This window comes from Danaus plexippus, chromosome 4 (assembly GCF_018135715.1).
Source record: "Danaus plexippus chromosome 4, MEX_DaPlex, whole genome shotgun sequence".
Classification (NCBI taxonomy): Eukaryota; Metazoa; Arthropoda; class Insecta; order Lepidoptera; family Nymphalidae; genus Danaus; species Danaus plexippus.
The window spans coordinates 3,807,624-3,879,712 of record NC_083538.1 but is presented as its reverse complement, the minus strand read 5'-3'; the positions used below and the strand labels follow the sequence as shown (position 1 = coordinate 3,879,712).

The window sequence follows — 72,089 nt, the reverse complement described above, 5'->3', positions numbered from 1 at the left end:
TCGTGTTTTGAAATATTTATCGTATTTTAATGGAACCGTTTTCCCGGTTTTGTTTTGTATGTATCATTTATTTTACAGTTCCGTTATTTTGTTACATACCAATCGATCCAGCCGTAACGAAGGTGGGTCACCTGTAAATATATACCCGAACATTTCCCCTGATTATTATTTATTCTGGTTACGTAAATAAACTTTGTTACTTCTTTTTACCCGACAACTGTTAGACTAATGAATGAAATACAAAACATATATAATTTTAAAAATAAGTAAACTATACAGTTATTAAGGAAAAATTAGAAATTTTTATCTTATATCTAAATTTATGAATTGAATTAGAGAATATATAATTATATCGAAATGTAAATACTTATGTTTATAAATAATGTTTTAGGTAAAGCATCTTCGAGTTAACCCTTGAGATGTGTAATACGTTAATAAACAATAATTTTGTATGACAAGTTAAATATATATGTATGTAGGATCAATCTTAGACATTAGGGGACGCATTTTAATGAGTCAAACTTCTATGCTAATTGTGTCTGCGAATAAAAGTTTGATTATTTTAATTAAATTGAATTCATTAACATCAAATTTAAATGATATTAATTTTATTTTTATATTTAAATATTTTTTTCTGATGACTTCTTACTGAGTGCTGCTCCTGACGATACAATGAACATATGTTTATACATTTATAATTCGACGATAATTTTTTTTGTGTTCATAATAATAACGTCAATCTAAATCGAAAACTTTATAAGTTATTTCAATTTTGATAAATTTTTGAATCTAGTATCCCTTTATTTGTGAGTTAAAACTCCAATACTGTTAAAGAAATTAAAATTTATGTATTAAATTAAGTTGAATAAGTATTTGTAGAAAATACTAAGTTTACTTTTATAATGGTAAAGATGAACAGACAATATAACTTTACACAGAAACAAGAAGATGAAATAAAATTAATAATGTTAATGGCATCTAGAGGCAAAATCTTAGGAATTTAGCTGTAAATAACAGGAAAAGTAATAAGGGTATAAAATTCAGTTTTCGATATAACTTAATGTTTGGCAAGATGAAGGTCATTCTGAACAAAATATAAAATAGGTTACGATTTTAATCTACTTATTAAAGGTTGGAATTCTAAATATATTTAGAATATACAATACATAGAATCACGAAAATAAGATACCTATTTTAAGAGCTGACGATAATATTTACTTTATAAAAGTCTGTGTATAAATGCTGCAGGGGCAGCTGATGCAACTGATGCCATATTGGCTTTGGTTGCTCTGCATTTCATTTTAAGCCAAATCCGAGGTCGATTGTAATACGAAATGCTATAGAATGGGCGGATATGTTTGTGGCCATGTAATAAAATTTTCACTAAGCCCTACACCGAACGAAGTTCATAACCAAAATCGAATCCATTAAATCTACAGTTTTGTGTTTTATTCCTATAATATGTTTATAAAAACTAATTTAACTTCTCAACCGTAATTAAAGCGTGTTAATTAAAAGCCTCAAAAGATAAAATTACGTTCGAAATGATAATGACATCCACATGTAGATCCGTAATTCGATTCGCAGCGTCGGATTCTTTTAAAGCATAAATTTGCTTAATGTTTGAGAGCGGAGAGCAATTTAATAACGAGGGGTACCGAAACGTATTGCGGAGGAGTACATAAGTTAATTACACTAATGAACAAGCGAAGAAGGTGCGCTAAAAAATCCACCCCAAGATCACTCCAAAGTCTTTATAGCGATGTTCATCGCGCGGTTCATTAGCGCCTGGGCTATAGGGAAGGGTTACATGACACCGGCTGTGATCATGTACATTTACGTGCTTATGTGACATAAATATAATTTTCTATTAAATTCTATGTCCAAAATTATATTCATGTACTAACTTAAGAGCTATGTTAGTTTCGCAATTGATAACATTTTATGTAGCAGCGGAACACAAACAATTTGTCGATCTGTGAGTTGAATTCCATATCTATTGTCACCTATATTGCATACAACAAAACTCGGTTTGGAATGGTTAAATATTGCTTCTGTTTTATTAGTTTTCTATAAAAACAATTTTCATACAATACTGTTTGATACGAGACTGTTTATTTTTGATATATAGTAAGATCTAAAAAGTAATTTATGATTTAAATATCGTTTTTATGAAATTTATTTGATTTTTCGATATTTTATTTACAGAATATTTTCAAACTTATATGAGTAGTTATATTTTTTTTTATATTTAATTTTGAAATGGAAATTTACATAAATATTTATCTGATGGATCTGATGTTTTCAATCGTTGGTATAATATAGTATATCGTATCTATAAGTATTTTTAATAAGTTAAATATTTGAAAAAATCTGTGATTTGGTGTCATGTAAGACAGGTTGGATAGAGTAGCCCCTTCATTAGTACCGACGGGGGCGGCAGAGTTTTAACTATGGAACAATTTTTTGTCCTTAAACAAAAGAAATGTAGTTCATAAAGCTTTTACACCAAAAAATAATTCTTTTAAGGTCCTGACTTCAAGATAAACATAAAATAAAATGAATGAATTGTTGAACTCAAATGAAAATTTACTTAATTTTTTAAAAATTTTATTTTGAAAGTTTACCCAAATAGAGCGTTATTCAAAGAGAATGAATTTCCATGGTTTCGAACAAGATAAACTTGTTCGTATAAATTATTTTATACTTTAATATATATGTATTGGAAATAAATACGCATATATTTTAGTAAAGTACGCAGTTTTTGCAGGTGTTTCACAATTTCAGAATTGGTGGTAGAAATAATGTTATAAAAATAAACATTTGTGTCACCTCAATAAAGTTTCTTATAAAGCTGTTAATTTTTTTTATAGCTTTTTATTAGCTTCCCATGTATGTTTGTATGTTTGTTTGTAACCGACTTCTTTGGGCGCGATTTTGACCCACTTTAAACGGCCAGCTTTCGTTCAAACTTTGTAGATTTATCGAGGACCGATGACAATACACTAATTTGATAAAATTATTCCATTTTTCAATTTACATAATAATTTTTGTTAATTTATATAATTTTCATCTATAGTCGATAAGGTAAGAAACTTAATTAAAATAAAAAAAAACAAGCTATTATAAATAAATCAAACTAAAAAGTAGAAAATAAATAATAGTAAAAAAAAACTAAAAAACACGCTTTTTATAGAAAACCGAACTAAAAAATAGAAAATAAAAAGCGTGTTTTTTAGTTTTTTTAAACTATTATTGTATTGTAAACGTGTATTCAGATTACAAAAATTATAAACTGTGGCCCATATTGTTAAATTGGGATAAAGGTAATATATTTGCAAGTAATATTACATTAATATACAAACAGAAAATTACCGTAAGGCATGAACGTACTGAATAACGTAAAAGAAATATTCATTCTGAGGAATTTTGTTTCATATTATAAGGAATTAGGGAAGAATTGGTTTAATAAATGTACGAAGTGTAATTTTATTCTTTATTATATCGCAGTGATTTGTAACAATAAATATTATATAATAAAAAATTTGTGATACCTAAAAAGTGCTTCTTAATTTCGTACTCTAATTTTCATGATAGTTAGATATAATTTTTCATGCCTACTTTTCATTACAGACGTATTTATGGTTTCACGAAGAAATCGTAATTTTTTTCAAGTAACAAAAAATTTTGATGGCCCCAATAATTACTAACACTAATTAAAAATATGCATGCATGCAATCTTATACAGTAGCTGTCTGAGAAAACTATATACATTGGACATAATGAATCGATGACAACTATGAAGGAGTGGGTATTAAGTTCATGTATGTTTATTATTCATCACGCAATAGTACTGAACTGACATTGATGTAACTCTTTACGATACAGTGATAACATATAAGACATTTTTGCTCGTAGCATACCGCGGGGTATCAGACAAAACCCGGATAACTTAATGCATATATAAAAGCAAGTACTTTTACAAAATTAAAGTTCCAGACAAGATCCGTTCCATTTTCTGTTCCTGTCACAAAAGATAAAGTCGTGTGCCAAGTCGATAAATAAGTGAAACAAATCCGAGCGGCTCCACATTTATTTTTCACTTTAAAGTAGGTTATCCAAAGAAATCATAAAGGCATTTCAAAAAGATCTTAAGAAGGCCTTTATGGGAGCTAAATTATAGTCATTCGCATTCTATAGTCTCTTAAATTTATACGTTAATGTGTCATAAACGGTGATTATATAATTACTGAAACAATTTCAAACATAATGTTCATTATACGGTAAAGTATAATGCTACTGCAATTTTCCTACTTTGTTTCATTTATCTAGATATGCGGGTAGTCTTAAACTACTCACTACTTTACTCTGCTTTATATGAACTAACTGTAAATCAAAACCGTAAACTGTAAACGCAAATGCGAATGTTTTGGTGCTTTTTACTGTGATGACTATAAAATTTGAATCGGATACTTTGAGATGAATACCAAATCTTTTTTAAGTTTGAAAACTTTTAAACTTCAAAACACTCTTAGGGCAATGGGATAGAAAGTTTCTGATAAAAGCGAGACAGCGATCAAAAGATTAATATGTTTGTAAAAGACGTCTCAGGGTAAGTTTGAAGTTGTTTACCTTTGTGGAGAGTTTTTAGTGAGAGGCATTACTGGCAGCTATTTGCAAGGCTTCTTCGTCTTCTACTCGTTTATATCAGCGAGTAATCCTTCCATCACGTCATGCAAATTGAATCACGTCTCTCATTTGCTCACATGAGTAACTCACATACCTTGAAAGCGCTGCAATTCATGCTATGGGACTCGTTTTCAAAAACCAATTACTTATACTGAAATAGGCACATTTTTAGATTTTGTAAGAGTGGTGTATAAAATAAAATATTAACGCTATACCAAATAGATGAGTAAATGTATGAGTTATTAAATATAATATGTTGGTATGATTTGTATTCTTCATTCTAATGTTGATGATTGCATAAAGCTATTAAGATCATTATAGTATCGACTTGTGTATATATATAAATATATTTATGAATATGAATTATATTTTTACAATACCTCAAAAATATTCTATACAAATGATAAAATAATATTGTAAGAACACGTAGTCGTAGAAAGTTTCATCAAGCATCAATAGTTGTTGAACAAAGACGGATAAGTTGGAAGCGAATGGCGGACCCGATCTGCGTTCAAATTCGAATCGAGAGAAACGAGATTTCGCTTTGTTCGTAAACAATGCGCGACGGACAAGGCTCGCTATGAAACTTATTTCAAAAATGGATGCCGACGACGTTCCGCGTGAAGTTTGATAATAATATCACTATATAACGTTCGATATAAAATTCGTGAATGTTTTCAATGTACGGTGTATAATAGTAAATATTGTTATTGTATTCTCCTATTCATGTTTCTCATTTATTCATAACTACTGGATGTTGAGCTTAATAGTTACGGATTTAGTGAGATTTACAAAGCCTCGTCTATCTTAATATAATTACAGGTCTAAATAATATTAAACAGAACTTTGTTTGTTAATCTGTCTGGATTTTAAGGTAATATAAAGTAATTTTACTTAGTGTATAATGCCGCAAGATTATTTGTGAAGATCTACATGTTTCATAAATCATTCCTTGAGCTTCTTTGAAGAGAATTATTAAATTATTTGAGATATAATTAAATTAAAATCAATGAAATATTAAAAGAGTGATTTAAATCACAAACATAACAATAAACGAAGCTGAAAACATGTATATTTATAAAAGGAATGCAAAATAAACAGTCGAACTGAGAACCTTATTTTTATTTTATCCGATAAAATAAAGCCTTTTATTATAACTGACATTTTTATTTTATATTTACGAAGCATTTCATTATAATAAACTAAAATATTATTTTCTTTGTAAACAACATAATCTATAACACAATCGCTACAAATTCTACTAGCGATGTAATAAAATATAAAAACTCTTTAATAAATCCTCCTTGTAGATTACTATCAAAAGGAATATTGCATGACAATGAAACAGTTATTCATATGTATTCTAATGAATTGAGTTTATCTATAAACCATGACTTGAGGTGATTATGAAAGTGACGATAAAAGGGAATTTTATGAAAAGAGAGTAATAGAATAAAATGAGTCGAACACAGCAGGTAGCTAAGTCGTGATTAAAGCTTTTATCGGTGGTCTGATTAACTGTCGAGACTGGGATGGATTTATTGTAAAAGTTGGCCGTTCGTTGAGGTTAGTGATTCAAGACCGCACACTTTACTCGAATAATTGTCTACGTGATCGGAATGGGGTGCTTGCTGCCTTTAATAAGATCAGATAGAGTAAGCTGGGGGGTTACCTCTCGTTGTACGATGCACTATGCACGTACAAGCAAAAAAACAGAAAGGAAATCTTTGATTTTATTACATAAACATGTGCTGTTTCTAATATATTATAGAGGTACAATAATGAATTTATTTTAAAAGCAATAACAGTGTTAAATTCTTCAATATATTTTCTATATTAAAATCTAGTAAGTGTACCAAAGACGCTATTAACACTACTTCTAGGGTGCATTGAAATCAATATGGAAATTATAATTAATCGCTGCTCTAAATCACTCAAGTAGTCACAATTTAATTGTGTTCCCGGCAAGTCTCGTGTCTAACGAACATATTTCAACGTGTTTAGATTAATATAGCACTAAAGACTATACACATAAGATTTTTATTTATTTGATTGATATTATTAAATTAAAAAAATTAAATAGTATATCCGTAAATTATGGATACTCTTCGTCTATTTTCATTACATCGGTTGCATATTTTAAATGCTATTCATTAAAAAATAGCTGAACGTATTACAATTTTTTTTTTTATTACTAACTATAAAACGAATAAGAGAGTTTCATTTTAATAACGCCTGGAGGGTTCATAAGACGTGTTTACATTAGTTCCAACATCTCTGAAAGTCTTTATATGGTACGAGCTCTATAGTTCACTTCTACTTATAAACATTTAATATCACGCTTGTAAAGGAAACGTCTGCGGGCGGAACCAGCCATACAGGATATTAGATCTTTGCTTCCACCAACTAAAATATTATTTACAACACAAGCGGTTATAAAAATGAGGTTATTTAATATAACTTTTATTTTGTAGATCTAAAAAATGCTTACTTTAAAATAAGTAAGTGCATGTTAGACATTCATGGTTGTTTATAAACGTAAATGTGTGTTTGTAGTGTTACAGATGTAGTTCAGAAATATTAAGTCATTTGTTGTGAATACATCCTACAGGTAAAGTAGTAGCTTTGTATTTTTATGTCAAAGGTGGCAAACGGGCTGACGGCCTATCTGATGGAAGGTAGTCACCATCGCCCAAGGACATCTGCAACGAAAGGAATGTTACAGATGCTTTGTCGACCTTGATTGTAAATGAAGAAGAGGAAATTGTGGGAAAAGAGAAATAGAGGGGAAAGGGAGAGGATGGGAATAGGGAAAGGGCAACCAACTCCCTCACTCATCAGACGAAACGCAGCCATTTAAAACTACTTCACGCTGATATTCTGTGAGCGGCTCTACCATCTTTTTAATAATGACAGCTTAATATAATACGAAATATAGTTCGTAACTTGCTTCGTAATGAATTAAAACGAGCAGTTTCGCGCTGCGGATTATGTTGTCTAAAAATATCTCTCTTGCGACTGAACTACTTTAAAATCGTGTTAAAATTTAAAACTCCAAGCCCCAAGTCTAAGTTTATTTTGAGGTAAAAAAATAAATAGAAAAATTTAATCTAATCCTGTAATAATTCTTATCTCTTTAAAATGTGTGAACTTAAGGAGCGGTTCATCATTTTAACAAAGCCTTAAATTAGTCACTTATTTTAACAAAAAATCCGTCAGCATATTAAGCCAATGATAAAGTAATAGAATCAAATAGGAATGCAAGTTAACCTCATAATGTATCGCTTATATCTATTATGTTACTATTATGGCGATTGTTAAATGCCACAGAGACGATTTCTACGATATTATAATTATCAAAATTAATAAATCTTCCAAGCATAAGCAATTCTAAACATATACGTTCAATTTCAAAACATTACTATCTTTAGTGGAATCGATTCAGTCGATGAAATGTGAAATAATATTCTAATACATTAAATCGTAGATCTGCCTCGGTTTTTAACAAGTATTAATATATATATGGACGTCGAAGGAAATAAAGTTTATTATAACTTGTACTAAGTCTCGGAAGCTGAGTGTTATAAACATGGGGCGTTATCTCGTCGTGGTCCGGCAGTGTCGTTTTTACGCCGGAACTATGTATGAGTTACGGACTACTGTGTTTCCGGTAACGCCAGCGCGCTCTTTAAGTCACTTCCAAAACCTTTTATTATGTTAAATTTTTTGTTTCTTTTATTCTTTCGTTCTTGTCGCATTATTTGTATGTGGACGATGAATTTTCTTTTTAAATGTATAATTATATTAGTGTGCTAAATTTAAGAGTTTGATTAAACCTGACGGTCGAAATTTAGAATTACAAGGTATGAAAAACATGTTGACGACATTTTACACTGTTTTGCTATGGTTAAAGTGGCTGTAAGGTGACTTTAAATAAAAGGATTAAGTGTGTAATCTAAAAAAATGTTTTAATATGTAGGACAATACATTATTTTATAAGTTTTTAATACTCAAACAGTCTTGAGCTAAAATTTTGAGTTAATAGTTTAAGTGTTGAAATGATATCACATATAGTGCAAAATTCATCTAACTATCTTGGAATTCGAGACGTTAACTTCCTATATTATATTAAAAATAATAAAATCAACTCAAAAATAACTTGCTTGCACTTAATTTATTTGATTTATCCCACTATTTAGTTTAACGAAATATGCTAAAACATATTTGATAAGCGGATTTTTCCTTTTTCCATTTACTTCTTACTTATATTATTGTTCTCGGATATAAAGGGGGTTTCAGATGTAAGTAAAGATTACTATTGACATTACTATACATTTATACATCTCTTTATAAACACATAGTGTAGGTAATTAACTATTTCAATCTCAGAAATGTAAATAATGCTAATAATAATAGCTATACTGTAAACACATACCAAGCATGATTCTCATTAAGATAAAGATATATCATGTTTACCACTGTTATAGAAATCTCCTTTATATTAATTAGTTTCATGATAACTAGTCATATATTAATAGTATATGTTTTAGGTTAAAAAAATATTAATTTTTCACCTGGAAACATACATTATCTTATCATTTGTATAGAGCAACATAATTTTCGTCTAATATCAATTGAGCTTATCTATTTAACCGTTAATTAGAGCCTTTAATAACAATAAGAACGTAATAAGAAGTCTTTCAAGATTGGCAAAGTTACGAGCGAGGAGTTTATTGGTTCCGTAAATACCACTTTCGTCACAATTAGCAGAACAAACAATCGCAAACAAAGGGACTGGTTGGTATTAAGAGACATTTAATCCCAACTTATTGCGTTGGATAAAGCCAACTTTAGAAATGCTATTGCTCTTTTGATGTTGCTGTTCAAACATAATGATTGATTGCGGTTTGATATCATTTTTATTAAGCATGTCTATCGTACGTTCTGTTTACATTCATTCAAAACATTTAAAGTTCTCTTTAAAATTCGAGATATGTGTTTTAAAAGGATATATAACTGCATCTTTTTTGAAATGAAATGTATGTTCTTCGCACAACTTGTACTCTATGTATATACATTTGATTGCAATAATGTTTGTTTTATATTTATATCTTCTGACGTGAAATTTGTGTGATAATATTTAATTGGGATTTTTATATATTACTAAAAAATAAATTAAAGACATGTACATATTATAAGTAAAAAAAAATATATGAAATTATGGGTTTTGATTTTATACATATGTTTATTCTATATTTAAATCGCTTTTAATTATAAACCTACAAATTTTATCTGGACTCTATAGTTTATACTATAGAGTCCAGATAAAATTTAAAAACGATATTGAAGCTATACAAAAAAAGTGTGTGTATGTATGTGCAAGTGACACACGGTAGAAGTGAAACTTCTGAAGAGTCCCTGGTTAAAAAAATTATACGAAAATGTTGAAAAAATGAACAGTATCTTCATGTAAACCGTATAAGTGCATAAAAAAGAATTAGAATTACTGAAAACAATTCAAATTTTATCATTATAAATACTCTTCAATAAGTATTTTTAATCAGGGGTAGGCCATGAGAGATTGAGACAGATATAGTCAATCAATATAATAAAGAACCAGGAGTATTATGATAGATGTAAGGTTTATTATTTTTCATCAAGCTTAAAAATTGTCTATCCCACTAACTACACAGGAGCATATATGTATATGGACAATGTTTAGTAGACACTAGTAGGGATGCTACGAAGAGTCGCGCAAAGAGGAGACCGAGAACGTCTAATGTGTTCTATCTCATTCTCTCGCCGGCATAATTCTATACATGTATGTGTTTGTGTCTCTGTGGACAAATTTTTTCGTTTCATCGAGTTTAAAATCACAGCGATTCTAAAGAAGTTTCACTTCAAAAAATATTTGTGCGTGGAGTTCCTCCACGCGTAAGAAGTGAAACTTTGTACTGTTGGAATGATAAGAGGGTGGGGTAGGAATTCATTTTTAAGGATTTTTTTGTGTTTCTTTAAGACAAACTTTGTTAACATTACATACAAGACGCAGTTGATTGCCCGCATGGTTCGAGGGACACTCGTTCTTTCGCTCTGTCTTCAGCCCAAGTAGCGTTGAATGTTTAATGGAACCTTATTGGAAGTCGCATAAGAAGTTACACTTCAATTATTCTTAATTAAATCAGTTAAAAAAAAAACTACTTAAGTTAGTTTATTTTATTTTTGAAATTAAAATATATAGCGGATAAACGGAAACTATTCTCCTGTTGGAGCTAACAACAAGTTATTTATTAAATTATACGGTTTATTCAAAAAATGTACAGATTATCAGTTGAATAAATAACTTATACAAGTGAGTAAACATTTGTCGCAAATAAAAAATGCGTAATAAATAATTTTAATATAATAAATTAATTATTCGTGCTAATATCAATAAACGCTTTGATGATTTAATTTTTGATTGTAAGCTTGAACATTGTATGGCCATTTCTATTTTTATTTTAGCAATTGTGACTATACTAAGTTATATTTTATGACAATGCCTCTATTTATATTCACGACCGGACCTGTGCTAGGCCGAGATGGTATTGTTCGTATCTGGATAGCATATTTCGTATTTGAGGAAAAAGAAAGCTGGGATTAGGTTGAGCATTGTATGTTATAACGAGGACATTACGTTCGGAGTGGAGTGAATTACGTTTAGCGAACTAGTATCAGAGGTATTTGTATTATAATTATATAGACGTACGTTTTAATGTATTGCAAATGAAATATAAGTTGCTTTTTTAATTATTTGTGAATCAAAAAAGGTTATATTGAAGAATGTAAGAAAATATTTGTCTGCTTTTGTATGTGAAATTAAAAATTGTATAGAATAAAAAAAAAATTTTTTCTTGCCTGTTTCATGCACAAGTATTCAAAGTCATGCCTTTTGTTCAGCTGTAAAATATATTTATATTGATTAATATTTATTACGACTGATTAATTATTTAAGGACAATTAATAAACAAATATCTATACGCTGTAAAGTATTGCATAGAAAATCTATCTGTGTATTATGACTTCGTGAGAGTTGTCAACAATAATATTCCTTTAAGTTAAATATATTTTTAAATTGTTTATACAGACGTAGGTCTTTTATATAAAAAATATATCAAACTTTTAATATGCTGATGCATAACGTTTACGGTTTACGTATATTTTCACACAACAAGACAATTTTAAAATACATATTATTGAATTAAAACAACGCAAAATGTGTGCCTCTTAATAAATCCCTTGTTTCTAATTAAAATTGTCGTCCTGGTCGCCTGGCTGCCTGGCTGCCTGGTTAGTGTAGTGTTACTTGTTCATTGTATTTGTTATGTGTGCGGTTCCTATTGTAATAAACGCGTTTTCTTGCCCTGGCAAGCGGCCAGTTTATATTTCCCCTAAACCCGCTTATAATATAGCAACACCGAATGTCTCCATTTACTTTGATCGCGATATGCAAAGATCTCCGCAACAAGGGAACAATTTGTTCTGTCTTGTTTTTGGAAGTATCATTATGGATTTATATTTCGGAGTTCTTTAATAATATCAAAGAAAGTTCTTACTACTCTGAAGATTTCAAATTAGGCATTCAATATCACTCTCTTTAGTATTTTCATTTAATAACGCTTAGATATTAACTTTTGTGAAATTAAGAAAAATATTAAAATATTTATTCTTCACAATTTACAGAATCATTTTCATAATAAAAATCTATCAAAGATCCTAATTTCTTATATATTGTTTATTTTCTCATCAAAATAACATATTTATATAAAAAAAAAATGTGATATGCTCCGTTTATATAATTTATTAAGTAGTTGTCCTAATAATTTATAGTAGATAGTGCTTGCATTGGTCGAAATAAAGTCGTTTTATTGTGAAATAAATCGGTGTTAATGTGTTGAGAGTGTCGCCGGCCGCAGTGGGCGAGTCGCCAGTTTCTACTTATAGAGTTACACACGGAATTATTAATTAAATAGCGTGTCACCAACAATATATAAAATGACTTTTAACAAATTGCACTCGTATATACAAAAAATAAACACTGAATCTAGTGCTTATTATAATATTACTTTCTTATTTTTTCATCTAGTTATTGTTATTTCAATGTCTCTATATATATTTTGAACGTTAAGAACTGGAATGATTGGAAGCAACATTCGTCGGTATAATATTTTTTTACATAAACGTCAGTAGTTTAAATTCTTGTTTTGTTTTTTTTTTAATTTGAAAAAAGTTTTTTTTGTTTTTTTTTTTTTTTTGTAAACAAATACTATACAATAGAAAAAGGTTTTTCTAGATGATGCCAATTAAAAAAAAGAATGAAATGTCTTAATTTTATTGAGATTCAAAGCAACTTCGGGTAGATAATTATCCACAATGTTGTTGTGGAGGTTTATATATAAGTATATGTCGTGACCCATTTTACCGTCGGTAAGTTTACCACAAGTTTTCACCGTTACACTTTATACATAGCGTTTCCAGTTTTCCATTCACATTTCTTCGCGTGTTATAGTATTAAAGTAGGCTATTGATTAAGAAACGATAAGCGCTTCTCAACACAAAATACGGCCAATTAAAGAATTTACCTTTTCTTGAAAATTAATTACTGTAATGACAATCTTGTAAAAATCCTCACGATTTTCATAGTTTTACACGTAATGATTATTTCTAAGGTTAATTTTTTTTTAATTTTTATCCACTACCAAGTAAGATACAGATTATAATAGTATAGTTAACATTCTATAGCTTTATATTATATTATATTTTAATTTATAATAATAAATATTTCATGACATTTTAGAACGGCTGTTGTTTAACATATTTGTTAGTGTATTTTGAAAAGACCCCTATAATATTTTTTATGTAATGTCTGTTTCCTAATTTTTCGTTCAGTGTTGTGTCAAGTGTTGCTTTGATTTGACCATAACTTCTTGTTTTATTACTCCAAACCCCAGGAGTAACTGAGGACTTCACCACTGCTGTTCGTTTTATATTCTTAAGTTATAAACGTCGTAAAACTAAAATGTTTCTTTGTTCTTAGATTTCAACTTAACAATGAAGTAGTGTCTATGATTTATACTATTTTGTCGGTTTTAAAACAAAAATTTGCAAATTTTGAATCGAAACTATAAAAAAACCTAATGTTTAATTAATTCGCATTTTTCGTATTGATATCACCATATTTAAAGTAAATGGAGTTTTCCAGCTCAATAATTAAACATTATACTTTCCTAGACACAAGTAAATCGTTCTAATAGAAATTTCTTATACAGCATGTTAATGATCTTAAACAAAAAATGTTCTTTACGACTGCGGGTAATTTTTTTTAATTGAAAATCTATTGCACATATTATAAGTAAAAAAAAAAAGTTACGTCAATATTATGACAAAAATAAATTTGTGATTATCGATTCACTCGGTTATTCTAGATTTGTTTTTACGATGTAATTGAATATTTTCATATCAGTTACATCGGAAGAAAAACATTAAAATCCTAGGTATGACAACTTGATCTTTGACGAAATTAAAACATGTGATATTCATATATGCGAATATGAACCTTAATACAACGTTTTGGAAGTGTATTTATCTTGTATGATTACATACATACATACAAATGTAGCTCACATTCGACTTAACAAAGATAACGAGAAGAATATTCTCCACAAATTTTTGTAATCTGTGTAATAAGAGCGAGAAATATGAAAATCTTTGATTTACAAGTGATGTCTACCCTAGACATGTAAAAGCATACCCAACTAAGACCGCTGAGCTCTCAGCAAAGACGTTATGTTACTTTACATTCATGAGAGACTCGAATCATGAATAATACTGACAACTGACAAAAAACTTAATTAATAAGAATTTATCGTCGTTTTATTTAATTCAAATATTTAAGGTATATCATGTAGTTAAAATTATCTGGTAACAAATTTATATTATTTAAACTGTTAGTTATTAATTATACATTAATGAATATAAGGAAAGATTCCCAAGGGAAGAAATTTGTAAAGGTAAACTTGACGGAAGATAAATGTATTTAAGTGATAAAAGTCACTCGTGCGAGGCTTATTTAAAGTCTTGTCGTATCGAAAATATGAACAAGGTCCTTAATTAACAGAAATGACAGCAAAATAATTTATAAGAATTACGTTTGAATTTTCTCGAACATTCTACTAATTAAGGTATGAAGCCTTATTAAATAATTATTAATAAAATATAAGAAAAAAATATTTTGCTTTTACTAAATGTTGGAAATTGAAGATATTAACAAACATTATTTTAAACGTTGTCCATGAGATAGAAATAGGATTCGATTTTTTGTCTCTTCTTATAACTAGGATTCTTTTTTCTGTTAAATTTTTATATGAGATGTAATTTATTTATATTTGCCTTAACGCTTATGTTAAAATTTATTATGTACTTGTATAAGAATTTTTATTACAAAAATATTTTCACCTCATTTAGAATACATATTTCATTTCTTTTTGAATCAAACTGTCAAGGACACGTAATTATTTTGTGTGCTTTCAACCTGTCTTTATGGAATATAATTTGAAATAAAACATGATATACGTAATAAGTAAGTTTTAAAATGTTTACTTCTATTACTGAGAAAAAATAGTTTTAATGCTAACTAAAGGACTATTACTACCCGAGCCATGTCTTTAATAAGGGAAGGGTTAGGTCGTACAATGATACCAGATCTTGTGGGTGTTTGCAAATAAATATCACATAGATATAAAATATATGCGATTGAGTGATATAAAAAGTTTACTTACGACCTTGGCTAAGATATTAATAATTGGTGTTGTTTGAGGTTAAATTTAAAATACACCATTCTTTATAATTCAAAATGTTTTTAATTTTTCAGGAAATATTAATATTATGTATTGTATTAGTTGAAAGTGTAATTTGTATGTTTCTATGATTGTATGATGAAATTTATATTCAACAATTCGTATTAAAAAATAAGGGACAATGGAAACATCTAATTTACTTTAAGACGTTCAGATCACTTCAGTAATGGCTCATTAAGTCTATTTTATTTTGAGACACATACATACACACATATGTCTTCTTAAATCTTGGTCAAAAATACCATTCATCATCAAAAAGATCCGTTTCAAAAGCAAAATAATCATTGTCATTAATCCATTATAACGAATTACTTAAATAAGAAGTATATTTATAAAATTATCTTCGTACGAAGAACACAGAATGTAGGTGTAAAAAACTTTTATCACATTTTACGAAATGTATTTACCGGTTCATATGTGTAGAAACACATGTTCTGAAAATACAGATATCAAACGTATGTTGCAAAATCCAGGGGGACGAATATTGCAGTATTCATTAAATTGTATAAAGATGTATCTACACACACAACATCTCATTTAATTTAGTAGTAAAATACATCACACACAGCATCACGGGAAATATAATGTTAATGACATTTAACAGTTAAAAAAATATAATTTCTAATATTTTGAAACTTATTCTTTTATGCGTATATCTTGCAATAGTTTTTTAGATTATAATTTAGGTAAATATAATTTGACGATGATAGGGACTAAAGAGTTCTGTCTTATAAAAAACTAATAAGGAAATACAATCGAATAAGAGTTCTATTATTTTGAGGCATGGTTTATACGAGTCTGAAGAGTTTCAATATTGTTTCAAACGTACACAATATTAAACATAAATATATACTTACAGAACAGTTCTTACACAACATTATTATGATCAAAAAAGATTTGAATTAATATAGAATTCCGACGATATAGATAATTATAAGTATATTGAATTAATCCATCGTTTTCTGCTCAGCTTCCTGTTTCACTAAGTAACAATATTGATTAACAAACTTTCTAAACGAAACAGTTTCAATCATATTATAAAGTGATAAGCCTACGAAGTGATTTGTCAAAATTTGTCTTCATAATAAATTTAACGGCTAGCCAATTATTTACACAGTGACGGGAAACTGAGACTCGCCTCTGGAGTGCGCTTTAATTTATGGATACTTTCCTTCTGGGAGTTGCTCTTTGCCTACTTTGTAAAAATGGATTTCTACAAGGGCAAAAAAAAACGTCAAACATTAAATTTGATAAAGCTGGGTCTAATCAAGAGGGCAAAAGGAACGCCGGTATATTTTTCCATTTACCACAGGGCCATTTCACGCGATCATTGTTTCTTTTACATAAAGCTAAGATGAGAATTGTAATAGAATTTTGTTTAATAAATGTTAAAATCATAACTTTTAGAAACGCTCGTTAAGTGGTTTTCGTTTAATTAAGTATTTTCAATTTCACAGAGGCTGAAAACAACATTCTTGGAGGTAAATGAAAAGGTGTTTCTGTGTAAGAAACAAAACAATCAAACAAAGTTTCTTCAGACTTAACAAAGTTTCAATGTTTTAATGGTACGGTCATCTATCTCGTTTTAAGCGTTGTATTATTGTGGAAAAAAATATAATAAAGTTTAGAAATCTCATGAACAATCGTAACAGTGAATCACTAGTTCAAAGGGCGCGTTTTGCTCATGCGGTACTTTATGGTGAAATTATGAGTTTGGCGCGTGCCCGATGTTTGCAATGAGATAAGGATACCATTTTATGTTTATTATTGTACCAAAAATTAGAATGACTAAATATGTTATAAGTTGTGATGATAGCTTATATGCTATTGCTTTGATGTTTTACTAGATATTATAAATGTACCTTTAGTTGTTTGTAATAAAATTCCATTATCAGCTCACAAATAAATCAGCGTCATATTATGGGCTCATAATATTCTGCAATTGCGGTACTGAACGTTATTTCCTATTGAAGTAGTCAACTCTAGAAAAGATTTAAATGTTACACATGTTTCCTTTGGTTTTCATGTGCGTATATAACAGTAGCAAACATTGGCCATTGTTTGCGACAACATAAGAACATCAATAATGTTTTATATATTTTTTTGATTTAGAACAGTTTTAAAACAGTACCTTATTTTGAATTTTTAAATTTTAACACAGAATATTCAAAATTATTTAAATCAACTATAAAATTCTAGAATACGTTTAGCAAAATTTCTTTCATAATTTTAAAACTAATATAAAAATAGGCTGGATGGTTGAAAAATGTGTCTTATATGTTAAAATTAAAGCATCATAAAATAAGCTGTTATACAGTTTGTAAAATTCTCACGTTATAACGTCACCACAGTAAACACTCCTCTTCCTCACATACGTTATGAAATATAAAAAATATTGGTATAAGTTTTGGCGTATATTTTTTTTTCCTAGGAACAAATTACTCATTTTACATCACTAACATTATATGATGATAGTAAGTTGGTTCATTTCTGGTATGATTTAAACCGTGTTTGAATGTTAAGATTGTGCCGTGAATAAGTTAGGAAATGGAAGGGGATTGGTGGCTTGGAGCAAACAGTAAACAAGAGGGTTTAATGGTTATGATGCAGTCGCTGGTCCTAAGTGAAAATGAGAATGGTACCCTCGAGACCGTTAACTCTCCAGATTGCAGTGAAAATTCTTAAGTGTTCCCAGAATATTTATTGTTTGTCAGCATTCATCCTATATTTTATGTATCAAGGTTTGTCTTTCATCTCCATGGGAATCTAAGTTTGAATTAAAACTATTATTATCTGCATACTAGTTCACTGAAAAAAGAATTTAAATTATAAATACCTACATCTAAAGTTCACTTCGAGTTCACTAGCGCCAAACGCTGTTTTCTCTCTTCAATGTACAGTTATTCGAGCGTGGAAAAAATTGTGATCATAATTTTCCCTATTCCGTCGGATAATTTGCATGAAACTTACAAAATATCCTCATAATATGAGTTCCCGGGTGCTCGGAAAGCAGCTATGGTAATCGTATTTGTGAACAGAGATTGCTACAAATAAGTCTCTTGGGTTTTCTGAACGGAATCTGGACTATATACAAGTTAGAAGATAACAAAATTAAATAATATTTGTGAAATATATATTTATATTTGATATATAAATAACTTAAAGTAAAAATATTTTAACTTTTATTTTTTATATAGTGTAAATCTGTTTTGCTAAAACAGAGATTCTGTCGCAAAGTACTTCTTAAATGCTTGATTCTTTATAAGAGTTAGCGTTATTGCTTTTAGCACAAATTCCTGCAGTTTCGGCTCTCGCTCGACGAAGTAATGGATTAAAAGTACGAAACCAAAATGCCAACTACGGAGGAATTGTGGGGTGAATATTATCAAGTTTTCTTTTAGTACGAAAGACGTTAAATGTGCTGTCTTCTGTTAACTTTAATTCGTAATGGCTATAAGGTACAATGAATTGTCTCGTTATGAGACGGAGTAGGCTAAAAAGTGATCAAATAAAATAAGCTGATTCTGTTTTGCTTCTTTGTCTATATAAATATAATTTTATGCTGAGGCGTTTTCTATATTTAAAAAGCTTATTTTTTAAGGTTCTCCGCACGTTGGTAAGAGTACATATATAGCATAAGTTTGCTACAAAAATCTTCGAAAATAAAAAGTTCTTGTTGGACTGTTTTGTTGTTTGTTGTCAGGTAAAATTTTTATAGTCATATTGTTGCAATTTTATATCTCTATACAAAGATGTCCGTTAATTTAAAGTTTTAATAATATAAATGATGTTCTACGTAAGTGACGTTAGTGAACTTTCAAAGTCCCATTCAACCTTAGTTCATTTACTTTTAAGCACTTGAACTCAGACCAGTATCATTAAAAGATAGATTAGATTGATAAATCGTACTTGACTGGCTCCCGGAAAACTCGAAGAAAAAGTATTTTCATTGGAAATCTATGAATATTTATTTTACACCGTCAGCAGAATCTTGATAATGTCCTTTCAAGTCTTTAACAAAAAATACCTACTTTATATTCTCTTTAAAATAAATTAACCCTAAAATATTCAGAAATCAATGTATTTTTAGATAAGGTTGGATAAGTTATCGATGATCAAGTTAATATAAATTTGCATAACGATTAAGCAGTACTTGTAACTCTAAAAACAGGATGTAATGTATTTTAGTGGACAGCGAAAAAGCTAAATATCCTGACGAACATAAAATAAGATTTAAAAAATTACAAAAACAAATTAAAAAACATATGTACATCAAAAACAAAACAATTGTCTGTTACGACTGGTCCTCGTATTTAAATGAACGAGCAAAAATCTAATATTGCAATTTCCTTTGACGCCCTGGATGTCAATATAAGGACCCTGTTATTTACCTCTTTTATCCCCGAGCGTGCTTTACACGTCAAAGGCACAATCGAGATATTTGCGGTTGAGCGAAAACGCGTTGAACTTTGTCTCGCCAAATAAAGCTTTAAATATTAAATGATTTATATATGTATATTTAACTTCAACCTCCCATCGTCGGCATGATTAAATAATGTAAGTTGCCAATATATATATTGATAAATTTATACTTTAAATGGCTGCTACATAATAATAATTGGACACTTTTTATTAATACGTATCTGTTTCGTTCTTAAGAACGTTGTAATAAGCTGATAACAACGAAAACTGTATGAAAAAACACATTAAAGTAGAAATCGAGGTAGACTATTGTAATATATACGACAAAAAATAAAAAGAATAGAAAATAATTGCAAGTTTTCTTGTTTCGGCAAAGGTTACTAAATGCAAATTTATGTATTCCAGCGGCGTGCAAACTGGGATTTGTCGTAGCAGCTTAAATTTTTGTATCCGTGAGACTTAAAAAGTATCTACTGAATAACATCGTATGTTAAAGTGGTTTAACTGTAGTGTGGCTCATTAAACGATATAAACTTTTGTTATATAAATTCGCTGTTAAAAGTATGTAAATCAACTGCTAAGCAGTACTACTTCTTTTGTTCTGAATCTCCCTTCAATATAAATATTCATGGAATTTTATAAGTGCTCCCGAGAACTGTTTTTGGCTTATAATAATTGCCTGTCTTACCAACGAAAAAACTTAACTGGTTTTTTTTTCTTTTCTTACACACGGTTTTAAATTCTTTGTCGATAAATCTATCAACGTGAATAAATTCCTAAACGTTTTATATTAAAATCTCGGAACAAAGTTGACGAATTAACTTTAGCGATCTCCGCTATATTATTAAATTAAAAAAGATGGACTACAGATTAATAAAATGGGAATATTTTAAACCAAAAAGGATTATTAAAACTACAGAAAGCGATGTTTGACTAAAGAAAAAGCTGGTTAGATGAAACATTACTTTGACTAGTAATTTGTATGACAGTTACTATTTCGTTTTATGTATGCTCACAACTAGTTTTCATCTTTCCGTTAACTACGGAGTTAATTCAGTTTTCCAATTATAAATCTTCGCACATTACAGCGTTAAAGCGCCTTATTGAATGACAAACGTGAAACGATTCGTACGTAATGTGACGATGCAAACTAGTATTACGCACATTGAAGTCCTTTGCAGGCATCTATTTACATTAATTTGCTTTGAAGCAGCTAGCTTTATCCAAAAATTTTTTACTGAGTTAATACAATATGTACTACTATATATTATATAATAGATGCATATTATCTTTTTTTATTTCAGATTTTGTTTGTTAGAAACTGCTTAGAGTATCGTTGATTATTATAATACTGAGAACGTCATCCTGCTTTGCTTCCGCCTACATAATATGCCTAAAATTTGCCAACATATTTACACTTTAGTCCGTATGTGTACGGATCTTATAAGAATTGCAAAAATGTTATGTAAATGCGTATAGTTTTTTCATGAATGAGTGAAACCAATCTTAAAAATTCTAAGCAAGTTTGTCCGTTATATTCTTGACTGTGGTTTTGAAAATATTTAAAATCTTTCTGAATACTAAAGCTTACTAAAGGGAAAAAAATAAAAATTGATTTTGTAATTAGTAATAATATAATATTGCCACTGATATTGAAATGCATTTTAGATATTCCTATATTATATACGCTGCAAAGCCGGAACGTAGGCATTTTTATGGATGAGTTCTGTTCGTACTTCAAAGGTTTTTTTCTAATATAAAAATACGAATAAATTCGGACGAGGACGACGATAGCTAATGGTACACGTTTCATCGTGTTTCGTTTCTTTAACCGGAGATATATCATTGCGATGAACAGAAAAGCATTATATAAATTGTTATTATTACTAGAATAACATGTATTATTAAAAGACCAGAACGTCTTTTACTTTCTTAAATTAAATAAATATGAGAGTATTTTTTTAACCCTCTTTTTATTCACTAGGTACATTTATTAGTCGGTATTAACATCGAACTGACCGCAATTTTTCACTGAAAATTTTATTGGATTGCCTCAATAAGTACGAACTCCCAGCACGGTCGTCAGCCTTAATAATAAAATGTTTAGCGATAATATTGACAGCTTTGATAGCATAGCTCTGGGATTCCAATCTAGCATAAAACGGGTGGATGGAACCTCCCCAGCCTCCCCGGTCCCCCCGCCAGGTTCATTATGCAGCCGCCCACTCCACGCGCCAATCACATACCATCGCGATATTGCTCACCCGCTAGGGATTTCTGTTTTCGGTCGATATTTAAGTGTTTTTTAATTCATACTCAATGTGAATAATGTGTTTAAACAACAATGTTATTAGCTACTCTACCTAAGTATATTAATCTAGATATAACACGAGAAGTTGTCATAAATATATAATATAAGAATGTAAGAAGCGAAAATGTTACCTGTTCAACTGTTTTTGTTGTAAATCAAATTTTCTTTATGTATTATTTATTTCCTGCCGTAAATATTGTGTAACACCAAATTAATTGGGTACAAAATTCCTTTTACAAATTTTTAACTTAATTGTCCATTTATTCTTATAATCCTTATTTAATTAATGGAACCTTTTACTTTTTATCAATTCTAAATAACCGAAAATTCAAACACAATACTTAAATATAAAATAAATTTCAATAAAACACATTCAATATTTGTAAAATTATCGATCGAATATGCGTTCGTCACTATTAATATTACCTGTTCGAGGCATAAAGAATAATTCGGGGTCCGCTTTGTACCGCGTGGATGACAAAGTTTCCTGTCTCTATATCGTGGCCGGACGAGTCAGCTGTAAGTGTTTTTTATTGAAAAAGACAGGCAAGAATGACTCGACTGAATAACATAATACCTTGTGCGCCGCGCCGTGTCTGATATGTTGTTTCCGTTATTACGACGTGACAAACTGTTGCCAAGGTACCATATTGAATATAATGATGATTATACACGGACTTTTATCATAAGCTCTGTGAGATTCTAAGAAGTTTGGTGGTCTTAAAATTTTATGAAACTGATATGAATCACTATCACAATGTTGCGTAATAATTTGTCATGCGTTAAGAAATGTTTCTTTGTTGTCTATGATGTAATTCCAGATCATTTTGGACATTTGAATCCATAGCATGATACCGTTTCATTTTCGCTAATTAAAAAAAAAATTTTGCCAGCCAGCTCCGTGTTTCAATGAATGACTGCATTACAACTGCTATATTTTGTATGCGACTTTTCGTCAAACACCAGTTACTGTCAATACACGCCCCGGTTTCCTGCTGGCGATGAGTCTTTGAATAGTTCCCGGCGTCACGAGTGACATTCCAACACAATTTCCCTTTTAACTTGTAGCTCATGGGGCTTTCATTTATCAATGGAATGATCTCAGTATTTATCGATATAAGTGTATTTGGTCGTCAACGTTCTCTAATTAAATTTTATTGATAAATACCGTCTGGATTCTGTCGAGTGGTACATTGTATTTGGTATTTATTAAGGGCGAAGGCTTTGTATACGACATAAGGTGTTCGGTGTGTCGTTGACCTAAATAACAACTGTTTGGTGGTTTCTTATTCATTGATTTAGGGACACCATCGCATCATTGAGGTTTCGATGAAGGTCATAGAAGTCTTCGAATTTTAAATTATTAATTTTTATTCTGTAACATATTTAACATTTATTTTATTCCATTCTTTACAAATAAATTACTGCTATTACTTTATAGTGTGACTTTACATCTGATACATAAATAAGATACGTCGTATATTTACGACGTGGATTGAATGCATTCATAATAAGATCATAAAATCGAAATGGTGCTTTACGGTCCAACGGGGATAAGTGAGCAATCAATTCTGATGAATAATTTCTACACGAGTATTGAGACGTCCTGCCGTAAATATAGCTTCGTGTCTATGAGTCAACATGAATTGAAGCGTCACATTCAGTCTTGTTTGAACTTGTATTAACCTGTCGATTCGCAGTTCCTTTGTCGTGAGGTTTATCACAGAAACCTTTGTCATCGTATCAGCTACTAACGTAAATAAAATATGTGTGAATAAAGATGATACGTGTATATTAACATAACCTGTATAATTAGGTCATTAATATGTTAATATGAATAATTAATTTATGTGATATTGATTGTAATTCAATACTTTAAATTATAAAACAATTAATAATTTGCAATTTATGGTATGGCACAGTTTTTTTATTTAACACTTTAATATGTCTTCATAAAAATCATAAGTTTCGCAAGTAGTTTTCTATTTAGAAGGCCTGAGTAATTTTGAATTGTAATAATATATATAGTTGAAAATAGATAAAAAATAAAATTAGTATATTTTTCTATGCAGTATAATACAGTATGTAATTAATAAAAATTATTATAAGAGTTACTGTTTCATTGCTTACGTTCTAACTAAGCATTTGAATGCTTTAAGTTTCCATAAACATTATTCTAGTTAAAAAAAAAAAATTAACGAACAGTAAAATCACAAACAAATATACTTAATTCATTATTAGTATACTCTATTGCAACAATGTCAAAACAATGTAATTTAGTAAATTTATTATATATTAATTTGTTTGTATCAATAAAAATGTAATTGATATTCATTTTGTGTAATGTTATTCCAAATTTCCGCTGCCGAAACAGATTATAACACAGCTGTTGGCAGTAAAAAGATACCAGTATACCATATATGTCAACGAAACGAGCCTGTCATGACATGTCTGGCTTTACATCCTTGAAGTTACAATAACCTCGGCGTTTTGGTTACAGCATAGATATTAATTATTTATTAAAAAGTTAAATATTTCATATTCCTTTGTTACTCTCAACTGTTATTTAATCTTCTATCTGGCTAATTATAATAATTGTATTACATATTAATATTACGTAATTGAAAATAATGAAGTCGGAATTGGAGCTGCAACAAAATTAGCATACTTACAGTTAAAATATTTTCCGTACCTTGTTGGAACTTAACCAAAAGCAAATAATAAAATTGCTCCACCAGTGCCTTATATACTTTGATAGTTAAGTGTAGTTAAATTTAAAGTGAATTTATATCTTCCACTATGTACAAAGTAAATGGAACAAGCCTGCACACGTTGGTATTCGAGTAAAAAATCAGTTCAATCGCATAAAAAAAAAACGGGCATAATATATTTGCGACAACAAATGCCTTAGCTATACAATGGGTTCTTTTAAAATTGCTTAATTTCTTTTATTAACCCCAAGCGAAAAGCAACAAAAAGCAGGAAGCGAATGCGGGATTATAAATACGTGACGTGATGCGAAGGATGTTGATTTTGTTCCTTGCAGTGGTTGGGCTTAGCGTTCTTTTGTTTGCACTGAGAATTGCAAACATCCCCAAAACGGTCGTCGAATTCAATATAATTTGCTCTTGCCTTTACCTAATTTCATTTCAATGTCAACGTTTCCTTTACCTTGTATCTTTGTATCCTGGCGCCGTTCCCGGGAGATGAAGCCATATATAATGTGTAAACATTGGCTTATCCGTGCATAATATTCGTCTTCTTCATAACATTTTGTTTCGTGTAATCAGACGTAATGTTGTTAATCCATGTACAACATAATATATCTGTATTTTATAAGTAAAACAATAATAATAAATCATACATAAAGACTATAAATTTACATTTGTAATTAGATTTACGTTTATAATTAGATTTTACATTTATAATTAGATTTACATTTATTTTCAAATTGAATGAATTGTGATATATAAATAACAGCTGTTGTATTTGTACATCAGAGAATGAAAGCATAAGGAAGGAGGTTTAGTACTATTTTTTTGGCCATATTTACCTACCCTTTACCTTTGAATACTTGAGATTGTCAGAGTTAGATGTGAGTACTGTGTATTGTCTCGCGTTTCTGAAGCCTCAAATAAAAGGTGCTGTAGAATATAATTTTAGTGTCATAATCAATATTCTAACTACTCTCATTTTTTTAATAAAACAAATACAATTGTAATTATTTTAAGGACAAGATGAAAGGTCACGTGAAAAGGACTTCCGCTTGCATAGAATTCCGACTACCCGCTTATCGCGTTTGTCATACCTTATCTGTCACCTCGGAAAGTCAGTAGCTTACAGAAAATATCCTTAATGATTGATCAGCGATTGTGTCCGTAACAATAACGTTTTAGTTAAAAAACCAATAGCAAAATAAAAACCATTTTTTAAAACTTTAATGTATGCAATGGGATAAAGAAATAAAGTGCGTTATTTCTTAAATAATAACGCAGACATAATTTAACAAATTCCACTTTTACGAAGTCGCAAATTAGAACCTATATTAATATAGCTACTCAAGCAAATATAAAAAATTATATCATAAATAAGCGAGAATTTAGTTATCTGCGATTTAATAAGACACCAACAAGCTGTCATCAACCAACAATTCGGACCCAATAGACGGTAAATTAAAAAAATCCTCCAGAAAACTCTCCCATTGTGTGAACAATTCTGAAAAGGGTCTTATTTTCCACATAATTATACTCTTTTGACAAGAGTTTTCATAGCTTTAATATATAAATAAAACAATACGGCTGAAAAGGTTTAATCCATAATATATTTTATAAGGCATAAAATGAGATAAGTCGTTTTGTCCCGTCGCGTCGTCGCGTCGTTTTAAAATATAAGAATTTTTTTTATCGTTGTAAAAATCATACTCTAAATTAATTAGTATTTTGAAAAGTAAAACGTATATTTCACTAATATTCTTGTATAACTTTTCACTAGGTATACTAATTAAGGTTTAACTAAAATCATAGTACAAGACATTTATATATTCGCTTGGAAAGAGTCAAGGGATTTTTAAAATTTCTATACATATTACGATAGCACATTAGAAAATGTCATCAAAATAAAGAATTCAGTATTAAATTGTAATAGTTTTTCATAACAATAATAATTCTCCGTCGTATCGTTAAGTTTTGACAGCATTTATATTAATTACTTCTCTACACCAGTGTCCGTATCTGTTTGAATAACTTTTTAATTAATTATAAATAGGGCAAAACAAATTGTTTTCGTCTGTGTGTAATCAAAATAATTTAATTTCGAATTTCCGTCTAGTAATCTAAATGTTAGAAGTGCCCGACAGACTGATGTACTATTAAAGCAGTATGCCATGTATGCGTCCGTACTAACATTCATCATTGCTAGTGCCACGTTTTGGACTTACTGTTTTAGTCCAAGGACTTGGTTTACTTAAATTATTATTCGTTTTTTGTTTGTTTTTGTTTTCGGTAATTTTGAGCTTGATGGTATATATTTCAATCTTGTTAATTCTTCATCAGCACGTTGATGGATCTGCATGTGTCACAACATAAATTTTTTGGTGTCAACTTGCGCACATGATCGGGCTTACTCATTCATTAAACGGAATATCCGCTTTATTAAAATGTATGACGTAATCCGCTTAAATGCAAATATTGATCCGCATTCTTTTGATGTCTTTTTGTTGAAAAAAAAAGCCTCTTAACAATGAATACCATAATTACCTAATAGGCGGTAGAAGATTAAAAATGTTTTGTAAGTCTGTTATTTTGCATATCATAAAAACAGCAATAATGGAAGTATAATGTTTTTATTTCAACGATTTTATTCATACATATTTTTAATAGTAATTAAGTATTTCGTAAAAAAAATTATATATGAATATACATAAATAGATGATCGTAAAATTGCTGTACAAGTTAATATAAAAACTACTATTAGAAAGTTAATTAATTTAAATATTTATCTAACGTCTATTATAGTTTATATAATAATATAGTGAACTAGATAGTATCGTTGTAACTACATAATGATTAATATGGGTTAGACATAATAATAGTGTAATCACTAAAAACATTTAAAGTACTCGTCTTGATTTAATAATTTTGGATCTTTTTACTGAAAACGATGATTATATGAAACGTACACGAATATGAAATGCTGACACTTTTTTAATTCACCAAGTGGCGCCAAGAGCGGTTTTAATCATGACAGCCTTCATTAAAAATAGGGGAGGAGGTTTTCAAATAACTTTATTCAAATTATGTTCCAGCGATCGGCTCCAGCTCTAGTGTCGAATAGTCATTATTAAGCTTTAATGGGCTCCGGATTTCGTCTATCGCTAGATCCTTATCGTGGTCGTCCGTCGTTAAAAACAAAGAAATTAATTTGGGCGTCATTGTGTCCACGTTATTTATTACGGTCGATTGGCGACTGTTCTCAAAAGGATTCTAAAATAACACGTTTTATTGATGGAGGTAAATTAAACTGTTAGCGCCTTTTATGTTTAGTAGAAAGAGATTTTATAAATATTCCATTAAGCTGCCATTCAAATATTATATTTTAATAACAAAAGAAATTAATGATTACATAACTAACACTTTTGTTTTTAAATCTATGTTACAAAAGCGGGAATCCCTGATTATTTGATGGTATTAATATTTTGAGTCGATGTGATTATTTACTTATAAGCATATTATAAACTAGATCTACCAACAACAAACGGGAAATTTTAAGTTAAAACGACAAGATTTGGTTTCAATATCCATAAAAATAATATAATATTCGATATCTCATTTTAGCATTTCATTGCCTAAGCAAAAAGATTAATGATAGTAATCACTTTCTATGTGAAATATATATTCAAATAAAAATATCATAATATGATAATATTCGGTCCCCACCGCGTAAAGCCGTTTTATGAGGGGTCTTTAAGAAAAGTCGCAATAAACGTTAACTTATATTAACTTAAATAATATTTATTTCGAACTTTGAGGTCACTTTATCATTTACATTCAGTTGAATAACAGAAAAATATATGACTTATTTTATGTTGCGTCATTAGTGCGTCGAAGTTTTAATTTAGTTTTAGTTATAGCCAACAGTCGACCGGAACTAGCTTATAAACTAGAAATTGGGGCGACTAAAGTCTGCGACCGAGTGTTAATTATTGCTGACATTAGTTGTGACGTTTAAGAAAAATAAATGTGTGAAGTGTCATCACGAAGCGTTACGCTCTCAATGTACGCTTATAACATTTAAAAAAGTAATAAATTTATACGATAAAATATAGATGTAATGTTAAATTTATGTTTTGGAGTGTCGTTCAGTTTATACTTTCGTTTCCGTAATTTCAATGGCTGTTAACATTACATTCGTAAAACAATTTGAGAACATCCAACTGTTACGTGGTTTGAGTTATAAAAATAAACTGCCTTGTCCATCTCGGCATGTGTTTGTTTTTAAAAAAAATATTTATGTTATTTAGAAGGAAAACATTATCGTATATTTGAGTTCAATGTATGATATATAGGATATTTTTTATAAAAGAAGAGTGTTTCATGAAATCTAATAAAAGAATGTTATTTCCCTAAAGCTGCTTCATCTCACTGTTATAAAGCAATATACAGCGATACTAAACCCACACACACACCTCGTCACGCATTCTCCTGTCAAATTTAATAATCATAAAATACTATATAGGTGGCACTGTCATAAACAAACTAACAATACACTATGCTTTAATAACACCTAATAATTCGGGTTGATTAGTGAATTGTCCGTTTTGATATAACAATACAAAGCTTTTGTTATAAATGGTAGGTATGTTAGTTTTATATAGAATCTGTTATGCATTATTAATGTATAATAGATAATCGAAATATTTGTGGCGTGAGTTATTCAGTTATATCTATGTATGTTAATATTGAGTTATACATGAAATAGCCAGTGCCTCAAGACATATCTAGCGCGTTACTCATATCAGGGAGATTGGATTATATCGGATTGGGTAATATATTAGGTGAGGCTAAAAGCGGGTGATTTATTTTAAAATCTTTTGCAATTTGTAACTCAATAACTTTGATGTGAAGTATAAAATCAAGTGGTATTAAAGAATTAAAATTAAATAAAAATAATTTTTATGTTAATAAAAACTTGTTTATATTTCGAGCAATATGACGCTAATAAAACTGGCAAAGTACCTGAAGCCGTGCAGTAACGAATGTGGACATGTGGATACTAGCTCCAGGTGTAGAGACAGCTGATGAACAGGGAGCGTGCCAGCCGCGTGCCGACATATGTCGTTATATCTGGCTATAATAAGAACTTACATACACATTTATGTCAACTATTTTAATCATATCTGTCTGATGATATGAATATTTGTATAACTTTCATATAAAGACACTATTCAAATTCATTTCCCAAAATGAACATAGTTTCAAACATTATATCATAGTTATTTAAGATATTAAAAATAAATATATATTTTGACTGGAAAGTGTGCTAATATTAATATATTTAGAGAGCATATTGCGGTACAATAGAAATAATGTAAACATTAATCATTTGTTAAAAGTTCGTAACGGATTCACTTCCCATTATTTTTAATGGATTCAAAACAAACAATGAAAGTAAGTTAGAACAAGACGTAAGGAATGAATGAATCTGAATGAATGTTATCACGCTACGAGTAACAATCTTTTACAGTACTCAGTTGTAACAATTACATATCTAGGTAATAACAATGTTTAAAATTGGACTTACGGTAAAAAGTTCTGGGAAAGTATGAATGAAAATGAAGCTTACTTAACGCTTTACTTTGTCATACATCCTGTGCCGTAGCTTTTACCTGCCGCCAACTACGATATTTCATTGTTAAATTATCCTATACCTTAACTTGTCCCAACTTGAGCACTACAAAAAATGTTAGGGAACAATCGAAGCGGCCTGTGTGATAGTGGCTCGCATTGTTACATTTTCGACCCGCATTTAGTATATTGCCCCAACTGCCACACGGACTCAGGTATTTATGAATGAACGTGAGCCGCTGGTGAGCGGGACTGTCGACGGCGGTCACAGCCAGGTAGAAAATTACACTTTTGGAATTCTTTTAACACGCTGAGTAGGGCTACTCAACTCCGTGGCCGAGGATAAGCCGCAGAGCGGGGCGAGGGGTTCCGCCAACGCGCATGCGTCGAGCTCTTTTCACACTGAGGATCCCTCCCTCTCAGTTGACTTATAGCCGTCGCGAGTGAGCGCTGTGTCGTCATGTGTCGTTCACCAACTTTCTCGAGTAGTGATGTGATACGGTATCACGATATACACAAAATATTTATGTAGATACTAGTAAGTTTTTTGACAGTGTGAATTAAAGTGAATAAAATAACTTTTAAGGAAATGTTATGGTGATTAATATTTAAAGAATAAAAACTTTGTCAAAATGAAGTGGTTCGTAGTAGCAGTGACTGTGATGGTGACGAAAACTATCTTAGCTGGGATTGCGCCTCCTGGATCATGTCCAGCTGTTTGTGGGTGCAAATGGAAAGGTGGAAAACAGACCGTGGAATGTGTAGATCGAGCTCTAATAACTATACCGGAGCCCGTCGATCCTGCTACGCAAGTACTTGACCTTTCAGGGAATAACTTACAGATTCTTCCTCAAGAAGCTTTTGCAAAAACGGGCCTCGTTAACCTTCAGCGAGTATATCTCCGAAACTGTAATATAGGGCAAATAAACGACCGGGCATTTAAAGGTCTAACTAACTTAGTGGAATTGGATCTCTCTTATAATTTACTCACTCAGATACCTTCAAATAGCTTCAAGGATGCGCCTTTTCTTAGAGATCTTATGCTCTCTAATAACCCTATATTGAAGATACATTCGGAATCTCTCCATAATTTGGGAAGTATCGTTAAGCTGGATTTGTCAAGATGTGATATTAGAGATATTGCAGCAGATGCATTTAAAAACTTACATTCATTAGAATCTTTAAAGCTGAATGGTAATAGTTTGCGTGACTTACCTTTAACCTCCTTAGAAAAGCTAGAAAAACTACGAGTTATTGATTTATCTGAAAATCCTTGGACATGTACTTGCCGGCTACGTGACTTAAAAATGTGGCTTTCAAAACATAAGCTATTCTCATCTCCCAGTTGTTCGTCACCGAGTCGTCTTGCAAATAAACCATTTTCGGAACTATCTCTTGAGGAATTTGCTTGTAAACCAGAAATATTACCCATTAATAGATATGTGGAAGCAACTGTAGGAGAAAATGCTACAATTGTTTGCAGAACAGAAGCTATTCCAAGTCCTAATATAAATTGGTATTGGAATGGACGCCTTCTACAAAATGGAAGTAGTTTCAATTCACATCAAAGAATCTTTATTTATGAAGCTGGTGACCGGAAAAAAAGATCCACTCTCGTTATAACGAATACACAAGACACAGACTTTTCTGAATTTTATTGTGTTGCCGAGAACAAAGCAGGGAATGCTGAAGCTAACTTCACAATACATGTCACTCAAATGACTGCTGGAATGGCGTCTTTAGGAAGCGCCCAAATTGCGAGCCTGGGAGCTGCATTGTTCTTAGTTATAATTGTGATTTCATTAGGACTGCTTATTACTTTCGTGCGATTCCGGCCGGCTCCGGCTTGTGAAAGTAAAACGCCAAATACGTTAGACAGAGTTGTATCTGGCAATGAAGTTCATCCTACCGTAACAGACAGGCCCCATGTAGCTGTGTTGGCTAACAGACAAGAATCTCCAAATTATGATGAAACAAAATGCAACCCAGTACTTAAGCCTCCAAGAACGAATGATATACCTTATACAACTAATCATTATGAAGGTCGGGGTAGCTTAGTCCAGGCAATGGGACCGCCTGTTGTATCTCCCACCGTCTCCGGAGGTATCGATCCCGACCTCATTAACGATACGAGACCCGATAGCGTCAATCGACCAGGTAGCGGAGAATATGCGCGTGAAGCTTCCGATTCATTATATCCATCCGGTCTGTGGGATCAAATAAAAATGAATCAGGCTAACAACTTGGCACGAGCGATCAGTTCCGCAATTCCAGCATATTATAACGATCGCACACCCATATTGAAAACAGTAGTGTTAACGGCTCTCAAGAAGAGCTTGGCTATATGAGTCGTACCTTCCCACGATCCCATGCAATGGCGGCAGCTAGTACAGCACCAGGTGATGCTCCTTATCCTGCTGATTATGGATTGCCAGTTGGCGGTGCGCGCACACTACGTGTGTGGCAGCGTGCTCCGCCAGTGCTACCCCCAGTCTCGGCATTGAAACGTGTGCTAACTATCACGAGGCCATCGGAGGATGGTTTTCAGGATGGCTGTGCTACAGATGTTTAAAATGATGTATTATACCAAATGTATATTGTAAATAATAAATTAAACGCAGTATATGTAAACAGGTCATGTAATAGATTTTGTATTATATAATTTATTTAGTTATAATTAGTGGAAGGTTACATTGGATCCAATGTAAAGGATCTACGACTGATTAGTTGAAGAAAGTAAGTTATACAGAACGGTATTTATAAGATCGCCAAATGATTAATTAAAATTACTGTATGTAATATATCATGGATGTTGAAATTCTGAATAGATGTTACATAATAATAAATGTCGTAATAAGAACTATTGAAGCGATATATCCAAAGAAATTTCCCTTAAAAAATACAATAATGTTTATAGCTAGGTATTATTGTTGTAATGCACGGTGAATGTTATTTGATGTAAGATAAATAATTTAATGTAAATGAGTATTTTATGTTGAAAAATATGATGGGAAATAAACAAGGCGATTATAAAACTAACACTGAGTATATATTTTTGTACGTGACTTCACAACCTAGTTATTTATAAAATGTTAAAAAATTCCACCAAACACCAACATAATCTATACACGTCCCTATAAAATCCGAATAATATTATTTTATGAATATTTTACTTTAAAACAATCGAACATTAAATTTGAATTGAAACGTTAAGCATATCATAATTTGTTATTAGTAGCAGGAAATTACTTTACAGATAAAAAGCTTTTCTCTCGGACAGGTACATAATGAGAATACATAGAATTATAGTCTTTATTGCTTGAAGCCTAACATCTATAGATGTGTAAAGTCCAACTACAGGTCTATGACACTGAGACCGGAAGTCACGGTAGATAAGACGTCCGTTCGAAATACATCAAAAGAACCTCGACAGTTTTTGTATGTCGACTAAGTTAAATATTATTTCCTGAATGGGCAAGTGTAAAGAAGATAAACTATTTAAAACAATGCTTTATCTAACTTTTTTTTTAAATAAATATATTAAATTTCATTTTCAATTACGAATTGGGTAACATTATTTTCTTTTATTACTATCAAACTAGAGCTTAAATAATTAAGTGGTAAAAATATTATTGTCCTGCGATATAATAATAAATAGAGCGAAATATTCTTTAAACTTCTACTAAATGGTATCAGAGGATGTGTTGTAAAGCAGTGCACTACATGCTTACGCGAACAATGTTGAGCATTTCTCTCCAGTCATTCTCCGCAAGTTACAAAATTTTAGCATTTATTGATTCGCTAAACGAAAATATTTTATTTTTCAGCCTTTACTATTTTAATTCCTTTATAACTTACTATTTTTTTTTTAATATTTATTTTAAAAATGTTATTTATTGTTATTCTATATACCAGCAGTAATATTTTTTATAGTGTGTGTTGTAAACTTCGAGTTATCATAAATTTGAAAAGTATTATTGTTCAGCTTTGGTTTATTATAAAAAAGTTAAGCTCACCTCCCGGAGCAACGAAATGAACCGGTTGGCGTTATTTCATTTCCGCTCAATTTTGTTTTTTATTAGAATTGGTCCCTAAACGGGTTCAATGGAATCGGTCCCTAAGCGTAAAGTGGTCAAATATTGTTAGGTGGACTTGATTTTCTAAATTATAACATTATATATATACATCACCGAAAGTAATATCACATAAGACGTATGAAACAATTAGCATATAACATGGATAATTAATATAAAATCTTTATTAACTTTTGCTGAACGACTGCGTTATGTAAATTTTACGTTCCCTATCGTAACAATATAATAAACCTGTCAAGTGAAGCTGAGACGGAGAAGATAAAATGTATCGCTAATGTATACAGTCATCACAATGGAACACAACACACACACACTCACACATACATACACACACATGCACAGTCATATATATATATACATATACACATGTATGTACTTATTAGGAACGAGGTTGGAAGAATATTATTTGTATTTATTGCTTTCTTAAACAGTCCGACAATTTTATTTGTAATTGTTTTTTTAATGGGTTTAGTTATAGTAGTTCTACCAGTTTTTTGTAAGGTTGTATGAATAAAAATATTAGAATCAGATTGTTTATTTCAAAAATATGCAAATGGATCACTTTAACAGGAGGCAGTGCTTTCGTGATTGATGAAACGATATGTCTGTTTTATGTTTACATCAATCCATTATATAAACTATATGCTCTTATATATATATATAATAGGTTTCTAAATATGTATGTATAACTTTGATTACATTAGATATAAAAATTAAATATTCGTTTCGAACATACATGACTTGTCATCAGTGTATTTAAATATTGCTTCTTTGTTACCTAAAAACTTATATAACATCAGCGTGATAACATGAATTGGAAAATAATTCCCCATAGCAATCTGACTCAAATTGAGGCGAGCGTAAATTACGTAGCTCTGTTAAGTGGGGTTCGGTAGATTTGTTTTATATTTAAAAATAAAAAAAAAAATATGTAAATTTTTATCAATTTCATTATCGATATCTTTCATTTAGACAAAATAAATAAACAAATTATTCTGCTTATTGATTTTGCATAACAAGTTGATAGACATTGAACAGTTGTTATATTTTGTATGATTATTTAGTATTAATAAAAAAAGGTTCGTCTGAAACGCTTATTCTTGATATGTAATACACAAGCTGTAAGAGGTTTAGTTATAGGTATATCGTGGAAGGGAGGCTAGGATTAGAAGAGGCCCGCGGCAATAATACTTCATCATATTGAATATATATATATTACGTTTGTTTTGTTCAAGTTTCGTTATAAAGGTCTCTCGAGACACGAGTTACCGCTTTCGGTTTGTTTCTTTAATTAAGAAGTGTCGTCACTTTTCGAACGACTATATTTACACTTTATAAAATTATCTTTTTTATTTTTCTTTAATCGTTACATCTTGATATTAATATTTAGCTTCTTTTTTAAATTAAAATTACATATGAATATTTGAAATAACTACATAGTTATTTTCTTATAATTTTCTCAATGTCTCTAGTGTCGAGTGAAAAACTATTATTATTATTTATGTGTCAATATAAGATTCTTGTTCTAATACCCATATGACATTTTCAAGAAATACATCTGTCACGTAAAATCTTGTCACACAATTTATAATGATAATGTACATCATTTTTCGTATTTATTATTTGAGAAAAAAATTACATAGATAAATTAAGATGTCCATAAATAAAAATTTGATTTGGTTCTGTTGCGAACAAATGCAACCTCTTTGTTGAAACAGAAAAAAAAAACATTGAATCGTTGTAAACACAGATTTAAACATTATGCTACAAAATCAATGCTGTGCTCCAAAAGGATAATTGTCTCCCCTCAGGTAACGGTTATTGAACGGACATTTTTTTTATGTTATTACATTATAAAGTGTACCATTTATTCACTGTACCTGGCAGTGGTATAATGATGAAAATATTGTTGAGGTATTCATACAAGAAGAAATGATTTTTTTTATTGATTAAAGTTTAGTAAACGCAAAATTTAGTTATTGAAGACAAGCAAGTATAACTAGCAACCATGCTAGTTTATTCAATTTAATAATTAATGGGCTAAGTAATGAATTGGACACTTCCATTTTGCGCAGTACGGTTTGAAGATTTATTGACGAATACCACGAGTGCCTTTAGAGCCCAGGTTAATTACTTAATCAGACACACAAGATTTGTATTTTCAAATATAATTTATTAAATATAAATTCAAATTAAAATGTCACGTCCTCATTATCTTATATGAAGCTAAAATAATATGTCTTCAATTGAATAAAATGTCTCTTTTATACAAAACAACATTATTAACTTTCCTTAACTATCAACTTTACATATGAATGAAATATATGAAAATAAAGGCACAGTTGGAAATTTTTTAAGAAGAAAGTTTTAGACGTAAAAGTACCTTCAAGTATCTCCTAATTGAACAAAGCTCGCTATTATTTACGTCGCTACTTACAACTTGGCACTATCGGGTCTTTAGTATAAATTGAATTCGATCTTTCAATGCTCCTTCCCTCTTCTGCTTGGTTTGCTGCCAGCCGTCTACTTAATATTAAATTTTTAAATGTTACTGCCAATTCCTTATAAATGTACTAAATCAAGGCTCACTTAAACTGAACCGTAAATGACGTTAAATCTAACTTTTTATGTCGGCGTCATTCAGGTAATTAATAATTTATATCTGACAGGCTTACATAGAGGCACTGCTGTTTGTCCTTGACACACTGAGGACGTTAAAATTCCCGTTCATATTTCATGATATAGTTATATGAAACGTTTATCTACATTAGTATAACTTAATTCAATCAAAAATAATTCTAATTTATTATATATTACTCTTTTTACAACAAAATAATATTCAGTTAAGACCAAAAATACAATATAAATCATTCAATCAATCCTGACCCAGGAAAAAGCTTTCTATTTACTCCTCCGCACTGTGTGCTTAGTCCACATTGGCATTGTCACCCTACATACAATCTTTGCCCGTGTCTCATTCAGTAACTTACTATAACGATAACGAATACGACATTTTTTTTTTGAAATACTGTTAAAGCTCCGTATGTAGCTCGTGAATCCCAACTTGTACTATGTATACTACAAAGGATCGTAACAGTGCGCCTGCGTCTGTGTTTCCAAGCACATAAAATTTGGATGTCTTAAAGCCAAGAGTGAAAAGGCTTTCATTGGAATAGTGCTTCGATCACTTTTACTTCCTATCAGAAAGAATTATAACCAAGCACTATATATATAATATTAAAAATAAAAACAAATGTCCATATCTAAAACTTTATATCTCAATATTTTTCTACAGAAAATGAAATGGAATGCATGTGATATTTAAAGACGACGTCATACTTCTGTAGTGTTAAGAATAGAAACTTAAGATATTAGTAATGAGGAGTGAATTTATTGACAACTGATGACATAAAGCTGGTTAGCATGAAAATCCCAAAGAGAAACTTTTTCTGACAGTTAGGGTTTCTGCTAGTGAAAGGATTTTAATTGATTAAGAAATTACTAAAAATCCAGTTATTACCATTATATGTTAGATTAATTTAACACTCCTAAAACTGTTATAGACACGACATATGTATCACATTAAGCATTTGGAAAACAGAAATAAAACTTATTTTTACCAGAAATCTTTATATCTCCACATTTGATGAGGTCCCTAAATAAAGCAATGTAAAATACGTTTTAATAGAATAGTAACAAATAACACTCTTTCCCATAGACAAATAGACAGATAGACACTATTACTTTTATTTATTATCTAAAAGACTAGATTTATTTTAATTTATAAAAGACTAGTATTATAATTCTCTCATTCTTATCGACAAATAACTCTTACACATAAACCGGAGACTTGCTCATAAAAGTTTTTCATTCAATAATGCCTACAGTTAGTCTATACTTTTTAAATTATTTACAATTATAGTAGAAGTATTTGTTTTACGTCCAAATTGAATTTAGTTCTGTAACTAATTCCATTTTAATCTTAATATTTTAACAGCATGGTTTTTAAATAACATCGATATGAATAGTTTATTTTTTATTCAACAGAAATATATTTAATGGAACACCAAAAATATATTCGTAGAATTTGCTTGTAGTTTAAATAACTGTAGTATTGGCTATTTCATCGCCAGAACTCTTTTACGATACAAGCGTCAAGTATCTGTTTCGTTCAACTGTCGCAGTTGAACTCCAAAGGCTATCCCTATCTTTCAAATTCTATTTCTATCGTTTTTCCTCAATTCCTTTAAGAGGTATTACAAGTAACTTGTGTCTATATTGAACGAGACTACATATGATAGTAAGTATACCTTTTTTCTGTTATAGAAAATATAAATAAAATATATGAAATTAAGACAAATGTCTCATATAAGATAGAAAAATATAATAATTTATAAGAATATAATGATCTAAAACCTATCTCTATGTAGTTAGCCGTTCATCTTATAAACAATGAACGCGGTACTTCGTATTTCAATCGCTGCGCGTCCTGTTTTTTACTGTCTTGGTATTTCCTCTTGCTTGAACACAATGACTGATTCCATCCTGTGCTTTGCTCGTGCTTGGACGCAATAAAAATAACTTTATATTCAAGCTCATTACTACATACTTTTTGTGTCATACATTATATAACAGATACCGAAACATACTTTCTAATAAATAAGTTTGTTATATGTTTGTATGTGTTTCTGTTAACGAAATATACTTTCTAAACATAGAGTGATTTCAATGAGCCTATAATAAGCGAAGTTAGCACAGCTGTAGGATAAATTATATTAACACATTTAACTTTTACAACGACAAATCAATAAAATATATTGTATTTCAAAAAAAGGAACGAAACGAAAAGTCATAGGATTTTAAATAAATGATATCTTGTTTTTTAAAGCGATTTTAATATCGTATTGTACAATCAAATAAGATTTATATACCGCATAAACTATAGAAAAAAAAACAAGTTAATCAGTTTGAGCTTATTTTTATTAAGTAACAGGAGGCTTTGAGTTCTGTCTGTGAAATTACTATTATGCCATTACTTTATTAACTTAAGCCACTAAACTATTAGGTTATTAAAATTAATAACTTAGGTTTATATAACCCAATGACAGATCAATTTAACTTTTATATTTTATATAAAAATGGGAATTGTAGCATTTCATTGTTTGTAATTTGTAATATTGTTTGTAATTTGTAAGACAGTCACGTAATGTAGTTTATAAAGAGGAGCAATTTTAAATATGAATAAATAATGACCAAATTGATGTCTGGAGAATAAAAATGTGAATACTCAGAATAAAATATTTTTAGCTAATTAACAAATAACAATATTTTACATCAGTTTGTATTAATAAACAGTAAAATAATGTAAAATTAAATTTTACATATTTTTTAAATAGCTGGTACTCGACACTTTTTGTCAATTATCAATTATTTGGCTGATTTTCTGATACCCTGTCTGATAAGAATATAAGTCATTAGCCTTAGCTTTGCTAATTAGTTCTTACTTCTAGCGAGTATTATTAATTCTGATAATAGGTTCAGGTGTTTGACGGAAACAAAACATAGAATACTGATAGCAGAGAAAATGCAAATTATAAATGTATAAAATATTGGGCGTTCGTCTGTCTGAACATTTGATATAGTGGAGCGAATGTTCCTTGATTTAACACATATATTTTCGTTGGGCTGTTGTAAATACATGGTTAACTGACAAAGGGCACGTGGTGAATTTGACAAAGCGACTGGGTCTTCATATCCCAGAAATCGTTGGTTAAATCCTGTTTGTATAAAAGTATCGATATAACATTACTTTTAATTTTTATTTATTATTCAGATTCTTATTTAATTTTATAATTTTTTAAGATAAAATGTACAACTTCATTGTATATATTAAGTTGACATTGTTGGCACGATACGTTGAATGCTTCTGCCAAGGTGTTAAATTAATGGGGTATGCGGTCAGAACAAACAGACCTAGTTAAGACTTGTAATTGCATCTAAAAGACATGCATTGGTAACTATATTGTGTATAATTTTAAGTAAATTATCGTCACTAATCACATACTTTCGTTTATAACAATAAGCAAACAAGGTTCCAACTTTATATATAAGTTGATTTAGATAATTATTTGAAAATTAAAATAAGAAACACTTTATAAAGGATTTCAAATAAAATAGATCAGAAAATAAAAGGGTATGCAAGTTAATCAAGTAATTATAATTATAATGATGACCTTACATCGCCAGCCTCAGAGGGTCAAAGGGCTCAAAAGCCACCCTTCTACCAGACCTACAGTTCGGAGATAAAGCTGCGAGCATACTCTCACCAAGATTCGCCTACCTAGGTCATGACCCGCTGGTAGACCAAGGTCGACCGAGCACTCCAGTACAGCTTGCTCAAGTGTGACCCTGCAAGTCGCATCGGAAGTATAAATTGCTGCGGTCTTTTCCCGATTCTTAGACCGATCTGGTGTGCCCGAGCTCCTGGTACTTGTACCACCTGAGTGGCTTGTTTTCGAATGCCAGCCAAACTCCACCTCACGAGAAGCCTGCGTCCGTGTATTGGGAGTTTTGCGGCGTCCATGGGGCATCTGGCAAAGGCAACAACGATGTCCATGCCCTATTGCCCCTACGAACCTCCACAACGTGGAGAGATTCTTTTCAACACCCGGTACTATCATTATCAGCTGTGGCAGAATCGTCTAAGTTCTTAATCTTAAAGCCACCCGCTTGACGGGCCGGACGACATCCGCCACTCCCGCTTGTGCACTACAGAGGTTAGTCGCTAGTTGATCAGCCTCCTCCGGAGTTACCTTCGGCCGTTCGAGTACCCAAGAGCCTGTCGCCCATCTCCTCTTCTCTTCGTCTTTTTCTCTTTCATATTCTTCTCGTCATCTCGTCAAGGTCCACTTTCTTCGTGGCACGCTCCAGCACTTGGAGATACCTCACCCTTTTGCTGCCGATTCGCTCTCGGCAATCGAAAAGGCAAAAAGAATAGGACAGAAGGACAGAAAGAGGGAAAAATATATACAATAGTTCGGCAGCATACCCTAAGGAAGCTGCAACACTCCGTAAAAGCCAAAGATTCCCCCCATATCCTACTCTGTCAAACAGAGAAGTGATGAACTGGGAATACTGGGAATGACACTAAGGTTAACCCCAGACCACTTTTAGTCTGACTTATGACCCCAGGTACATTAATACTCCGGTATGGTAAAACCTGCCGGAATACCTTGGTGATCATAAAAGCTCGAAAATATCATTCTTTACGAACATATTGTACAATTTTGTTATACTCTGGTTGAAAACAAATAAAAAATGTAAAAAATTCTTTAGATATGTAAGTTTGGTTGAAGTTAACTTGAGGCATATATTTTATTACATATAGTTAGGAATTTTAACTAAGTTAATAATATGGTTAACGATTTTTAATCTTCAAACGATTTACTACATAATCCTCTTACAAAAGGCACACTTAACAGACTTGTTACTTTAAATCTGATCTCGCAATTTCTATTGCAAGTGCATTGATAGACCGAATAAAATGTGCAAGAGATCCGGTGAATTGTAACGAAGTCTCGACATTCGATATTTTGCGTTCAACTAGTCGCTTGATTTATCCTTTTAATATTATCCAGAGTTGTATATATCTAGTTTGTAACATAACTTCGTCTGTACATATCTTAAGACACATAAATCTTAAAGGTACAAATGAATTTACATGTCAAATATTTTAAAACTTACTTGAGTGTTTTTTTTATTATGTATAAATTCGTAAAAGCTACAAAAATGTTGGAAAAACTCGTGTACCATTTATTGAATAATATTAATTCGGTCATGTATTCTATATTTTATTTAAAAACATGTTAAAAAAAAAGTTACTGAATATTTTGTCTTTTCAAAAGGTTTTTTTTTGACGTCATGCTACTTGCTAAGTAATTAATACAATCGTTTTTCTGTATGGTAGTTATTAGTTTTTTCGTTTTTCTGAGATTAAAAATAAATTCTTCGTATTACTGAATGGATCCTCATAATTAATGTATGGTTCCTCAATGTAAAACTACAAGTATAAATACACTAAACAAATTATTTATTTGTTTCCTACAACATATATGCGAAAAAAAGTTGCTTTTGATAAGTAAGGCTGAGAGTTTATCAACGAATTCAGAGAATGAATTTTCGGAATATTAATATATTTTATTCTTATAAATTCTTATTAAACTTATAGTACTTATTAAACAATTTTCTTTTTCTTTTTGAGTTGTCAAATGATAAGCTTACTGATATTAAATGAAATGTATAGAATAAAGGTAATTTGAGGTTCGAAATAATAGCAAAATATGTATATTTTCTCGTTTCATTTATTACGTCACAATATAATTTTCATCACTTCGTTAGCTCTTCTTGGAATAGAATTGAGAATATAATTTTAATTAATAATTATTTTATTTACAACATACACCGCAGTACGTGACCACGTTTTATATTTGTTTTTAATTGCGGCATTTGTCTATTCGTAAATGTTTTTTGCATACATAATTAGGAAAGTCACATACTGCTATAGAAGACTTTCGTATTTTCGCGAAAGGATATTTACATAACGTGGTCGCTATAAAGTGTAATTAGACTTGCGGTTACTTGTTTCATAATTATTTTTGGCCGTTTTTAATGTTAAAGTTTTTGCATATAATAATAAATAATTTGTTTATTTTTTTTTGACATAAAATCATAAAGGTTCATTTTTAGTTTAATAGATTTTTTAGTTAGTTTAATAGATGGAGACTTATTAATTGAAATTCATATTAATATTTTTAATGTAAAAGTAGATCTCTTGTCCCTTTGTTGCCTGTTGATTTGAAAATTTTAACCCTAATTTTATTGGACTTTGGTGAATGGAATATTCTAACTTTCGATAATAGAAATAAAGGAGGGCGGAGCTGCAGTCAAAAACTAGTGAATGCATAAATCAGCACTTGCGGTCGTTAACAAAGTAATTTAGTTTGTCGGGCTTGCGTTAATATGAATTCTATTAGCTTCGATGGCTTTTATTATTTCCACGTAAAAAACTGGAAATTATAGTCATTTCTCTTATTAATTTATGGTTATTCTACATGACTACATTATGTTCGTTAAATTTTTATACCTTAAAAAAAACTTTTCGGTTATTCTATTGCGATTAATGGGTTTCTTTAAGAAACACACTGCGACACTCGTTAAAACAGTTAATCAGTTTTTCACCACTGGAGTGAAATTTTATAGATTGTAAATTAATTATAATTAATGAAAATTATTATTAAATAGTGATGGAACCGATAAAATTACGTCAATCAGATTTATTTTTCGATGATAAATTAATTTGCTCACGTATTATTTAGCATTTATAATTTCTGTTGGTTTTAATCATTAAATCGTTACTCCAGCCATTTATTAACTTTAATATTTGTTCGCTGGAATTAATGTATGCATATTTGTTAATTTTATCATCCTTTTCCTTTAAAGTCAGTGTATCCCAGGACGAACTGTTATCTTTAATATCTTTAATATCGCATTACATATTTATTTTTAAACTTAATTTATTACTTGTCTCTATCACAGGCATCAGTTGACTATCAAATACATCGTTATTTAGCTTTTGATGATCTTTTATTTTGATAGGCACAATTAACAGTGTTCCGATACCAATTCCCACTTGGTGTAGATTTTAATTTTATTGGCATTGCAAAACTGGCAAAAATTACAAACGATTGTTTCCTGCTATTGTTTATAATAGCGTACAATTTCCTTATCTTACCTCTGTTGAAGATTTTGATTCAAAACTCGATATATTTGCTATCTACTTTGTAAAAAAAAAATTGGTTGAATAGATGTTAGTTATCAAAATTTAATCAGCTTATGAGACCCTTAAATATTCCTATTTCATTCAAATTGCTCTTATACAAATATTTCCACTATTCCGAATTTCGTCAGAATCCCAAGTGCACTATTTTTATTATTTTAAATTTATATGACATCGTTCACTGTTTGTAATTATAAATATACTTTGTTGACGTATTATGTATAAATATTTGTATTTGATCAGTTAATGATATATTCTAAGGGATTCTATCACGACACATCTATTTCCAATGTTTCCTATATATAACCTTGTCAATGTCTTGGAGAGATCTCGTTTTCGCAATAAGATCGTTTATATCCCACAATTTTTTCTTTTGCTGTTATTTTTATCAACTCTGGTGTGAAGTATAATGTTTATTATATATTTTATAGACCATTGTTGTTGTCACTTGACATACGTTTGAAAGTGGAATAAGTAAAACTGATTTCAATTCAATGGTCACTTAACTGAATTCGACGTAGTTTTAAATAAAGTATTAAAATTTCAGCCGAAATAAAATTGTAATTCGTACACGTCGTTCCTCCAGCCAACCGTTGTGAATGGTATTTATTATTGATTTTGCATTTATTGCACAGCAAGCTTCTGATATGATTTAACATATCGAGAACACGCCCTGCCCCACACTGGATTCTGTTTACCCAAAGTCGCTGATTGCAATAAATTGGAAATTGAGTTATTATTGTTGGTTTTATTGTATCGGCGACGCGACAATCGCAACCGAAAAACTGTGACGTAAATGAAATTCACTGCGGTGAAAACAAATTCTCAGCTATTGATGGTATTGTGTCGTTATAAATTTTTTTTAATAATTTATACATTCATATAGAACGTCGGGATTCTTACGTTCGGGTAAGCTTACATACTTTCAAAGGGTATTGTTGTTAAACGTTTCAATACTAATGCGATTTGCCGCTTGCTGAATAGACAAACACATTTATATATTTTCGACTGGTTCATTTTCGGTACATTTAAGACAAGTCGTTGTTTATCACAATTGAATACAGTGTTCCGCTAATTAATTTAAACCAGGATTCCCATTTGAACAATAACAAAGCAACAATATATGAAGACTAACAAATACTTTCAATCAGTGTAAATTGTAAACATGTTTCATCACAAAGGCTGTACTTGTTTGTTATAAGTCGGAGTGTTTTTTTGATCATACTTATGTCACGACGACAAGTGCTTGGGAATGCATTCATTATTCTTCCCCACCAAAACAAAACTTTTTATAACTGTAATGCACAGAATGTCAACGTCATGTGAACGTCATATGAATGTGAGATAGTTTTTTATTTCAACTTTTACCCCTAAAACCAAAGCGAGCTAGCTGTTATTAAAACTTTTCTGTAGTATAAAAATAACTTAACGAAAAAATATGCAAAGGAGGTTATATAAAAGGTATTTTTTTAATGGTGAATCAATTGATTTAGGATTTTAATTCCGCGGTATGTTCGTGAAATATTGAGAATAATTAATTCATTCGGTTGAGTGGTAATTATCACCAGCTATTTATTAAGTAGGGATGATAATTTATATATTTTAAATGTACCATATGAAAAGTAAACATCGTAATAACAAGAATAATGTTCCCAAATATCTATTATTATAATACGTAGCAACAAAGATATTTTCAATTCAAAAACATGTTATTTACAAATATATACATTTTACATTTAATGATACTATTCACCTAAAATTCTTTAGAGATCAGAGATTAGAACTTTCAGCGTGAGCTGTTTTGAAGGAAATTTTACTAGTGCCGAAATTATGACGCATCACTGCGTTTTGTATGTTTAAAAAAATGTGTTTGTAATATCTTTTGCTGAAGAAATGTAATCGAACATCCAATAACTTTCGAACAATAGTTTTCTGTATATTGTATAGCAATCAATGATCCAAGAAATTATGTGCTAATATATAATTATAACAAAATCTTTAACATTAAATAATATTTCAGAAACATATATGAAATGAAACGAGATGTGAAACGAGGTCACATTTCGTCTGCCCGTGATCACGGTTGCTGCAAAGTAACCGAAAAGTCTAGAGTATGTTACTTTTAAAATAATAAAATACGTTTAGTAATCTGAATAGTATAAGTTTCATTTAAATGAATACTCGCGAAAGTCTTAGATCTCATTACGTTTATTTCTATTTGTAATTATCTGCTGAAATAAATACATACAATCAATTAGTAAACGCCTTCACTAGTTAAAAGTACGTGCACTTATGTAACTGACTTTATGATCGACAGCTTGTTATTTTAATTTCCAGCAACTTTAAATTATATTCAATTGTAATACTGTGTAATATCGTTCCAAAACCTCAACCCTTTTGTTTGATGACGATACTTGATCATATTTTAGAATTGTTTTTAAATAATAAGAATTATAAGATAAAATTTTCTTATTGGCTGTATAAACTGGACCTCAGATACTTCTAATATTGGACATTTAACACTGTTAATGACAAGCATAATATTAGTTTATTCACAATTGAAACTTCCCAGTTTATGTTGAGCATCGATAAATTTGGGAAATTGTATAGTCGTTTGCATAAATCCTTTTCATTTAAATTTACGTATCTATTCAGGGGACTTGTTAAGTAGTTAGTACAGAATTGATAATTGTCATTAGATATTGCTCATTTCATTTAGTTGGAAAGTACTTACCAATATCGGTAGTGGAGAGACTATGAGTTCTAATTGCTACGTTCCTGAGTTCTGAAAATCAGAGGTAGTTTCATTTATCGTGTGTTATTATATCATGCAGCTATTGCTTACTTTTCTTAGAACAAAAATAAGATATATTTTTTTAATCTAAACTGTTTTTTTTTATATCTTTTGAAAAACGGATGAGTATGAAACGTATAATGATGTTATGGAATTTATGATATATATATGTGATATTATGATGTATAAAAAAGGAATTTCGTTGTATTATCTTACGTATATATACAGAACTAATATAAATACAGGCGAAAAGTTCCTATGATGGTTGTAAAAATATTGTCGGTGTATGAAACTTTGTCGTCTAGACGTTTTATTTTCATTTCACCCGAGATATTAAACTGAGATCATATATATATATATATATATATCTTCGTGTCAGTTAATGGAGATTTTTTTATTTTCGATCAAAAATAAATTCTTTGAAGACACACAATTCCGTGATTCGTATATATGTAAATTAAATTATTACAAAATGAAATACCATGTAATAAGAATGAGCACATGAGAATATGAGAAAATGACAACACATGAGGAAAATACTATGAAAAATAAATGAATATCCTAACGCTTCCACTTGCTTTATTAATGAGCCCGAAAACATCACGAGTTTACATTTCTTTGTTATTTCATTAACCACCGTTTCCTAACAAAATTCTTCCTTACTATTTCAATAGTAACACATGATTGTCCAACGATGTAGTACAGAAATTTAAAATAAATATTTGTAGTCCAATCGACCTATGGTTAAATAAAATCAATCGTTATCACACATTTCAATACAAAGTTATCATCAATTTAGTATAACAGAACATTTTTATATGATTTTGAACTCAAATATGTTTTACTGGAACGCGTTAAGTGAAGTCAGTTCCTTAATTATTTATTGGTCATTAGTTTATTCGATCACGAGATGATTAATGAATATATCGTTCGATATATTCTATTCTAACTTTAATTTAAGTATTTTGTTTATGATTGATATGATATTAAAGATAGAACATTCACATGAATTCCGTTTTGGCTTCCGTAATCTGTATACTGTGGATGGTGTAACTAAATGCCGTTGGGATAATACCGGGATATTCTTATCAAACGCTACGCGGTCAGAGCCGACTTCCGAGCCGCCCCAACACCAATTAGCACTGACTTAACGTTGACTTTGTTACTACTTTTATTTTGTTTATTGAATCTTTTATGTTGTGTTTGTATTTGTATAGACTGATAAGGTTTGATGTCCGTAAAAGGTTATAGAGTCTAATATGTTTACTGTCTATGTATTTATATCATATTTATTTTAAATAAATATATTCGGTTTGATTTGAAAATAAATCAAATCAATGATATTAATTTTTATTCGCTTCCTTTGAATTTATTAAAAATAGTCATTTGCACGATTGCAATATTTAGAACGATAAAAAATTAATCTACGGTTATTTTTCACACAATCGTCGAAGCAAAATAAATTTTTCATTAAAAAGGTTTTTTCCTCCTTCGCCAGTATTTGTGTATTACCATTGGATTGTTTTAATATGTCATAAAATATTTAATGTCGGTAAATTAATCCATTTTTATGCTTATATCAAGAATATATGTTCTTATAATGATGGGGGTGTGCGTCACGATCTACACTAAGTAGATTCTATAGAACTGTTCCCTATTTCATTTCGGCTGTCTAATGTATCTTTGATGAATTACCATATATTCCTTTCACTTGCGCAAAAAACACTATAATTATGATACGTATATTTATTCGCAAATATAAACGGATCCCATTTAGTAAATTTTGATTTAATTAATTACTAAAAAATTTTCACACAGATCAATAATAACAGCTTCGCTATGTTCAAAATAATTTCACGTTTCGTCATATGTTTCGCTCGTATTACATAGTTACGTTACGAATTTTCCTTCAAATTATTACACGTCTTTTGATAACGTAATAAATAAAATCTTATAGATGTTAGATTTTCGTTAATTACTTTTGTAATGATTAGTAATGGGCTTTTAATATTATGGGGATATGGAAGAGAGTTCACAGGTGAGTGATAAAGGGAGATTAATGAGGCCTCGGGGGTATTTATATTGAATTTCCTCTTAATGATTCGTATAAAATAATTAATTAATTAATCACAAGATATATTAGTTGTTAGGAATACCACAAACAATCAAAAATACCTATTCTTATTATGTTATAATTAAGTAAAAGAATCTAAGCTTGTTTGCTGGCTACTTATTGCATATCTTTTTTATTTGTAGCAAAAATCACTGAGTTTTTTGTAATATTATGTTATTATTAAGCAAAACTTTCACAAATTTTATATTATAGTTGGATAATAATATAAGCTTGAGTATCGTTTAGTATTTCTTTTTTAATGTTACGGCTTAATTCGCACTGTATTATAAAATTTGCCAATGTCCAAGTTTTTATTTGTTTGACGAATTATAACCTTGAGTGCAGTGTGAAGGAAACACTAACGATTTTATGAAATGGAATAAAAGCGTTTTTTTTTAAAGAAGCCTCTAGTTATATTTTCACCAGCACCGAGAACAACACAGTTAAGTATTTTATTATTACGAGTAGTTAGTCGTTTATTTTGGATAAACATGTCATTTAAGCACGATTATTTTTTTTGATCTTTTTGGTACTATTAGAAAACATTAACAGGATATAGTAAATGCATTCAATGATACCAAAAATTAAAATTAAATTACTATATGCTATAATAATGTTACTTAAATATTGCGTTATATCAATAAAATAGTCGATGTAAATAGGTATGATGGTCGTAACGGTTGGGATAAATAAGTCTAAAACGACGTTCGTAATAGCCAACGATCTTAATAATGATGTAAGGGCGAGCCTTTTAAAAATTTAGGTCCCATTACAATAAAGGTTAACGACCTCACATGCTAACAGCCTCTGAAGAATTTAATAAAGAAGGGTTACATTGTGTTTAATGAATAAAATTATCGTTACTTCATTAACTTTTATTGCATTAGTAGTTCGTAAAGAGCCATTTGATGAATTTTAATTTGTCCATAAAATGAGTTTTAAATATACATAGCACATATTTTTACATGTATGTAACCCGTATTAAAATAAGTAGTCCGTCTACGTTTAATTTTAAATCTGGATGAATAGCTAAGTCAACCTGTGCACTTATTTATTAGAATATTGTAAAGTTAAAAGCATGATTGTATCAAAATAAATCTATGACATACATATGTTACCAAACTATTACAAAATTACTAAAAAAATACATATATTCGTGCAACAATAGGTTGTGTACACGTGTTTTACGTGGTCATCAACAACAGTTCATTATTTCGGTAAAATACAATAAAATTATATACAAAATATTTGTATTTTAATGCATTATCGAACTCCGTTTTAATAAAAATTGTTTTAGTTAATTACTTAACATTAAATAATTAAGAATTCATGATTTCACGGCATATTTTATAATGTTTACATCACTTTTATGCCAATAATTTATAAATGATTATTTTAAAGAATTTAAAAACTTCAAGTTGATAATTTTAAAATTAACAAATACTGTTGCAATTTTTTTTTTAATTTTGGAAAATATTCAAAGCAAATAACAAATTATTGTTATTCAAAAATAATACTTAAGCCTTTAATGGTACTAGGGTTGTTGAATTTATTTTCATTTTATTTAAATAAAAATCTTATTATATTTAAAAAAAATCTTATTAAATTCATATTAATATTATGCAAAATAAAACTTCATCCTAGATAACAGGTAGGATTAACAACTAATAAAATGGAAACAGCGAGTTTTAAAATTAATTAAACTGAAAAGAAGCGGTTGAAGGTAGCTGCTTTAAGTCGGCCTAGACAAGTCTCAAACGTTTCGTGCACAATTTATTTTTTGCTCTTATTTCATCTTCAACTCTTTTAATTAAAGTTTCATTTTCACCACAAGATACTAAATCTCTCGTCTCTAACGTTTAGATTGTATCAAATTTATTATTGTTTTTATAGTTTATTCTAATAAAAAATGGCCAAGCTAGCCACTGGTTTCATTCATTTAATATTTTTAATTGCAGACACTATAGAAAAAGAAAATAATTATGAACATTTGCAGATAAACTTAGTCTTACTTAGTAGTATTAAGGTTAGCTGTAGTGTGTTTTCTTTACGTTTTTTATGCAGCATTAAAATAAAAAAATATTTTTAACTTATTTTATATTGTCTATAAAGTTAAATCAGGCTACTTATAATTTAAAGCCGAGTTTCATAATAAACATTTTATAATGACCTAGCATTACCCTTTAAGCATCAGGCTTTAACAAAATTACCCCAGAGTGGTTAACTTGGTTACAAAAGCAAAGTTGTTAAAGCGAGGCCTTGGTAGAAATTGAAAAGAAAATTGGAAAATTACTCTGAAGGCATTAAATAGGCTTTCGCACGTTAAGTTGCGGTATTTTGTAGACGATTCTCTTCATCACCTTCATCATTTAATAGAGGTTTAGACAATAATAAATAGCTGAAGCATAAACGGTTATCACATACCAATATCGTGGGTTTCCCTACAAACAATATACTTGAGGGTGATTCATTGTGTATACGTAGTGAGGCGTAGGCGTATCCGGACTCTATTGGTCATTTAGCTATCTACATTTACAGAAAATCCCATTTTCGATGTCTTTTTCTAACACAATTAACTGTTGTCAACAGTTTGAAATAGTGACAGTGATACACAATCATAATCATTTGAGAATGTACAGGACCTGTTTTTAATTACTTAGAATATCCACGGGACTATTCTTCGTATTAGGCAAACTCCTCAAGGTTTGCGGTTTGCACCTAGAGCCTAGTGAGGTAACACGTGAATGTCGGGGACATATAACAATAATGAAACGTTATCCATCTCATCTTTGCGGTCGCTGGCGTCACCCGAGATTTAATCTCGTGTCGGATAACCGAAGTCACACTCATGTTATTGAAACTATATTCGGCCCGGTGTGTTATAAATTACTTCAAAACCTTCAGTAACTTCGCTAGTAGGCCCAACTTAGTTTTGCATTCAGAAGCGAGCTGATGACAATACAATAGGAACTCAAAGTTACAATTATCTCTCAAGTTGAGTATCAAGTTTTCAGTTAGTGAAGTTTAACTCGACGATTGTTGAGATACATTATGTAAGTGTGTACTCAATATATAACTTATTGTAATATACTTGTTGTAGTTAAATATATTGAGGCAAAATTTTTGTCTCTCTTATTTAATGTGTAGAAAATATCCTTATGTTATGATAAGATTTTATGCAAAATATTACAATAATAGTTTTAAGCTCAACTTTGTTAGTATTTACAGTAGTCAAAAAGTATGTTTTTTCTACACCTTCACGTCCAGCACCGTTTTATGTACACCAGTTCGTCAGCTTTGATGGCCTGATTAAGAAAAGAATACACTTGCGTATAGACATTCGATTTCTATATATGTATTTTCTATTGCTTCATAATTTCAACAATCATAAATTAATAGGATCTTTCTAAACTTGCTGTTAATGAAGTGTAAAAATTGGTTTTATGAAAATGAGTTTGTGGAATACATTACAGTAGCTGTATTATAATAATATTTAACATTGTGAGATTATTAAGTTAAGCGTCATAAATCCAATTCACTTGGATGACCTCTCCAAAAGAGTGTAATACCACAAACATTATTTAACTCTACTTAAATGAAGAGATTTTAAACTCCAATTATAATTTAAGGTCTATTACAATATCATTGGCATTACGAACATAACAATGAATGTACTGAAATCATAGCATTTAATTTTATTTTTATCCTTTCTCGACAGCTTTGCATTTGACAAAAGGTATGTTGATTTTAAGATCAAACTACTAGATAAATAATAACATGGAAGTATGAAGATTTAACACGCCAAATGCGATAAATGTTTGAGCAAGTCCCTAAAATAAACGATTAAACTTAGTCATGGAAACTCGTATCATTCTTATATTACACAACGTTGTGGCGCATACGAGATTATAACTTCTCAACTTTGGGATTTGGTGCAAGAATACATAAGGCTGCGATTCTCAACAAAGTTATTGAACTTAACTAAAATTGGCGAGACGCTTGAAGCTAGAAGCACATGAGTACAAAGTAGAGATTTGCATTAAAATTCATTTAGTCTGGCGCAAAGCCAGAAAAGATGAGTCTGATTATTTGCATTCCGATATACTTTTATTGTGGCTAGACAACTCTAAGCAATTAATATAAAATACACGTAAATAGTTTAAATGTAAATTATATTGCACAGTTACAGCTGCAAATTTTAATTTAAAATTTTATCTAACCTATAAAAATAATCCTTTTTATTTCTAAGCTCTACTGATTTTATTCAGAAAACTGTAAAATGTATATAAAAATCATCGTTTTTGTTATCACATAGTAGTTTTTTTTACTTTGATAATTTTATTAGGTTTCATATTCATTATTTATCTGTTTTTATAAAACATGAAGGTATTCTTTACATATTTTTTAAGCTATCGAATTTTGTTTTTACAATTAAGTAATGCATAATATCACCTGTGAATAACATGTTTATTTCCCTGCGGAGATATATTTTAGTAACGGTGTTTTGTGGTAAATATGTGCAAGTGTATTACGAAAAAATGTATTGAAGTGATGGTCATAATGGACTCGGAGATGGAACATAAGAAGTCTTCTTTGAGTACCGTACTCATTATTGAGGAAAACAAGGCCTTAAATAAATTATTTAGTTTATGATGTAACCTACTTTATAGCACGCCTTAAGCGATATTTTTATTTTTTAAATTCTTGCTAAGAATCAAATCTCTGAAGTAAAATAATTTCTTCATCACAGAGACTCAACAATTATAAAAAATAATTTAAACATTTTTTTTTTGGAACATAGAAGTTTTGTATTTCTTTCCTAAATTTTAATTCTATCTTATACTAACATCAATTGCTCTAAATATATTGATTTTGTAACAAAAACGAGGGTTGCACGCGGGGTGAATGCCCTTGTCACTGCAGATTCGCCCCGCCGTATTGGTTGGGGTCCTACGTCACTAATGGAGTAGCGACGGCTAAAATATGAGCCCATTCTCCTCTCCATACGTTGAAAAACAGCCGGAACTGGAGAAATAATTCCCAAAGTTAAATCTACCGTAAGTTTTCTCGTTTCATAATGTTTCTCAGATTCTTGTTTGCAATATCTCAAGCGTTACTTGAATGATGTTCGTTTAAAAGGTTACCTATTTTTTGGACCTAAACGAGTTTTCCTTTTTCGTTATTTAAATCATTTCTTATAATAGCAACTAGATGTTGTATACATCGACAAGCTTTTGTTTTACCTTAAATTCTATTTTTGAGGGGTATTAAATTATTTTACCATAATTATTCCAGTTTTATTTGTGGTAATTGAATTCTGTCCTGTATTCAACAATTTTGAATAACATAATTATATATTGTAGCAAGTTTTATAAATGTCAACTAATTGTTTCCGTTTTCATGAAATGTCATGTTTCATGAAAACTTATATTATGTAATATTAATCTACGTTTTTAAACTTATATGACGCATGAAATTTCAAGGTTGACTTACCGCATTACAAAGCAAATCGACGTTTTCATAGACATGCTAAAAAAATGACTCAGTGAATAAGAACATGTACATTCATATATAAATCTTATTTGAAATAATTTTAGAAATATTTTAAACTATGCATGTAGCGAATATCGTTTGAAGGGCAACCCAATATTTGATGTCAAACATTTTGTATATATATTTTGGAATATTTTCGTGAGAGAATGGTTGGAAAATGTAATGAATGTCGTATAGTATTCTCATATTTGTTGGTGGTTTTAGTTATGTCGTTACTTGAACAGATATGATATTAATTTCACTTTAATATAGTAGTTACGTCTAATTATAATATGCTACTGAAATATATGGATAGACGGGAAACAAAGAGAATCTTTAAAGGTATAATTTCTTTCCTTGAGCCTACCAATCCTAAAAATACATTCGAACTAATATTATTAAATTAATTCATAAAATCAGATTAATACTTACTACTACTATTAAAATTACTATGGAAAAGTTTGGATTCATTCCTGACTAAGTTTTAATAGAAGAAACCTATTATTATTGCATTATCAAAGTAGTCTAAAGTTGAATGAAAATGGACTGGGTAGCTATTTCCACGATCAAGATGAGGAAACTATAGCAGATTACAGCAAAAGCTTTTTAAAAATATAAATTATTAAAGAAGTTTGGATATATTTTTTATCTCAATTTAACAATCACCAAGTTAAATGAAAATTGTCTTTAAATTAATGAAAATATATTTCTTGATGTTATCATTAAAAATGTATTTAACCTTTAAAAAGCTTATTTCACCTATGCAGACTTATATTTACCTATTTTTTAAATGCTAGTTTCTGTCATTATAGTTCTATAAAACAAAAAATATAGACATATGTAAGTAGATTCTTAGCTCGCGTATTAAAGAAGTACTCAGCTAAATATTTATTTCTATTATATTGAGGTCTATTTTATCTTTTGAGTAATTTGAGCACAGCAATTCCATTAATGTTCAGAAATTCATCAAACAACTGATCGCACTGACAACAGTTTCATAAGTGATAAAATATAAATTTTGTCACTCAATTTTTATCGTACTTATACCAATTTCCGTATTCCTTGCTCAATTAATCTAGTTTTGCGCTGAACTAGTTGAAATTTTATAAAAAAATATTATTAAACGTATACACAATTTAATTTTTATAAGATGTAAATTCGTGCATTACTGAAGTACCTTAAATAATACTATGTTGAGAGCAATGATCATAAGAGGGCGTTCGTGCAAAGAGATCGTTTAAAAAATCTGTGCTTTAAGAGGATTTCGAGGGGAGTTAAAAGTAGTACTTGTGACTGCTGGCTTTCGCGTCTCTGCTCTCAAGTATTTGAATGCGATATATCTAAAGCCATTTTGTTCGAATGTGATATTTGTGGGGCGGAGATAGCACAATATTATACGAAATTTGTCCCGTTTCCTTCGTAACAGTTTGTGTTATGTAAATTTGATAAGAATTTTTATACAATGCTTACAAAAATTTACCAAACAAAGTGATTTGAAATATATATCAAACATTTTTAAATTTAATATATAAGAAGTAAATGGACGGACAACTGAATATGGAAAATAATATGATACAAAAAAATTATTAGTTGATTAATTGAAGTAACTTATTTAATTTATTAAACGGTAAATTATGAAATTTTCATACCATTCGTGCAAAATAACACCAGTCATCGTATTATTATCGTGTAGAATAAAATAGTAATATAATGGAATTGACCCAAAATATTTCTTAAACCTCGTATCCAAGTTATAAATGAATCTACTTCAGATATAGTTAAACAAGACGCGTACAAGAATTCAGGATTTATTTCCAGCATAGTTTATACGCAGACACGTTAATGCACCTTTATAAACTTTCTCCGGAAATCTTATTCCGAGATATATTACGAACATAATTTTTAAAACTTGTCTAACTAAAGATTGTTTGAAGTATGAAAAATTGTTTTTGGTTGGGAACTATTTTCCGGAATAAGGGGTTATACCTTGGATAAAAGTACAAGCCGAGCAAGCGTTCAGCGAAACGTTTCATATGTAAATGGCCCCGTAATCTGTAAGAGCTTCCGACCAGACATCGATCGCCATTGGATCGGGGGCTGAGCTCAACTTTGCGTAATACGTATTCAGTACAACAACAAACTGCAAACTTTATGTTTTTGCTTTCATCTTGAATTTAAAATTTTTGAATTCTAAGTCCACGTTCGTGTCAAGTTCCGGATTTTTTTTTGTATAATTCAAGCAGTGACTGTTTTCGTTTTAAATTGTCAGCGGATTAACTTTGAACTGAATACGTAACTTGATTTACAAATTTATACTTTTCAAAGTAACTTTAAGATTTACTTTGAACAGATTACAGTATTGTATCTAAATTAAAGTAAATTGGTTATACATGGTTATTTATTACTGGGAGTTTTTGGCTTCAAATATTAATATTCAATAATATTTCTAAATTATCTATATTCACGGATTCATAAATTTTAATGAATAAGCAGCGAACGCTACATATTGAAATCGGAAATGTATCACAAAAACATAAACAAAGGATAAATAAACGGATTTGTACCAGAAATCCAACACAATCCCTAGTATTTGCCGCTTAACTGGAATATAGAATTTAGATTCGTATGGCTTACTGCTGCAGCCGAACACTTGAGCTCATTTTATATTCCTATATGATGATTGGCTACACATAATATTATCCCGAAATTATTACAGGTAATATTTGTGGAACTTTAAGATTTGAATAACAGTATATTAATAATATATACGTTTAAACTTTGAATATATTCACGCCTTGCAATGACCGATTAATTACCTTTTAAATCACATATTTGTTAGCAATTCAGCCAGATGTTTTTTAAGAATACGCTTCTTGAAATCTAATTATAAAAATTAATATATGTATATGTAATATATTTTATTCTGAAAATACCAATACCACTTTCACAGTTAAGCTATTTAAGAGAAAAGTCTGAGAAATCTGTGCGAAGGGAAAATCATTCGGACTCTCTCTAGCGGCATTTTGTATTAGTTGAAGGCGCAGCTGACTTCCCGCTAGCGGTTCCCAGGCAGTAAGCAAACTCTGATAAGGGCGGAAGTGGGGCCAAAGTACCGCCTGATAAAACAACACCTGCCTTCCCCGCGTCACCTATCGCTAAAACATCCGATAACCTCAGCCAAGTGATTCTATATACGCATCTGTTATCGGTTATTTACCTTTTGTTCTCATTTACAAATCCGCGTCCAATTTTATAGGGTGAGAACTTTATGAAGAACTACTTTCGTATTTTAATATGATTTTTTCTTGTAATTCCCACACAAAAATAAACATATCTTGTCACCAATTATCGAGGTTTACAAAATAAATTAAAAATATTATCCAATATACAGTTTTCTATTTTAGTTATTTTGCGCAGTGGTTGTGACTGGATTTTTAGCTTCAATCCGTTGAGCTTTGCCACCGATTCTATAGTTTTAAGTGCACTTCGACACAAAAAAATCTTAAGCCTTTTATATGGAAATGCTAATATACTAACATAGTGAGTGTTAAATATGAAAGAATGTTATACGACATTACTGCCTTGATATTTTTAATTTACATAACTATATAATAAATGTTATCAAAATATTTTCATATAATTACATACAATGCATGATTTGAAATATTATTGAAACTAAATTGTCCTATTACGCTCGCTTGTTTGCAGTAATCCAATTATTTCTATTAGGAATAATTAAAACATTGTTTAATTTTATAAAATAAATTCTTATCGCTTACATAAGGCTTTTTTTTATCACTAAAGCATTTTTCTACAACTTGGTTTGTAATATTATTTTAGTATATGCGATTGCATTTTTAAATATCGTTGCCTTCATAGTAAAAAACTAGAGGTTTTATGTTTTTAGGGTGTGTGTGTTTTTTTTTGTTGAAATTCTCGTTGGATTTGGAAGAATTACAAAAAAAGTAAGTCTTGTTCTAGAATAACTAGCGAAATTCAAAGCTATTTGATTTTTTAGAACACTTAAATAAAGGAAAATCATTTTAAAGCAATTTTTAGCTGAAAGGACAGAGTTATCCTCCCATAGATTTTCTTGAGCATAGCAGAGTTTAATATAACGAACGATCAGGGATTGCACCTAGAGTGGAAAAGTGAAATAAAATATCCTTCCCTAGATTGAAATCTCACCCAGGTCGGATCCGGCTCAAGTCTAGTAAGCGGTCTATTAATGTTCTATTTCAGTTAAACATTTCAATGGAAGAGCTCCGTTTTACATAAATATACACAGCTTTTGTAGAGCTGGCTTCGACGACGGCGTTAAACGATTTCCAATAAAAGGGCTATCGGTACCGACACAATGCAACGTGTAAAAACTTTTATGTGGCCTACATGGATGTTTCCTTTTCCTTTTTTGGTTTAAATTATTCATTTAGATGGAAATGTAGTTAATGTCTTTTAAATATTAATCAGATTCATAATATAAAATGGATTTTTATATTGTTGAGGGTTTTTATAGATAGAAAATATTATATTTGAGTTATGATTATGAATATTATCCGAAAATTATAAATTTTTCGCCTTTCTTTACCTCTTTATGATTAGGCGTGGAAAATTAAAGCACAACCGAAACTTAAAGGCCACAACCCTTTAACTTGAAACCATGAATTTTATCGTAAAGGAAATTGTGACAGAAAGGAAATGAAAATAATGTTGAAATCGTTATTTTTGTAGATTAATCACTTTTTCGTGTTTGAAAACTTACAAAATAGTTGGAATATTGACAGTGATGTATATTTTGACATTGTTTTTGTCTTCTGTGGCGTGTTTTGTTGTTGCAGCGATAATTTTTGTCGATCAAAAGCTATAATTGTAAAACATAGTGTTTCTGACAATGTAGCTTGCACATCAGAATAATATGTTGGTTATAATTTATTACTATTTCATGTAGTTTGCACGGGATAGAGTATGTAATAAGGTGACACAGACCATATGTTTTTCTGACAGTTGTTTACCATATCTAAGATATTAAGTACACATTATAAATGTCTCTTTACATTAAAAATCGAACACATTGCCTAATAGGTCATGGTCAAAAGCTACTGTATATGTTCTATATACGTACGAGCTTATAAGTGTGTAGGAAGTTATTGGTACAAAAAGTGCTAATACAAAAGAAAATTGATTACGCAATTATATAAATCTGCGATGAAAAAGTTGTACATAAAGTATGTGAGTGAGTGAAATTACAAAGGAAGTAAAGGAAACTTTTACGACCCTGAAGGATTTGTAATTTATCTAACAACAAAAGCAATTTTGCAACAGTTGTAACGCGTGTGACGTCGAACTGGTGGCATATTCGTGCAGATGTCTAATCTTATTCAACTTCCTCATAAAGAAGTTTAACCCAGTTGAATGGGAGTAATACTTTCAAACTATTACGAGAATCTAAAAGTTGTTCCCTTCGAATGCACTATAAATAAAACGGCGTACAATATAAATCTTTTATGGTGAGCATCAATAAAAACTGTGATTGTTCAACGTCCTGAAATTGTAAAGAAAAGCTAGTTAGATCGACACTCGCCCAGATGTATAACGCTTGCTGGGATTCTTACGATTTATGAGGCAATATGTTTAACGTCTACAACGGGAACCCTCTTCGAGTATAACGGCCTGTTACGTAAACAGATTGCTCGCGAGCATCGAGCCGACGCTTCAGATATCGGCCTACGAACAGAACTGTGCCTATTACGAACGCCTTACGGCTTTAACAAATCGATGGCGACAACTCACTAATACTTACTCTCAAATTTACCAGGATAGTCTTATATTTGAACTACATTTCTTTGTCGTTGTATCGAAAAGCGATTTATTCGGATACAAAAGAACGTCCCAATAATAAAATTTTATTGTAACGTATCGGTTTTTACTTTAACATCTAGATGGTCGTTCAGAAATCTGCAATGGGGTGTCGATAAATGGACACTACATCAAGTAGATTTACGATATTGCTACAACGATATTGTCATTAACTGAGCTGTATTGTCGTTGATTTAATCCGACGAGATTTCGATTTAATTCAAAAACGTATTATCTGTCTTAAACGTCAACGGAAATCAATACTTTATTGCATAATACGTGCAGTCCAGCCCGGTATGCAAAAGTACGTTGTCATTGATCTTTTCATTTGGTTGAATTCCTAATTAATTTTCCAAGAATGTTTGTCCAATTTTTTTTTTACACTAAGATTTGAATTTCTTTCATTCCAATAAATCTTTTTATTATGATTTGTTTGGATATAAAAAAGATATATTGAAAAGGTAAATCGAGCTGCTCTAATTGTTTACAATTATTTTTATAACAAATCTTATAATGCAGTGAAAAAGTTTACAATTGTTAAGCTTTAAGCTACTTTCAATCATTAATTATAGCGTGTTTATTATGTGAAGTAATACGTTTATTTTACTTTATATCACACAATCTTGATAGTGTCCGCAATGTGTAGTCTTTTTGATTTATAGTATGTCATAAAGGTAAACTATAAATAGTTACATAAAAGATTTTTGTTTGATGTAATGAGTTCTAATATTTTCCATCGAAACTGTTTTTTAGTGTGGTGATCTAAAAATAATTTGCAATTTGTATAGTACAAAAATATAATAATTCCTGCCTGATTCCTTTTGACGATATATCTTTTAATTCGATTAAATATTATAGTTTTATTTAATAAAATTGTCCTTGTCTTTTCTTCCTCGGACAGTTGATATGTAAAATTTTATTACTATCAGTTTTAGTAGTTTCAAAGTGTAGTAATGAAAGCCAAGCTGGTATTTACACCGTTATTAAGGACTACATACGACTACAAATACTTTATTAATCAGAAATCCATAGAATAAACGTAGAAGTATCATTTAACATAATTATTATATAATAATTGCGAAGATTTGTATGCGTGAGCGTATTCGTGTTCTACTTCTGTAGTGTTGGCATAGTACATAGGTTATTTTGAACCATAAATTTGAAAGTTTATTTTGAAATAGCTTGAAAGCCAACTTCAGGCACGCGAGTGAATACTTCGGTTAAAATTTTATTTACATTTTCATGAAAACAAGTTCATATTACATAATAATCTATTGGTATTTTTGCTTTAAATGCTTGGCACTGTTAATAGTGAAAATTTAAAGTTGATAGTATTTTTAGGTCACGTAGAGGCGGTTGAAAGTTGTTACAGTTTTTAACCGAACCGGTTGCTGCAAAGTAACCGAAACATCGGGAGTGTGTAGTTTTTAAAATAACAAAATACGCCTGGTAATCCGAAAAATAGTAGTTTCATATATTTAAGGAATGTTTAATTGCCTGTTTCATGTAAATATACTTCGGGGATTTATAAGTAATTAATGCGTTCACCTATAAATACGAGTATTAAAAATTAAATATTTTTTTTGTGAGTCTGTATGTGGGTAACAATCCTTTAAAATAGTCACCCTTAAGAAGGAATAACTGTTATTAAAAATAGAATATGTATACATACACGATAAATTTGTGTAGGATTGTATATCTGTGTAACTTCTTCGCAGTTCAGAGACTTATGAGAAATCGATGCTTAGGGACAGGATATGTCTTGAAATAAAACATGGTTCACTTACAAGTTCAACGCTAGTGAAGTCGCTACCAAAATCTTATAATAAATAAAACCAGAGCCGTGCATTTCTAACATTCATCGAAATTGTAGTAATCACGTCGCTTTTGGTAACTATGTTTGAGGGGTATAAAAATGGACTAGGAGCTGTTAACTTGACTCTGACATCTGAATTTTTGTGAGTGAGATTTACATAAAATTTTATATTTATCGATAAGTACATTTCATCGTATTATTACCATGTCTTAAAATGTAATTATGCAGGGGAGAAATGAATAATAACTACAATGGTTTTTTCGTTTTCATTTTGATGGAGACGAATGAAAAGTGAGAGAAAATCCATATTATATTTATTTCTAAAGCATAATTCAAATCGGACCTACATTTAATAGTTACCGACTCAAGGAGCATGATCATTGCGAACCGCGCCATATGGCGGTGGGGTATTTCAAAACCTTTCAGTCAGCTCTTGTACTATAGGGGTTGCGGTTGCGTGAGGTTGCGAGATCCTCATTGTGATTAAAATGGTGTGTTCGCGTGGGCGCTGGGTCTGTGACGCCATTCATCAAACCTTTGCTACTGATGTTTACATTACGATATTATTGGTTTCTGTCGTTTCGTATGTGTATTGTTAAGTTTATGTGCTAATTGCTAAATACCAACCGTTTTAAAGTTTTAGTTATATAATACTTACATAAATATATGTTTGAAATGATTATCGTTTTACTATAATAGGTCTGATTCTATTAGAAAATTATATAAGCGTTTTAACTGGTATGCTGATAATATTTTAATTTAATAAAAAATGACTTAGATATAATTTAGAGAGACTTTGTAAAAGGTTTACAGGTTACGTATTTATTCATAAATTCTTTTAAACTACATGTGAATTGCAACATTATATATGTACATATATATTTGGAAAAGTTCTAATAAAAATAAGACGTTAAGAACGAAATTAACTTGAATCTATATGGAGTATATTTATAGGAAACCGAACTCGGATGTAACCTACATATGTATATATTTATAAATAATCTAATATCATATTCGATTCTTCATTCCATCTTTAACGGTACAAACTATTTAAATATGATGGCTTTTTTCTTTGTGATATCATTTGTCTAAAACATTAATTGAAATACTTCATTAATAATGTAGGTCCTAGATATAAAACGTCGATTATCAGCAAGTCAATATCAACGACTCAATTATCAGTTGGAATAATAAAACGATTATTTCTATAAAACCACTACAAAAAATAAAATCGATAAATTAATGAACTTGCTTCATTACTAGCTCGTCTACCGTTCCAATTCACAGAAGTTATTTTTCCGAGTAAAAATATAACTAAAACTATTCTATTCTCAGCATTTCAAACTTAAAATAATTTATATCATTATGCTTTTTGTAGAAACAATATAGAAATGACACATTTATGAAAGGAGAATACAAGTAAAGCAATATAATTTTGATTATTTGAAACACAGAAAGTGCTCTTCATCATCACTGTACCTATTATATTGTATGTATCTGAGGGTAACGAAAAGGACATAAGATATATTTAATCCAGTAACAAAGCACGAAACCCGTGGGAAATAAATAATACACTTCACGCGGGTGAGGACGCGATCAAAAGCCTAGTGTAAAGTATTTTTAGTATATTTTAATATTTAATTTTTATCCAAAAGATTGAAACAGAAAAACATTTTTTTTTTATCGCCGAAGTTGTGTTTATGATCGTAATATTAATCGAATAAAATCGTTCTCCCATTTAGGGCGGTAAGCGATTTTTGAAAGTAGAAAACATTGAAGCGATACAAAAGTTCATATATATTTTTTGTAGGAGCGTTTTCGGTCGAGCGGAGTGCCTCGTCTTGTGATTTTTGATTCCATCGTGCAGATGCTCATTATAGGGCGGCTCCGGGAGCGCTCAGCCGTGTGACCATTACAATCCAATTCTCCTCAACGATTCGTGATTCACGAGCGAAATCCATCGCCTCATTCAATTAATATGGATCAGAGATATTCATAGACCTGGATTACGTATACTGCATATTACGTTTTGAGTTTATAGTACTACGTCGTAATTAATTACAGGGAAAATAATTCATTATATATTTATATTTGCCCATATATTTTTTGTTACGCATAGTTCCTGCAAACTTTTCAGACTTCTCTCGTCATCAGTGCGCAAATTGTAAAGTCATCTTTTGTACTGCCCTATTCTTCCTGTAGACATTCCATTATGTACTGGAAAAACCTCAAGCATTAAAACTGATCCCTTTTGCTTAAAATCTCTTGTACTTTCCTCGTGTCTTTTTTTGAGGGAATGGCGGTTGAAGTATTAGATTATATAAGCGACTGCATCCGTAGTATCTTTTATAGTCAGTACTAAACAGAGCAGAACTTAATGACAGTCTTTTATAGCAAATTGTTTAGTCGCTGCTACGTTTGTACTTTAACTGCTTACTTACATTTAACACACATTGCTTTACTAATATGACACAGCAGTTACATTAATCACTCATTTACATCTAATAGCACATTCAAGTCGTTGACTTTCTAATGATAATTTAATGTCGCTTACTAAGTACATAATTTGCTAACTAATCAAACTTTCCAGTAACTGGCGGGATGCTCAAACACGTTGGAGATGTCTTACTAAACATAAATTTTGATTTAACAATGTTTAAAATATATAATGATATCACATATATGTTCTTCTTCATGTATTTTGCTGTTCACAGGATATATGAATAATGAGAACACGTTGTCTTCACGACGTGTTGTGTCGCACGAAGCGCTTAGATAAAGAGAAAATATTAGTACCATAATATACTGTAAAATGTGCGCAATTAAGCCTTCTCGCCCTTATGATTGGAACTTCCAGCATTTATTTATTTATTTATTTATGTACCAAAAGTAAAAGTAATTACAGTATTATAAAAGAAGTGTGATGCACAGAGGATATACAAATACAATACAACAAAATCTTATATGGAGTAGTAACTTAAAACACTCCATGAATATCCCGAATAATTAAAACACCCCCATTCTTAAAGAAAGAAACAGTGGGCTGTTTTTCAATTATGCATATTAAAAAGAAAATAATGCCCAAGGGATCGCATGCAATTAAATTATAAATGGTATTTTTTTATGGATGAAACGTTGATGGTAAATATTTTATTCACATCAGAGTAACCTTAATAGGAGTTTACATTGACATACTCATTACTGACAGTTGTGACGTGTGCTAAGATGCGTGACCTTGAAACATGTATTATTTTGACAAAGCAAAGTAGCTCAAGGAATAAAGATTGGTAATGTATTTTGCTTCAGTAAATAGTTTATATTATATTTTTTTATTAATTCTATTTTTATTGAAAGTTAAAAGTAAAACATAAACATATATTATTCATTTTTCTACCATAATCGAAAAAATTTTTTGATATCACTACGTTATTACGATAAACTGATCGAAAAGATTTTTTCCAACAGTTGCTATAAACGTATATACATAGTATATGTACATATATCGCAACACCTTTCCTTCGCTTCACACATAAAAAAGCTTTAAAAGTATAACTTTTATATATGTACAATGTACCCATTCATGAAATATATATATATATTATATTTGTATTTATGATCAATTACTTGACAGGATCAATTGTATCTCACTTTGTTTATTTTCCTTTTGATTCACTTATAAAGACATTAAGATTCTTATAAATTATAAAATAGAACGCTGAAATTCAACGCTAAAAGCCTCTCTCATTTTAAGTGCTCTGTCGTTGTCTACACTGGCTAAATTTTGTTAACGCCTTTTTGCCGAATATCTGCGAGTTTTGAGGTTCATTTTAAAATTTTATTCTCAAATTTTAACAATCTGAGGGTCGTACCCTTATCAGCCGATACGAAAAATATACTTCAAGACCTTTTAACAAACGTCCAGTGATTAGGGACTTTAATAACTTAATAAATTGACTAAATAATAAGGTATGTGTCAATAAACTCTCCTAGCTATAAATATTTAAGTCGTTTTCTTGTTGATTGTAGATTTCTTAAGGTTGTCTTGGTTCTTGGAAGTTTATTCAAACGTAAAACAATACTTATATTAGATTATTTGTTTATTTCAAGCGAAATTAATATCAAATCAGACAGATTATAAGTAAAATTTATTACATTGTAAGATATAAATATAACGTATCAACTTTTAAAAGATCTCTGGAAGCAAAAGTCAAATTGTTACTGTAATTATTTTAAGTAGAGGATAACAAACTGTGTATTGATTCCAAATAGAACATCCAATTATATACATAAAAGGGAAACTGGAGTGCTCGCCTTGTTTGAAATAGTTTAAGTTAAATTAGAATCGTCTACGTTGTAGGCTGAAGTCCCTTGAATTGCAAAACTAGTTAACAACTGTCTACAAGTAATAAGTACCTCTACAATGTCGACAATACGCAAAACTGTTTAAGGACGACCGTTCAGCATTTATACAAAGAAACATAATACACTGAAGCTTTTGTGTATTACAGAACTCTTGTGATATAAGATCATAGAATTAATTTTAATTTGAACACATAAGTGGTAATATTGAAGCTCTCTTCTGTAATTAATATAACAAAATTAATTTCTATTTATAATCGAGTCCTAATAAACATTTTAATTATTAGGGTTAAATGGTAATTTCGGCGTATATGTATGTGTGTATACATGAATGTTGAAGTGTAAGCATAGCACGTATGTGTATGTGTTTGTCGGTTTGTCGATTTATATTCTGCTATTAAAATGAACCGAATGAAATTCAACAATCGCAACTTTTTATAAATTTAATTTATAAAATATAATCGAAATCAAATTATCTCAGAAATTTAAGTCGAAAGGGTGAAAAGATGTTTAGAAATATAAATAAGTAATTGAATTTAATTATAGATTAATAGTTTTATTTTAAAGTCTTATGTAAGCAGATGTATATAAAAATATTATCAACTTTAAAGTGCGATATGTAGATATATAAAGAAAGTTTTTCTATTTATTGCTTTAACCAATAACTAGGAAAAAATATCACGGTCCACAAATATTTTATGGACTGTGTCACTAGAGCGATTTAGTCTTGGAAACATGAAAAATAATTGTAACTGGGTGGGGATTTGAGGGCAGTGCTCTGTGCCATTGTCGCTGGGCAGCGGCGTGTGGCGGCCAGCGAAGCACGAAATCGTTCCCAACCACGCTGCAGCAGTAGTCGCACTGTTTTTACTTACATTGATACACCAATTTACACGTTCTTCTTTTTTATTTTATACAACCTTGAAATATGACCGTTTTAATTGTTTTTTTTTATTTCACAAGCAGTTTCTGTAATATTTATTGACTTGTTATTTTAACTAATATATGAAATCTATTATTCATTATTATACTGGGTCATTCGTTCATATATAGTTTGAGACTCTCTTTACATTATTTTGCACACTATTCTCCTTACCTTTTAATTTTAACAATGTAAAACAAAATCTATTAAAAAATAAAATTTGCAAACTATTTCTCATTGATTATATATACAAAGATAATTTAATACCTGTTAATTTCACAAAACCATTTCATGATAATAAATAAAGAAGTTGATATTATTTTAGTATGAAATTATCTAATGTTTTAGAAACAACCTTCATAAATCATACTTTCAAATAAGATGTCACAAGTTTAACAGAAAAATAAATGCCAAGATCCAAGGTTTAAAATTAATGACTGAAACAATAATTTTGCTACAGCAATTAATGTAAATGGTCCTCCAGAGATATCTTAAACTACGGAGCGAAACGGCCGAGAATTATATATAATATAACGGTTTTAAAATGCTTTTAAATTTGAAATGGTTTCGCAATTTTTCATCAATGTATTCCCGTGTTGGGAAGTAATTTGTATGTGTGTTTAAAAATTTATTTCCACCACATAATACCATTTAATATGTTATATAGAAATAGCGTTATTCATTTCTAAAGGAAACATAAAATAAATTGAGTACTAAAAAGATATTAAATTCCGTGGCCTTATATGTAGGATAGAAATGAAATAGATCAGTTTATTATTAATTTTTTTTTATTGAAATTAATATCTGCGATGTAAAAAATTACTTATCCAAATCAAAGTAAATTAATCTAATATAGTTTTGACATGATTTGTTTCCTGTTCGGTCAACAGCGAATTTATTTTCACGTTTTTGTAAGCGAACTTGACAGCGGTTTTTGTAGCTTTTTTTGTTCTTGTTCCATGCACTAACTGTTAGCCTGCCAGAGACTGTGACATCCACTTTACAAAAAAAAAAAAATAATAACAACAATAAAGGACATTTATGCGTCTTATGTATTTTTATACCGGTGATGTTTTTGCCCGTTTTACAGGGGCTTTAGGTTTTTTAGTGTGTCATAAGAAACCGTACAAATAACTGGATAACAATTTTATTATAAATCATATACTTCAAACAGATTAATCGTTTTTTTCTTAATAGTTCGTATTTCAGATTCTATCATGAATGCCTTTTGATATTGTTAGAGCCCTACTATTTTCATTTCGAGAGAAAATCTTATTCAATTTAAAGCTACTGAAATATAAAGGTATATTTAAAAAAAAACGTTGAAAAGGGTCGACTTATTCATTCTCGGATTATCCTGTTATTACTCCTGAAAATTTCCGATACCTAAAAGAAAAAACGGATTATTACAAAATTTATTCAATATAAGGAACAGATTTTATAGCTACTACAAAGAACGTGAAGGGAACGGGAAAGTCGATAGGCGCTTTGAAAATAATTTTTGAGGGAGACCATCAAACTCACTGTTAGCCAGGAAACTTTCTCGTAACATAAAATAAGTTTATGGCCCGATAAAGACCTCTGAAGGATCCATAGCGAGACGTATTATAAGAGAGTAGTGTAAATGATTGCAATATCGGAGAATGTTATTCATGCTTCCAACATTGGAAATGTCACAAACATTTCACGTAGAATTGGCTGCGATATTTCATTGGTTGCACTGCAATACATATTGTATCAAACACTTCGTAAACAACGCATTTGGGACGTGCATTATGGTCGGTAAACTGAAGTGGGGGTATTAAGACATATTTAACCTTGTTATAAAAGGAATGTTACGAGAGTAAGCTAAGAAAGCATGCGAGTATAAGCACTTTCTGTATGGCTTCACGCTCTACTTATTTTCACTCATATTTACATCGAAAGTGTACCTTTATAAGAAGATTACAAAGGTTGATAAACTTTTAGTTTTACACCGAGTTGTTGATATATTTATTAGATAATAGAATCGTTTTCTAAAGAATGTACAGATGACTTTTGAACTCTTAAAATGTGATATGAATTTATTATTCCATAGAAAGTAATAATAAAAATCCCGTATCACATTATAAAAAGTCCTAGGACTAATTAATATTAGAATTGAGAAGCATTATCACACTCTATGGTATTCTGTATTTCTCTGCGTATTTTATAAATGCAGCGTCATTATCGCCGTGAAGGAAGTGATTTGTTTCACAATTTCATTGGTTCAGCAATAATCGGCTCTTATAAATTGTGAAGTGGTGCAAAGCGCGGTAATAATTTTATGACTATCGATTTTCATTTAGCTCTTAAAAGGGGTCATTATGGCAGTGTATTTTGGAGTAAAGAGCTGCCGACGGACGAAAAGCAATATTGCTCATTGTACTACTCTATGTAATAGTGGGTGTGATTAATGGTTCGGGGATCCACGAAGCCAGTTCTTTGTTATTTGGCAAATATTTGATCGTATACCGACATCGCAATCCGTTCCTTTGATGTTTATGTCATTTATTGTATCTACTTCTTGCGGGCAGATCAATCACTAGATCACAATAGCCGCCGATCTTGTCCTAATAGTTTATATTAGCTAATCTGTATTGCTTTTACTTTGTAATATGGTATAGCAGTTTTTGTCTCTGTGGGTCCGCATGAAGCCTAGAATTGGGCTTAGTAAGAAAAGTGTAAGTATATAATGTGTTCTTAAAATAGATACGGTAACTGAGACTAGAGTAGAGACTTCACATACTATTCAACGGTTATGAATTTTTCCTGTACGAACCACATAAAAATATCTTATAAATTATAGTCTATGTTTCATTCTTGCATCTAAGCTACATGACTATAAAGTTTAACCTATACCTGTCTAGTATTTCAATAACTGTTTTCTCTGTCACCTAATGGTCAGAGAGCAACAAACATTAATAGACAATGGTATGTATAACATTTTTAAAGTTGGAAATCTTATCAAATTATTGAATAAATATATAATATGTATATTATTTTGTAAATACATTTTTATATGCTTATGAATAAAAAAATATATCTTAACGCCTTCCAAAATTTGATGGATTGTAAACGAGTGTAAGTAATTGATTACATTATTAGACAGGCGTACTTATAAAATTAATACAGACCTAATATTTTTCTTCTTTTTTGATGGCTGCAATGTATAAAATAATATTAATCTTAAAAAACATAAGTTATCGAAAAATTATAAACTATTTATATCAAGAATATTTACTTTACAGGAAATAAATTCAGCGATCTCTTTTATAATTTATTTCGGTATTGCGAAGAAAAACTAAACGCGTCGGCAAATGTTTGTAATTAGTAAAATGTAATCCAGGATGCAATTACGCGGGAACGCAGGTATAAGTGCAATTAAGGCTGCCGACATTAGCTAAGAATAAATCGTCTAAAATTACGAAGGTGCAATCGGTCGAATTAAGCGCGAAATTTTCACTTGAAATACGATAGGTTGTTTAAGGAAAGACATAACATAAATTCTGATGTATTATTAAGAATTCGTAATTATTTGTTTTCTGTTCCGAGTGTCACAAAGTAATAACGTATATTATTTTTTTTTACCTCAAACCTCAAACAGGTAAAGGAACGTAAAAACCGTGTTTATAAACGCATTATATCGTAACATTTAAAATACATCAAACATGACCTGACCTACGTGATTGCGGTAAAACCGTTGAAATGGCTAATACGTTTCGAGTGTTTGATTTTTCATAATACTTTATTAGATCTTAAAACATAACTTACGTATAAGAATTTATATTATAATTAATATTTTTTGGCAATGCTAATCACACTGTAATATTCTGTTTCAAAATTCTCTGTTACAAGTGCTTAGTCCTGTCTGCTTATAACCTTATTTCTCATTTTGTTTGTCTAACGAAAAACTATTAACGCTAAGTTTATAGTTTGACGAAGTAAACTTCGGATAAGCACATTGAAGCATCGTATCGAATTACTTATGGGAACCTCTGAGGAAGAGCTAGTCACGAATCAAACAATTATAATCATCTCAAAGTCACCGGTTCAAATTGTTTAATAATAATGGTAGATCGAGCTAATCC

The 72,089-nt window shown here is 30.1% G+C and overlaps 1 protein-coding gene across 1 annotated transcript; it reads left to right on the top strand.

Annotated features, from left to right (window-relative positions):
- Positions 1 to 31,073: 31,073 nt before the first annotated feature.
- On the top strand, positions 31,074 to 33,698 carry LOC116768586 (leucine-rich repeat-containing protein 24). The gene is given in 2 exon segments (XM_032659331.2): positions 31,074 to 32,954; positions 32,957 to 33,698. Coding segments are annotated over 2 exon segments (1,938 nt in total). The 5' UTR covers positions 31,074 to 31,291; the 3' UTR covers positions 33,232 to 33,698.
- Positions 33,699 to 72,089: the final 38,391 nt, after the last annotated feature.